At 47.3% G+C, this 58894-nt stretch overlaps 1 protein-coding gene and 2 non-coding genes across 3 annotated transcripts; all 3 read right to left on the reverse strand.

Moving 5' to 3' along the window:
• Positions 1 to 198: 198 nt before the first annotated feature.
• Positions 199 to 270, reverse strand: TRNAC-GCA (transfer RNA cysteine (anticodon GCA)). The gene has a single exon. It is a non-coding gene; the product is annotated as a tRNA-Cys (tRNA).
• Positions 271 to 10964: 10694 nt separating this feature from the next.
• TRNAC-GCA (transfer RNA cysteine (anticodon GCA)) lies at positions 10965 to 11036 on the reverse strand. Its single transcript has one exon. It is a non-coding gene; the product is annotated as a tRNA-Cys (tRNA).
• A 13752-nt stretch (positions 11037 to 24788) lies between these two features.
• On the reverse strand, positions 24789 to 51029 carry ZNF777 (zinc finger protein 777). Its single transcript, XM_061198875.1, has 6 exons — positions 50917 to 51029; positions 46092 to 46952; positions 44945 to 45071; positions 42699 to 42812; positions 29430 to 29681; positions 24789 to 26173 (listed from the first exon to the last, which is right to left on the reverse strand). The coding sequence occupies exons 2-6, from the start codon at positions 46935 to 46937 to the stop codon at positions 25017 to 25019; spliced, it is 2496 nt and encodes an 831-aa protein (XP_061054858.1). The 5' UTR covers positions 46938 to 46952; positions 50917 to 51029; the 3' UTR covers positions 24789 to 25016.
• Positions 51030 to 58894: the final 7865 nt, after the last annotated feature.

Below are 58894 nucleotides of genomic sequence, written 5' to 3' on the forward strand. Positions count from 1 at the left end.
GAGAAAGCTTAGGGCAGACTTCCTCTACCCCTCCAGGAAATGAGTATGGCTGAGGAGGTGAAAATGTAGCTCATGAGAAATGTCACAGGAGGAACACTGAAGTCTTTACCCCTTGTTGGAAATTTAGATTCCATGAGGCTGGGCCTCCACAGAAGAAGGAGTTATAACTTCCACTGGAGTGAAAAACAATCATGACAGAGGGGGCACCTGGATTTGAACCAGGGACCTCTTGATCTGCAGTCAAATGCTCTACCCCTGAGCTATACCCCAGCTGCCTATACCTTTTTCACAAGACACTTCCATAGTTGCAGTCTTTCCTAAGCTGTGCTCTCACCATCCTGTGTCTCCCTGGGGAGCTTCCTGAGCTGCTTCTCTGGGCACCCACCTGCACACCTGTCAGAACTGCTCCCCTTCCTCAGAGTCTGCGTACCTATGCCCACCCAAACATCCCTCTTCCCAGAGCACGTCTCACCCCCTTCCCACATTATTATTATTATTATTATTACTGAGTACAGGAGGAACTCTACCCAGCCCCTTAATATCTAAGATGCTTCATTTGTTTTTTCTTTTTCTCCATCTCGCACTCTCTGTTTTGGTTTCCTTTCCCGGGGACCAAGGCCTGGGACCTATGGGAGGCTGTCAGCGTCTTGGCTTACCCCAGGAGAGGCGCCTGGCCAAGAAAGCTGCAGCCCCAGCTTGCCAGGGGAAGAGTGGGCAGGGGTGAGCCCAGAAGTCGGCATAGCCACAGGGCCTGGCATGGGGCTTGGGCTTACTTCTTCTGGAACTCAAACAGCCCCTGCTGTACAGTCATACATTTTGTAGTATTGAGCCATCATTGCATTTCTGTCTGAGTCTTTCTTGGTTATGTTGTACCATACAATTGGGTACGATTTTCTACTATTTCATTCAGATTATTCTGAAGTGAGATTGCCCTTCCCCGATAGAGGAGGGTGGTTCTTTGGTCAAGGGTATGGGAGTAGCTGTGCCCCTGCTAGACCCTCCAAACAAGCTCTCCATTTGTAGGAGAACGTAGGCCCATCAAGCTTCCAAAACTCCATGCACATCCAGTGAGGCGCTGAATGTGACAGTCTGCCTTTCTTGGGAAAAAAAGAGTTAAGAGTGTTGGCAAGTGGATGATTTTTTCCAGGATTATAAAACAACACTGGATGAACACGAACATACATCTTGGCCCACGTCTCTGATGATTTCCCTAGGATTGATTCCCAAGAGTGACGATGTAAGGCTCCGAGGGGCTGGCTGGGTGCTGCGGCTCACAGCCGCCATCAGCAGTCACCGGTTCCCTGGGGTCCTGCACTCCGCCCTTCACTTCCCAACCCGCATGGTCCTGCCCTTCGCTGGAGTCCTAACCTGGCAGCACCTCAGTGAGGCCATCAGGTATGGAGCCTGGCTCCAGCCCTGCAGCACCAGACCCCTGACTTTGTGATGCAACCCAGTTGGACCCGGCTCTCAGGACCTCCCTAATCAGGCTCTGAGAGACGGATGCATAATAAGCCAGAATGCCCTCGAGGTTACCTGGGAAACCAAATTAGCTATCAGAAGGTTGCTTCCCGAGGCTGCAATCAGAGCAAAGGGGAACTGAATGCTCTCGAGGGTTTCTCAGGCCGCGGAAAATTATTATGCATTATTCCTGTTCCAAAGTCCCGTTCCTTCCTTAGAGGCCAGAATACTCACAGTCACCGAACTGGGAAGCGCAGTGTGTCCTCAGGCATCCTTCCTAGATCACTGCACCCTGTCATCCCGCCTCCTGAACATGCCCGAACCTCTCCTCCATCTAGCCTCTCAGCCCTGCGATCTGCTCAGTGTGGATAGATCTTAATCCACAGATTGAGGGATAGAAGATAACTCTACAAAACAACTGGATCTCTATTTTGTGTCCCATCCTACTGAGTGGCAGAAATTTAATGAGTCAACCTCAGGACTCCCCCAACGCCCCCGCACCCTGTGTCACACCTAAGTCCTGAAAGGGCTTTCCGAGTACCACAGTGCTAGGGGGTGGGGTGGGCACCTGGTCCTCCATGTCGTCTTGACCACACTGTGACCTTCTGATCCCACGCTGGTCCCCGCTGTGTCTCCTCCCGGGTTCCCTGGCTCTCCCGGCCACGCCCATGCCGCGCCCCCCTGCTGGCACAGAGTGGGTGCCGATCTTTACTCCCCGAATCCCCCAGCACCCACCCTGTTGGAATTGGAAAGCTGAGTACTGACAACATGCATTCCACAGGGTCATCCCTTCCCTGTGTTGTTAAAGGCACAAAACCTCCCCGGCTGGATGGGGGAGGGGGGAGAGCATCCTTCGAGGGCAGGAAACCTTGGTTACCAGCTGTGTTAAGACCCAGCTTCCTAACTGGTCTCTCGGTCTCCCCTCAATGACCCCATTACTCTCCATCCTTCCAAGACGGCTCTTGCAGGGGTCTTCCTAGGACAAGGTACTACACGCTTTCCGTGAATCATCGCGTTTCATCTTCACATCAACCCTATGAGATAGGTATAATTATTAACCCCGATTTACAAATAAAGAAACGAAAGCTTAGAGAAATTCAGTAACCCAGATAGTCTAACTCCAGAACTAAAACCGGTGACCATATTGCAAGAGTTCTTTCTAAAACACAGATTGAATTGGGTCTCTGCCTGGCAGTGCTAGATAAAACATCAGTCGTTCCTTACTGTTTGATTTCCTTGTAGACTATTTGGGAGGTAGGAGCTCATCACCTACTGCTTTGGGCTGTTAGGTTGTGATACCCACTGATTAGGTCAGAGCTCACTTTCAGTGACACTCCAGTCTGAAGAAGTCACTCTGGACCCCCTTCTCATAGACACGCCTCTCATGGGCAGTCCTGCTGACAGCCGGTCCCACGCACTGCCTGCTGACTCTAGTTTCCCCTTCCTGGGGTGATATTATCTTCAAGTTTCAGGGGTATCACCATCCTGAATATAAATAAAAGTAGGGCGTTCTAGAAGCTGGAGGTAAGCATTTCCCCCACTAATCTCTGGGCAAGATGAGCCATGAAGCCAACCCCTGAGGCAGGGGCCCACCTGGCCTAACAGCAGAAGAGCTGGATGCTCTCCCAGGTGTCATACATCTGTCACCTCATCTGTGCTGCTGGTAATGCCGTTGAGGCCGCTAAGGAGCCAGAAACCATAGTGACCGGTTCTGGGAGCGTGCTTCTTCATTTCACCTTGCTTTTTAGCAAAGTTCCTTTTAAAAGTGTCAGCCTATCTCCATGGTGCTAAGAGGAAAGAGGAAAGGAAGTTTTCCCCTGCACACACCAATACACCGTTTATTAATGTAAGATACACAACCGAATCAGAACCAGAAAATGAAAACAGTGCTTTTTATTTGGGGGGCATAGTTTCCTTCTGTTGTAGATTTTAAAATGTGCCTATGAAAAAGGAATTTTAAAAAACTTTTATTATGGTAAATCTTAAATATATACAATAGTAGTGGTATTTATCAATTTATCATCCAGTGTATTGGTCAGGGTTCTCCAGAGAAACAGAACCAAATATATATACATATATACACACATATATATATTATATATAATATACATAATTATATCTATAATATATCTATATCTATAGAAAGAGAGAAAGAGAGAGAGATTTATTTTAAGGCGTTGGTTCCCATAATTATGGAGGCTGAGAAGTCCCATGATCTGCCACCTGCAAGCTGCAGACCCAGGAAAGCTGGTGCTGTAGGTCCAGTCCTGAAAATGGAGAGCTAATGGTACAAGTTCTAGTCTGAGGCAGGAGAAGACCAATGTTCCAGCTCAGCGGTGGGGCAGAGCCAATCCTCCCTCCCTCTGCTTTTTGCTCTCTTCAGCCCTCAGTGGATTGTATGATGCCCACCTGCACTGGGGAGGAGGATCTGCTTTACTTAGATTTTTACTGATTCAAATGCTAATCTCATCTGGAAATACCCTCACAAACACACCCCAAAATCATGTTTAACCAAGTATCTGTATGTCCTATGACCCAGTCAAGTTGACATGTGAAGTTTACCATCACATTTAACACTTTTCAACATGCCCGATCTTGTTAGATCTAGAGGCTTGATCAGATTCACATTCTGTTTTTTTGGCAAGAAGACATCACCAGAAGTACTGTGTTCCTCCCTTGTATATAAGGATGCTTGCTCATCACGTCTGCTTGGCTCTCTTTTTGTGAAATTAAGGTTAACTGGTGTGTTGAGGTGTTATTAACCTCATTATAAATGCCCCTGTCAAACATTCATTCATCTCATCGTCTTGGCAGGCATTGGTGATACTTGCTTATGCCCATTTCCTCGTTAGGAGTTGCAAATGGTTTTATTCAAATTCTCCACCTTTATTAGCTTGAGCTTCTTTTATAAGGAAGACTTTTCTTTATCAACTATTTGGTTCTGTTTGGAATATAGTTCATACAGAAGACGTAGAACAAATGCTTGATTCTTTCCTTTTATTTACAAGTTTTCAGAATAATGAATTGATGCCTTAGCAACCTCTAAATTTGACAGTGAGGGCTCCAGTAGTCTTTGAGAACTTCCTCGTTTTCTTTATGGTGTGAGTGTGAACCTGTGTGTGTATGTGTGTGTGTGCGCACACAGGCAAAATGAAATTGCTAGGCTGAATGGGCTGCCCAGGAGATGCCTTTAAATAGACGTCAAGTCCAGTTGTGGAGAGTGACTTGTAATTGTGTGCAGGGTGGAAGGGGTCAAAGGCTTGATACATAGTGCAGGGAGGTGGGCCTTGCCGGAAGATGGTTGGTTGGAGCCTCCCAGGATGGGGAGGGACAGTCGGAGGAGGCTGACCCGCAACAGCACACAGAGTCTATGGGGAGGACTCCTGCAGAACCAGGAAGGGCCCTGGCGAAGGTTCTGGGCTCGGCCCTGAGGGAGTGGGGCCCTGGGGGAGCTGCTTGCTCAAAATGGCCTGAGCAGACCTGGGCTAGGAGTGGTCCTCCGTGCCCAGCAGCAGGCTACCGAGATGCTGGATGCTGGCAAAACACAGCAGAAGGGGGAGGACATTCAAACTACCCATGCTGGATTCCCCACCAGTCTTGGTGGCTGAGACCTCATTTAATCTGCTTATTTTTAAATTTTAAATTGCATTTTAAAAAGATAAATATGGAACCCACAGAAGTCAGATGATACAATGTTCAAAAGGTACAAAAAAGTATGCAGTTGGAAGCAACCAAGAAGTCCTTCAGAAGGTGAATGGATAAAGGAATCGTGGTACATCAGACAATGGAATATTATTCAACACTAAAAAGAAATGAACTATCAAGCCAAGAAAAGACATGGAGGAACCTTAAATGCATATGACTAAGTAAAAGATGCCAACGTGAAAGGCCACATACTGTATGACATTCTGGAAAAGGCAAAACTATGGAGAGAGTAAAAAGATCAGCGGTTGCCAGGGGTTTGGGGGACAGAGGGAGATATATAGGCAGAGCACAGAGGATTTTTTAGGGCAGTGAAAATACTCTGTATGATACTATAATGATGGATACATTTGTCCAAACCCATAGAATGTAGAACACCAAGAGTGAACCCTAATGTAAACAGCGGACTTTGGTGATTATGATGTGTCACTGTATGTTCATCCATTGTAGCCAGTGTACCACGCTGGTGGGGGAGGTTATGCATAGGTGGGGCAGGGGGTATATGGGAAATCTCTGTACCTTCCTCTCAATTTTGCTGAGAACCTGAAACTCTAAAAAAATAAAATCTTAAGAATAAATACATAAATTTACAGAATAAAATGAAGAAAAAAATATGCAGTGAAAATTCTCCCTCTCTCATCTAACAAGACTCTCTGTTAGCATCCCTGGGGAACCCGTGTTACCAGTTTCTCATGTTCTCTTCCGCAGATAGTTTGCACATGTCAGCAAGGAATGCACAATCTCTCCCTGACTTTATTTATAAACACAGATGGTAACATAACATACCTATGCTACTGCACGTTGCTTTTTTCATCTAATTTAATTTTGTATAAATAATGGCATTGCTTACCTGGAAGCATTTCTCTTTATAGGATTTAAACCAGCCCTCAGTCCTATGAGGAATGCAGCCCCAAAAGTAAGGCGGTTAGATAATTCCCTGGCAATAACGAGGGAAAGTTTCCACATCCTCATCCTTGCTGGTTACACAAAAGGGGCTGCAATACCAGGAGGCCCAGCAAAGGGAAATTTAGGACAATTCCCAGTAAAGGGAAGCTTGGGATAGTTACAGGGGGCACCCAGATTTGAACTGGCAACCTCTTGATCTGCAGTCAAATGCTCTAGCCCTGAGCTACACCCCCTGCTGGAATATCATGTCTCCTCAGAACTTCTCACTTTGGTAGTCACACCAAAGCCACCTGCGATAATTTTAAGACCTGATGTTTATTGAGCACTTTTAATGTGCTGGATAAACTGTTCTAAGACTTTCATATACTGTATATAATTTTAAAAATTATTGTGGTAGTGCTATGTCCACCACCACCCTCATCTCATCATGGGTGACAGTGACACAGGGGATTGAAGCAAATTGCCCTAAATCACAGAGCCGAAGTGACAGAATCAAGAGTTAAAGGACCACCACTTTATCTTGCCTCGACTCAGCTGCCCTTGAGGGTGGGTCTCAGGGCCTTGCTGCCTCAGGGCCAAGCCTTCACCCCACCCTGTGACCCCAGCAGTCCCTCTCCCCAACCTCCCTGCAAACTCTCCCCCTTTTCTAATGGGTTTGTTAGGGAGGGGACCTAACCCAGTGCCTTGAGAGGACCCACCAGAGGCTTCTGGGAATCAGATTGCTTGAACTGAAGTTTCCTAAATTTCTGAACGAATTAGGTTTTTTACGAGTAACGCTTTCATATGGCACAGAATTGAAAATGTACGAAACAGCAACTGGAGAAAAATCGACTCCATTCCATCTCTGTCTCTCAGCCACCACATAACGATTTTACTGGTTTCTTGTTGTGTGTACACCTTTGAAAGGGAACATTTTTTTCTTAGTGCCCCAGGGTTAACTTTATTTTAGTTTATTGTACTGCTTATATCTGTATACAAATGTGTACACAAAACTAGATGTAAATGCTTCATACTTACAGTTTTATACACTATTAAGACAAAGCAATTTTAGAAATCAATACAAACAAAATCACACACCCAATAACATTCAAGTTAATAGCAATTCAGATGAAATCATTTTGCTGGAAGAGGCTCTTTGCAATGTGCTTGTGAAGCTGCTCATGCCTGGAGACCCAGCTGTCCCCCAACTCCTCTGCTAACTGTCTCTGCTAACACACCCAGTGACGACCTCTCTCGGCCCAGATCCATCTCTCATAGGCTGAAGTTGTCACCAAACCCAGGGTTGGCTGCTCGCTGCTCAAAAGCCAGTAATCAAGAGGCAAGTGTCAGTAGAAAGGAAAAACGCTTTAATCAGAAAGGCCGGCAATCTGGAGAGAAGGTGGACACATGTCCCAAGACCAACTCCAAAGACTCTGCTCAGCCATGACAGTTTTTAAAGGGAAAAACGGGGAAGAATTTCAGTGAACCATCGAGGCAGGAGGTCGGGTTCTGCATCCTTCTCCATTGCTTGCAGGCTGGCTGCCTCTCTCTCCAGACGTTATCTTGCCCGTGTGATCTGCCTGCAGGATAGCTAAGGGGGCTGTTGCGGGTAGAGAGCTGGTCATTCTTTAACTACTTAATTCTTCCTTCTTACTTCTTTTAATCTAGAAAAAGACTCAACAGGTTACACAACGCATGGTGTGCACTCAGGAGAGCACAAGTCAGGAGTTAGGTTAAATTGCCTAGACATCTCGTTCCTATAATTAGGTTCTTTCAAGGTTGGAGGGGCACAGAAATGGACAAACAGGAAAGGGGCAAAAGAGCTGCTTTCAAAGTCTGCCTCTGTTCTTCTGTCATCACAGTGTTACAGCACGGTGTGGTGACAATGTGGTCATAAACCCGGGCACACGCCAGCACTGGGCTCTGGATTATAAGATGGCCCTGCAAACCAGCCACAGTGTGCCTATATCTAAACGGTTAAGATTGTTATTAAAGTATGAATAGATTCCTAGGCAAACTCAAGAACCACTGAGAAGCACTGATCTGCTGTCCCCTTCATGCCTAGGCACATTCGGGCTGCCCACAAGGGTCAGGACCAGGCCTCAAAGGTTTTGATTTCTGCTCCAGAATCTAAACCTCAGGCCTCCCCAGGAGCACAGCCGCCCTCCCTTATTTTCTCCTCCCCTCTGTCCAACCTCTCCACCAGCCAGCGAGAGGAGCCTTTCTGAGGAGCACCCCCATCCCGGGGAACACATGTTGTTGGTGAGCTGAGGAGCTACAAAGTCTTGTTAGGTAGGGTCACATAAGTCTGTCCCTGGGGATGGTCCTGCTTTCAGGTCTGTTGTCCCGGCATCCAGTTCATTGAATCAAAGTGACGCTTTGGAAGTTCATTTTGTCCAAGGTGAAACACCTGACTTATTGCGAAGGCTGTTATAAACTCCATTTAAGATTTCAATAGAAGATAGAACTCTTTGTTTTTGCAGTAATGATACAAGAATGCAATTTTTGGAGCACAGCATTGTAATATAAACAATGTTCTTAGCAAGGAAGCCATCAGTAAGTTCTAAGCAAATTAAGCAGAAATGTCACTGGCACTGTGGTGCACACATAATTCACAAGTGCATCCAAACAGGCTGTGCTATTCTACCAATTCATATAAAAGTTGAATTGGTTTTTTTTTTTAAGTTTTTAAAAAACTACTTTTGTGACACAGCTGATTTAATACAAGAAAATATTTCATGATGGCAGTATGTATAAGAAAGTACAAATAGCTACTGAATAGAATTATCTTGTAGGTCCACCAATATAATCAGTCTCTTAAACACATCTGTCCCCAATACCAGTAAGATTTTAGAAATGTTTGCACCTTTGAAGAACTACTTTGTGAATCAACCTAAGTGTCCTGCAATGGCATCGGTATTAAACTTTTTTTTTGTAAAAATGTGCACCAAAAATTGTTGTTGTGTTTTGCACAAACGTGTTGGAAATCTTCAATCAAAGTTTTCAACAAATGGCGTGCCCCAGAACTTCAGCTTTTGAAAACTTTAGAGAGTTGCAATAAATGAAAACAAAATTTGCAAACAGGAAGATATTGAAATGCATTCTTGCAAAAGCAAGAGAGAAACTGGACAAATTAAACAATGAAATTTCACGTGGTGTACAAGATTTAATTCTGAATTTCTAAAATTGCATTTGCGATATCTCTAAGGAGTCTTTGGCTGAAGCTCCTCATTTAAATTGGATAATTTACATTCTGTACCTGAAGGGAATGAAATTTTCAAAGCTTATGATTTTGCAGCATCTAAATTTGGTGAAATATTCAAAAGAATCATATTCATTTCAAGAGCTTTGTCTTATAAATATTTTTGTGGAAGAAACGTACTTTGAATGGAAGCAAAAAGAGAATGTGAAAATTTTGTGGCTAAAATGTTTACATATTGCAATACAAAAAAATTACAACTGAGAATACTTTTTTAAAATGCTTTTTGGTTGTTTAAAACCTTTTCTTTTGTTTCATGGCCACACCACACAACATGCAGGATCTTTGTCCCTTCATCAGGAATCGAACCCACACCCACTGCAGGGGAACTACAGTGTCCCAACCACTAGACCACCAGGTAAGTCTCACAGGATGCCTTTCAATTAGCATACTTTAAGCTTACCAGTTACTTTAGCACCTGGCTCAGAGGTATTTTCATTAAGCATATTTTGGTCTACAGAAAAAAGTCACTTGAAAGTGGTTGTCCAGGGACCTGGAAATCTGTGGGTCTCCTACGCCTCCCCAGAGCCATCCGCGGACCCCAGTCTTGCTTCTGTCCTATGCGGAGCAGCCCTCATTGCTCCTAGCTGACACCCCTTGTGCTGATGAGAAAGGTGGGGTGATGGCGGTGCTGGGACCAGAGCCCCGACTTCTTACTCCTCCCTGGGGCTCCTCGCATCTACCACACTCTGGGGAGCGGCAGGAACCTCCTGGGGCCCTGACAGCATCCCGCTCCCCCCATTGCCTTGAAAACTGCAAGAAGCCAGTGAGGCTTCCCACACTGCGGACCTCTCCACGATCCACAGGTGGCTGTTCCGGATGGGCAGGTGCCTTAAGAGGAAACTGCAACCAGATTGCAAAGGCTTAGCCCCCAAACCCCACAAAATGTAAATATCTCATTTATAAATTTTTATATTGATCACATGTTGAAATGAAAATGTTTTGGATACACTGGGTTTAAAAATATGGAAATTCGTTTCACTGATATGTTTTTACTTTATTTTTATTAAAACATTTTTCCAGTTTTAATGAGATATAATTGACATGTAATATTGTATTACAGGTGTACAACATAATGATTTGATACATGTACGTGTAGAGGAATGATCGCGACAGCAAGTCTAGTTAACATCCATTGCCTCACATAGTTACATTTCTCCCCTTTTAAGATCTACTCTCTCAGCAACTTTCAAATATACAATAAAATAATGTTAACTAGAGTCACCGTGCTGTATATCACATCTCAGGACTTATTTATCTTATAACTGGAAGTTTGTACCTTTTGACCCCCTTCACCCATCTCCCCCTTTTTACTTTAAATATTTAATGTGGCTACTAGCAAGTGTAAATTCAGACATGTAGCTTGCATTCTGTTTCTGGGGGGAGCGCTGGTGTAGGCCTTGACCTTAGCAAGGCCAGCCTGGCTGGTGGGGCAGAGGGTTTGCCTGTTTTCCCCGAGTGGGGACAATCAATGAAAATCCTGATCTTGCAGGCCTCCTATGAGGATGAAATAACAATGCCAAGACAGGAAGGAATCTCTCTCCAGATGGGAAAGAGTCAGCGGGTGTTGTTCTCAGTGTGGAGGGGTGCTGGAACTACAGGGACCCAAGGAAGGAAGACTATGGGCCTCAGGCTGGAAATGCCAAAACGTTACGTGGACAGGGGGCACCCGGATTCGAACCAGGGACCTCTTGATCTGCAGTCAAATGCTCTACCCCTGAGCCATACCCCCTGGCACATCTGACTCTTCTCAACTCACACCTTTATAGCCGTGCAGCCACACCCAGGCCCTGCCGGCCTCGTAGCCTCTGCCTTGGGTTTCGCTGCCTCTGGTTGCTCCAGACGGGCCTTCCTGCTCAGAACTCCAACCGGTTTTCCTCCCCAGGTTCAGTGGGACGATTGATTTGGTCACAGTCTTCTGCCCACAGCCGGAGGTGGCAGAGGTTCAGGGCCCCTCTTGTTGCCTGGAGAAAGCCCAGGCCGCCCGGACGGAGACCTCTCAGTGCGCCAAGCTCCGGTCTGAGCCCGGGCCGCCTCGTTGCGTCTGCTCTCTCTGCCCTTTTCCGGCCTTTGGTCTCGTCCTCCTTCTCCTCGTCTTCGCCGCCCCTCTCTCCTCTTCCCACCGCTCTGATGCCTCTCGGGGCTCTGCTCCCCTAACCGCCCAGGCCTCGGCTAGTCCGCCAGCTACATCAAGCAGTGTCCTTTTCAAACTCCTTCCTTGAGAGGTAAACGGAAGACCAGGCCTAGTAAATAAAAGGTGAACCATTTATTTCCAAAAATGAAATAGGTGACGGTAGCTAAGAAAACTGCGAAAGTAACAGAAGCGACACTGGAGGACTTTTCCATTGTAAATATTAGAACATCTACTAAAACAGCGCAAGGCAGCCAGACCCGGGAAAACACCATAGTAAATGTACCCACGTAATAAAAGATCATCACGAGTGCCTCCAGAGCAGTGAGGACGTGCACAGCCCTCTGAGAGCGGGCTGTGATTGCTACGCCAGGGGCACAGCGGAGGAACCCGAGGGGGCAGGATGCGAAATAAGCTGTCGGGGCTTACTTAACCACACACTTAACCAAGGTGTTTTACTGCCCCGAGGTAGAGCAGTCACGAATTCAGACGGGAAAGGAAAGGTTATTTACATAAATCAAGCTAGGAGAGTTTAATTGGCCATTTGGGAAAAATAATTAAAGTAGCAACTAAACTTCTTTTTGTATATCAAAATTCAGTCCAAGTGGATTAAAGCACTGTGTATAACAAAACCGAACATAAAGTATAAGAGAATATGAATGAATATCTAACTAATTTCTGAACAGCAGGGAAGGCATGGAAGAAATCCGAACAGAAAATATCAGTAGTTATTTAAACATTAAGAGTTTAGGAATATGAACAAAATTGAAAGGTTAATAGCAAGTTGGGATTATAGCAAATTTCCATCATTTACGACAGACAAAATGCTACAAATAAATATCCTTAATATGTAAAGGGTCCACTTAGGCCATCAAGGATGTGCTCAATCTCAGTAAATCAGGGTAAATTTTAGGAAGACCAAAGAAATGCAAATTAAAACATAACATTTTTCACCTATCAAACTAGGAAAAAAATTAAAACAGTAAGTATCATATTAGTACTGTAAATTGGGACTGTAAATTGGTACAATCTTTCTTGAGGGGAAGGGCAGTGTAAAACCAGAGATTATTTTAAATAATTAATTCCCTTTGACTTGGTAGTAATTCCATTTCTTGGAATCCATCCTTAGAAAATGTCTGAAATATGAACAAATGTTGGCTCAAAGATATGTAAGTCCTCTTACTTACTTACATGTAAGTCCTCTCAAGTGTTATTTAAAATATTTAAACATGCCTAATACTAGAGAGGTAGTTAAGGGAAGTATGCTAGATCTCCAGAGATCAAAAACTGCTGGGACCTCCCTGGCGGTCCAGTGATTAGGACTACTTGGCTTCCATTGCAGGGGGTGCGGGTTCGATCCCTGGTGGGGGAAATAAGATCCTGCAAGCTATTTAAATGTTTCGTATAATTCACAAGAAAATGTGAATTACATGGTAAGTCATGGTTCTCAAACCTGATCTTATTAGAACCTCCTAGGGAGGTTTAAAAAGGTTTAAAAAACCCTAATGCAGGGAGGAGGGGGGCAGCTCAGTTGAGTGACAAGGACACGTGTCTTTTAAAACCAGGTGAATCTGTGTTAAATGACAGAGAGCATTATTTCAAATGTAAAAATAAAAATTTCCAGTAATGTATTATTTTCATAAACTACTTAGAAATGTAAAAAAAAATTTTTTTTAAGAACCTGGAAAAAGCACCTCTGAATCCAAATCGGGACCTCTTAATTTATAGTCAAATGCCCTCCTCGGGCCACACCCTCAAAAAACCAGTCCCTTCTCGTGGGCCTCCTTCCCCTCCGAGCCACTCCCAAGACTCCATGGGAGTTTCCCTGGCCTTTCAGGAAGCAGACCTACCTGCTGGGATGCCCAAGTCGCTGGACCTGCTGACATCACTGTTCCTCTCGCCAATGCATTTAAATTTGTATTGTCTGCTCCATGGCATAAAGAGGAGGACTAAAAACGGGGGGATTAGGGGTGATTTTAAAACTTTCTTCTTCAAACTTTCTATATCCTCCAAATTTTCTGTAATATAATGTATTACTTTCAAAATCAGAAAAAACAATAAATATTACAAATTTAAGCATATTCCCTTCTAGTAATTGCAAGCAATACCATTTACTATGATATAATTAATAAATAATTGCTTTAAGACAAAAAGAACCAGTGGAATAGTCATTTGGGAAATATGCATTATAATTTACATATAACCCACTTAAGCTTTTATAAGGAATAATTATTTCCATTTTTCAGGTGAGGACGCAGCTTCAGAAAGTTTCTAAGACACTCAGTTTCAAGACCACTTGGTCCAAGTTCAGGGCTGTTACAATACCACACTTCTTCCATCCTTTTATGGTAAAGGTTGGGTAACTGAAAGAACGTGAGGGTTGAATCACCCTCTGTAATCCCCTCTGGGGATCTGTAAGAGTTACCACCACATCTGCCACATCCCCTCCATGTTAGGCTGGGTGTCAATCTAAGATACTGATAATGGCTCCAATATGTTGAGTGTTTACTACTTTGGAGGCATTTCATGTACCTCCTCTCATTTAATCTTCCCTTTGAGGTAGGTACAATTATTATCTCCTATGAAGTAGCTCAGATTATCCCCATTTTGTAGATGAAGAAACGGAGCTTGGAAGGGTTAACTTTCATTCAGTCATTCAACAAACACTTAGGAAGCACCCACTGTGTTCCAGGTTCTAGCCTGGCACTGAGGGCTCAGCAGTGAACAGGCAAACGAGGTCCTTGCCTTCACGGAGCTTATATTCTGAGAGGTTAGGGGGACAGACAGGAAAACAAACAAATGAACAAGATCATCACAGACACTGAAAATACTGTAGGAAAATAAAGCAGGTTGATGTGATGGAAGACGACGGGGGTGAGATGGGGTCGTCAGGGAAGTGACAATCGGAGCTGAAGTCTGAATGGTAAGAAGCCAGTGTGTAAAAATTTGGATGCAGAGCATTCCGGGCTGTGGGTAGAGACCGCCAAGGCCTTAAGGAGGGAGCTGGCTCGGCAGGATGGATGCAGGAGCATGAACAGTGCAAAGGGACAGCACAGGACAGAGTTGTGAGCAGAGGTCAGAGGTGGGGCAGGGGCGGCTTATAGAGGGCCATGAAAGTCATGGTCGGGGGAGGGGTGGAGCCTGCACCGACCGCAGGTCTGTCTCCCCCGTGTCCCGGGGCCACCGCCTCGGAGGCCTTCCTGGTGGGCCCTGCAGTGGGCTTGGTACAGGGCCTGTCCCCTCTGGCCTGTCCTACTGAGACAGGCTTCCGCAGTCAGTCTATAAGCCTCTGTGGCCACGCGTTCAGGTTTGTTATTGCTCACTCAGGCGGCCTGGTTCCTGCCCTCACGGGGGTGACCTTCCAGAGGAGGCACACATGAGACTGACACAGGGTGACTCAGGCACTTCCTCAGATACCATTGGGATGGGTGTCGTGAGCCTGTTAAACAAGGCAGGGTGACCCTCATCTGCGGGGTTCGGGAGAGCTTCTCGGAGGCAGTGACATTTCCACAACACCTTGCAGGAGGAGGGGACGTGAGGTGGAGATGGGTGGCCCAGGAGGACAGGGCGGGGGGTGGAGGCTGAGCCAGGAGAGTGGAGAGAAGGCCAGGGCCCCCGAGTCAGGGGAGACAGCCTCTTGTGGGTTGGACACCGTCCGCTCAAATACATGTCCTTTCAGGAATCTCAGATGTGGCATTATCTGGAAGTAGGGTCATTGCAGATAGTTAAATTAGGATGAGGTGATTCAGAATTAGGGTGCATCCTTCATCTAATATGACTATTGTCCTTAGAGGAAGAGAAGAGACATAGAGATAGAGACACAAGGAAAACACCACGTGAGGATGGAGGCAGACACTGGAGTGATGCGTCCACAAGCGAAGGGACACAGAGGATTGCCGGCAACAGAGCGAGGTGTGCAACAGGGTCTCCAGTAAGAGCCAACCCTAACGCCACCTTGATTGTGGACTTTTTTAGCCAATAAACTTCTGTTATGTGAAGCCACCCAGTTTGTGGAACTTCGTTACACAGCCCTAGGAAACTAATACACTGCCCAAGATAGGGCTGGAGAGGCAGGCAGGGCCCGGTGGGCCCTGATGGGATTTTGGATTTTACCCAAAGAGCAAAAGAGGACCCGCATTTTCAAAGGATCCCTCTGGCTGCCCAATGTTCCGGAAGCGTTGACATCCACTGAGAGTCAGTCCCACAGTATGACCCAGGGCACTGTCGCAAAGCCACTGCCTGCCTGGTCATCACTCACACAGAACCACATGTTGCCCCTTAAATGCCAGGTGATTCTCAACCCCTCCCCCTCCCCACAAGAGACCACCTTCCCAGTTGGCAGCTCTGCCTGCCGGTACCCTACCTACGTCCCACAGAGAACAAGGTAAGCCGGTGGCCCTTCTGGAAAATGATTTGGCAACAGGCATCAAAAAGCCTTAAAAAAAAAAAAAAAAAAGGCCCATACCCTTTGACAGGGCAATTCCAACTCTTGGAAATAACTAGACATATCTGAAAATGCATCAAGAAACAAACAACAGGTCGAGCCCATCGGCAGGGCTCTTCTCAAGGTCCGCCTCCGCGTGGTGTAAGTACATCTGCCACTAGCTTAACCGACTCGAGCAGGAGAAAAGTGGGTGAAATGAAGTGCCACGCGGGAAAGGGTTTGCACCCCTAAAGCTCGGGTCAATTCCAGGGGCCACCCCTTCCTTCTCGGTCCCCGCGGCTCGCTGGGATTTCCCTTTTACTCTTCTCCTCGGAGCGGCTTTGGGGCTTAGGGGTGGGGCCCGTCTCGGCGCTCCCGCTCTCCGCAGAGCCCCGAGGTCCCCTCTGCACCCATGGGTTCCCAGCGCCAGGATCTGCACAAAGAACGCGCCCGCGACGGGTCGGGGGACGGGGTGGGCCAGGCGTGCGAGAAAACAAGAAAACCAGAGGGGCTTCGGCCCCAGAGGGATGGTCTCGAGGCGTGCAAGGACGGCGCCGGGCGGCCCGCTCGGCAGAGAGGCCTGGCGCGCCTTGCAGAAGCGCCCGCGCCGCAGAACCCCGGCTTCGGGCACAGCCCCTTCCTAGGCGCGCGACGACAGGCCCCTGCCACCACCGAGAGGCCCCGCGTTCCTAGAGCGGCCGCGGGCGGCCAGGTGCGGCGCGGCGGCCTCCGGGCCTCCCGGCTCCGGCCGCCAGGGGGCAGCACGGCCCGGCCGCGGCCCCACGTGGCGCGGGCGCTCGAGCGAGGCCCAGGACCCGGCGTCCGGCCAGCGCGCGCTCAGCTGGTTCGGCCGGTTGGTCAGCGGAGACTCGGCTGAGGAATTTGAAAAAATTCAGCTCGCTATAAATTAAATTTACAAAATGACATACATTTATTTAAAACGTAAATATATAAATCTATAGAAATCCAATTTTTAATTAAAAAAAAGAGGTTTTTTATTAAGGCCTAGCTCCATCATCCTGCAGCACCGCTTACAGAGCGCCTGGGAGACAGACGCTGTCTGTCCCCATTTCACAGGTGCTGACCTGGGGCCCCGATCTTTGAGGGAGTCGATGAAGTCTCAAGAAGAGATGGAGCTGGGGTTCGGCGAGGGAGGCTGAGGACGGGCACGGCAGTTCCCTGGGAGCCGGGAAGGGCTCTGAGGATCCCCAAGGAAGTCTTCAAGGGTTTGGGGGCCTGGGGTTGGGAGAGGACACTACCCAGGGGGTCCACGTGCCGCCGCCGCTGTAGAGGGCAGGAGGGCACAGGGGAGCAAGGCCATCTAAAATGAGAGGAAGCCGAGAGTCGCTGCTGTCCTGTGCAAACAGAGGAGTGACAATCTGACAGCTCCGCCAGCCAGGGAAGGGTGGGAGGGCTCGCTGGATGCAGGGGAGATGCCAACTGCTCCATTCCCCTGCAGTCTAGCTCTGCTGCCTGCCTACCCTTGGACTCCATATCTGGGAGCTGAGTGACCGTCCTTCAAAGGGCAGGGCAGCCCAGAAGGATTTCTGTCATCACCCCAGCCACCCAGCAAATGTGGTTAAGAGGATCTGGCAGTGACCTGGGGACTCTACCTATTATTTGGGCTGAGATGTCGGAGGGAATGATAAAATACGTTTTCTATGCCATCTTTTAAAGGTTTGGATTAGCTTTAATGAGGAAAATCATCTGCAACCCAAATGGACAGAGATTTGGGGTTTTACTTGTTTCTCTTTCCTGCACATTTTCATCTGTGTCAGATTCCCCTGTTCATTTAAGGTGAGTGCCTCACCTGGGCCAGACCCGGGTACCAGATGCTGGAGCAAGCACAGAGATGACCTGAAGCCTGCCCTTGAGAATGTCAAGCACACATGCCCAGGCACGCACGGAGCCCAGGACAGCCTGGAGGAGGGAGACCCTCAAAGCATCTTGCAGCCACGTTGTGTGGCCAAGGGTCCTGGGGGCTGTAACTTGGCCTGATGATCCCTTGTCTCCACAGTGTAAGTGTTTGCTGTAAAAATAACTTCTGTAATCCTGGCAGCTTCTGACAGGGCCTTTCTGGACATCTGTGCTGCTATTTCCTTCTGCCTTCCAGGGATTCTTGGTGGGTGTCAGCTCTCTAGACTTCACTGGTGAAGTCACAGGGACTCGCCATATAACCTAATATGAACATCTGCCTGGTAATGTAGAGGTTATAGAGAATAGAGATGCATGTACACCCTAAAAGGAAGAAATAAACTTAAACCCTGTGCCCTATCAAAGGTGTAAGCATGGAATGTGTCACTGGATAAATTAAACCCCCAGAGTTTGGATTGAGACTGGGGAACACTGAAGCAAGGGAGAAGGGTGGGCAGGACTTGCCCGGGGCAGGGGGTGGGGTTTGAAGCAGCTTCCTCTTCAGAAACCCCTCAGGGCCGCCCCCAGGGCCCGGGAGTGGGTTTAGCAGCTACCCCTCCCACTCCAACCCCAGCCCCTCTGCCTCCGATTATTTTACATATTTAACTTCTGAAAATGGTTTTATTTAAACAAGGGATTCTGGGGCTAAAAACAAAACCTTGAAAACACTGACAAATGAAGTGCAGAAAATTTGGCTGATCATTATAAATTTGATGAAGATTTTGTGTCCTGACTCTGAAAGAGATTCTAAAATGTAATACTATAGATTCAGTTTCTACAGAGAGGTGATGAACTCTTCCAAACAACCCACTTAATTTCACAGGTATGGAGATGGTTAAAAGTCCTCATACTGAGTGGTAAATGAATTTCTTCTGGTACATTTACAGATGAGACTTAATACTTTCTCTTGGAGAAATAACGTACTCATTCAATTCTGAGGTAAGTTCTTATTCTTTGGAACTCAGAAGTTCCCTTTACAGTAAGAAAAAACAACAGTGCTATTTTCCTTTTGGGGAAAAGGGTTTTAAATTAAATTCTGAAATTCAGTTATATGACAATAACATACTAATGCGAGTTAATCCTTTTGGTAAAATGAACACCCAAGCATGTTTGTATGCAGTTTAGTTTATGCTTGTTCCAAGACTCTGAAGAGCTGGCACAGATTTGGGCAAGAAAAATGTGTCTATTTCTTCTCAGTATGTCTACCATTTGAATTAAATATACTAGGGGCTGGTGTTATTTGGATATTGACTTGGTTTTTTAGTAGTACTCTGAAACATTTGAGGGTTTTTTTTCCAAACTTATTTCAAGATGTATCACACACCTTTGGCTTGGTAAGGCATTGATTAATTCAGGATAAGCTTAAGTGGGAAATGAATAATAATTTTAGTTGGACATTTGTTATTATTAAATTGTTTAGGGGGTAGCTTTGCAAACCAACTTACTGCCTTTACTTTTGGACAAAATTAATGTGGCCATTTTCAGTGATGACGATCAACCCACATAAGATAATACACACCTAAAATTTTTATCTTAGATTTTAGAATTTGTATAATTGACCTGCAGAAAATGTGGTCATGGAACTTCATGGTTCTTGGATCATACCTTCAGTGGAAGAATGGCAAATGTCACGCTTCATAACCTGTTTAATTTTCTTAATTGAACTGAGCTTAAATCCAATCAATTTCAATCCTTTGAGGGCGTATCTTTAGTATTTGTGTATCTGTAAACAAAGAACTGATTGAATGTAGTTCTTCAAAAGCTTTTATGCTTATTAGACTATGCTGATTCTAAAAGGAAACCATTTGTGGTCCCGATATTCATTATTTAAATAAAATTGCTAGTGAGGATAGAAATGTTCATTGGTACATTTTGTCATTAAAATTCAACTTTTCATTACCCTAGTTAATGGTCAGTAGTGATGCCCCTATCTTAACATCCTCGAGTTATTCTGAGAACTTGTTCGTTATTTCATAAAGAGAAGCAGTGAGTTTCATTCATTGGTTGTGGTGGAAGGCATGGTGAGAACCCAAGGGATAGCACAAGCCTAAAAGATTTGAGTCAGGGTGTGAGCACTATTTTATTGGGGAGCAGGTGCTTCGTCCTTATGAAAATCTTCACCCAATTCCTTCTCTGACTGTTAAACAAATGGCTTCTTTGGTCCCAGCATAGAAACAAACACAGAAAGGGAGCCCCTCGCCTTAACACATAAGCCTCTTCCCAAAGTCCCCACGGAAGAGAGGGGCTCGGTCTAAAATGGGGGCTGGCTTGATGCCCAGCCACCAGGGGGCGCAGCATCTATTCTCCCCGGTTAGGAGAGCCGGATGCTGTCCCAGGGTTGCCGGGCTGGGCTGGTCTGTCTGCCAGGTCCAGAACTTACACGCAGTGTCCACGGGAGAGTCAGAGCTGCAATTCGAGAAAAAGTACTGTTTTGCCTTCTTTATTAAGGATCCACGTAGAAGAAATTGGGAGGCAGTCTCCAACAGCAGTTAACAGCACACACTTGACGTTTAAATTCTGGCCGTGTGACCTTGGGCTAATCCCTTAACCTCTCCAAACTTCATTGTAAAAGGGTATTTAATACCGATTTCACAGGTTGTCAAAAGAGAAAATGAAATGAAAGCATTTACTTAGCACAGTGCCTGGAACATGGTAAGACCCAATGAATCATAGCGGTAATTATTATCATCCCTAATAAACTCAGCGCTAGGTCTGATTTCTGACGGGAAGTTTTCACGTAAAGCCACTCACTATCAGTAGTACTCGGTTTAACTTGGTTTTTTTTTCTTTTTCCCTTCCCTCCTCCCTTCCTTCCTCCCTTCCTTCCTTCCTCCCTTCCTTCCTCCCTTCCTTCCTTCTTTCCTTCTTCCCTCCCTCTCTCCCTTCGTTTCTTTTCTTGCTTAGAAAAATTATTTTAGCCTGGAGTTACCTTTGGTAGAAAATAGAAATAGAAGGGTTAGATTCTATTATGCTTTAACTAAAAATACCCGTTTCAAAGAACCCAACTAGAAGTGGTCAGTGCAGAACTGATTTATCAAAAATTTAAATCTAGAAGTCCCCACTATGCCTGGGAAGCAGTAAGAGGCTTCAGCAGCCGCAATGCTTTCCAGAAAGCTGGAGGAGAGGCCTCGGCCTGACTCACTGTTGCCCTGGCAACAGTAGGGCCTGGAGGCCTCCGTCCCTGATCCCTTAATCTGAGGAGCTGCCACAACATGGCCTCAGGAAAGGTCCCCACAGACACCTGGCTAAAGCTACCCTGTCTGAAAGGAGGGTCAGAGAAGAGATGGCGGCGTGGCTCTTTCTGCCCAGACAGTGGCCTGAAGGTCTCCGTCAGCTTTCCAGACCCCAAAGGTTCAGTCTGGAGAATTAGGCCGCAGTCTCCACTGGATTTGAAGTGCTGTCAAGGCAGCGGAGGGTTTCCTAATCCTTTTGTGTTTCTCCATGGAGCCCAGTACAACGCTTTGCACCCGAGGGGTGCCTAATAAATACGGGCGTCTGTGTGGCAACGAGCATCCTCTAAGGTGCCAGCCCCACGGCTCGCTCCCTTCGCTGCCCCTGCCCGGGTGAGCGAGCCCGGCACCGACCACCCGCTCCTCCCCGTCTTCTTTTCTCCAGCTGCAAACACGGGCTCCACGACACTAAGGCCAAGGCCTCTAAAATTCTTTTTTACTCTTACTATGTTCATGATTTTGGCAAACGTGTGGCACAGAGCACGTTCTGCTCGGTATATTGGTTCCCCTAATTGTCTTAATTTTTAAAATCTGAGGGTAAAATGGAATAATTTGAAAGAGGCTCTGACTTCTCTTTTGTCAGTAACCATTTGGGTTATTTGGTTATGTGGCCAAACACATGGGCTTTGGAGTCAAGACGACTTCAGATCTTGGCTCTGCAGTGTGGTTGCTGTGTGACTCTGGGCCAACTTACCCTCTCTGGGCCTCAAGCTCTTCACCTATAAAATGAGCGTGCGGTGCACACATCCGAGCTATGAAGCCTGCGAAGGTACGTAAAGCCTTCAAAAGTAAGAAGCCTTCAATAAATGGCCATTATTCTCTTTGGCACACAACTCCATGGGGCCAATGGCAACTGACAGTTCAGGAGTTTGAAAGTCTGGCTTTCTAATTAAGTTAAGGGCCCCCGTGGAAAGCGTCGTGAGGGTACGGGATAACCAGGAAGGCGGGTACTACCCACTGCAGATGCTGGCATGTGGCTGAGACGTGAGTTTTAACCCCTGTCTGCTCTGACTTCAAGACCAAGGGGTAGTTGTCTGTGTGATTTGACTTGCACGTCCTCACACCAAAGTAATTTTCTGCTTCTGGCTGGTGGGGAAATTGCCTTCTCAGAGCTTCATTCTTTGGGGACACAACACTATCCCACTACCTGCCCGAACTTCTGCTTTTACCAAGTTAAGCTGTCATTAGCCGTAAGCTAATCTGAAACTAGCAAATTTTTATTCAGACCTTAGGATGTGCCCACGTCTTTGCTGCATATTTACTGCGTTGTTATTAAGCCTCAGAACAATGGCTCATTGTCCCCGGTTAACAGATGAGGACACGGTCTGTTAATTAGCTTGTTCAAGGCCACACGACCATCATGTTTAAATCCACATCTGTGCGACTCCAGGGTCCGTCTACACTGTAGTGAGCCCCCGTTTGATGTTGGTCCGTGACCCCTGTCAGAGATTACGGCAGATGGAGAGCGAGAATCACGATGGTGTTCGGGAGTCGGGACAAGGGAGAGATGACTTGGAGCCCAGGGAGCTGGGCCGCGAGGAGGAAAGGGCCTGAAGAGGGGGTTCAAGCCAAGGGAGGTCGGGGCACAAACCCCTGACAGCCCATAAGACGTACCAGTCTTTGACTATATTGAAGCCTTTATAAACCAGATTTCCTAGGAAAAGAAAGGCTCACGGGCACGGTTCCCACAGACCCCACAGTGCTCTGAGGATGCCCTGGTACCAAAGGAAGTTACTCTCTGAGTTTCCACCTTGTACTTCACCGGAAACTACCGCGGTCTCCCACTCAGGTCTGATCGCCCCCAGCACTCTCTGGTTCTCAAATTCCAGGACTAGTAAAGATTTTGAGCAGCAGTGGCCTTCCACCAAATATCTCCAAAATACCTCTGCTCACATCTCTTTGAGGCTTCACACATCCTGGTGTTCAAAACAGCCATTTCCTCTGTCACGCCTCCAACCTCCAGCACCAGACGCATCGTCCTCGGACCTGTCCACTGACCACGGCTAGTTCCCCCCATACGTCTGGCTACAGACTGTCCCCATCCCCATTGGCTGCAGCCTTCTGATACCCACTTGCACCCGTCTCTCTCCTGCTCAGCGATCGGCAATGGCATCTCCTACATGATCAAATTCAAACTCCACACTCTCCAGTCTCAGATCCGAGACTCCCCTGCACCCACGTCTACTCCCAGCCAGCTTGTCTGGCCCTGTTTTCTCTCCACAAGCCCTTTCTCCAGCTCAGTGGGTTTAATCAGTCACTGATCCCTGATTCAGTTGGGCCCACTTTCCACACTTCCGCCTTCGAGAATACCCACAGCTGGAAGGCCTTCCTCATTCCTCTCATCTGTGAAATTCTCCAGCTCGGATCCCACCTCTGCACAGAAGCTACGCTGTGTCTATGCCGCGTCCTCCCGCGGTCGGCAGTGCGTTTATCACGCGCTGGGCACTTGGGTGTTTCCCATACGCAAACCTACCGACTTGCTCCTAGATCTGAATCTACTCTCCAGCCGGTTCCGCAGGTCAGGACCCAGAATGGCCCCCTCTCCAGCCCTTCACGTCAGCCCGGCCCTCTAACCCTCCCTCTGGCTGCCGGCCCTGGTGTCCTACCATCCTTTTAGAAAATTTCAGTGCAAGCCAACAAATCATATCCTTTCCAACAGGAGATCTTGGGCCATCGCTTCCCCTCTCTGTGCCTGACTTTATGCATCTTTATAAAGGAGGGCGTTGATGACCTACCTCTACGGCCCCTTCAAAGTCAATAATGTAGCAACTCTGCCCTCTGAATTCCTAACCCCCTTTAAATATCTGTCCTCCCCTCTCCGCCCCCAGACTCACTACCTTCAGCAGCTCTTGGCTCTCAGGTGCTCTGCCTTCAGTTAGAAGTCTGGCGTCCCCAGTTCACATGGCTGAGCCGGGCACTCCGCTAGCCTCCATGAACCGTCCCTTCAAACTGCCTGAATCTCTCTGGGTCACTGTCAAGCCCAGAAGCAGAACAAGAGCAGATCGCTCTGTGGGCAACATAATTTGCCCCCAGTTTCTTTTTCGGTGCCCCACTGGAGGGTGATTGGAAATGAATACCTAGCAAAATGAGGGTGGCACTGATGCATTTAACAAGTCGAAGGAGAGTAATTTGGGTGCAACATGCAAATAAAAAGTGTTCTGACTGGTGCCTTTTGTGGCTTTCCCAAAGATTGGCACCAGGTGCCTCTGCACCCCTTCCCTACGCCTCCCTGCACCGCGGGCACGCCACCCCATCACCAGCTGCTTTTCAAGCCAGGCGGGAGGGCTTCCTGGGCCTGCGGGAGGCGCCCAGCTTCTGCTGCCGGTCTTTCCAGCGCCTTCCAAACCTGCCACTCTCCCTCCTCCCTCCTGAACCCCGCTGTCCTCCCGACACCAGGGCGCAGGGACGGTCTGCGCCGGGAGCTCCACCCTCCCGCAGGCTCATTCACATGTCAGGCTGCTCAGGCCTGCCTCTCCTTTCCGGCTCTATAACGGCGGGATCTGCGCCCCCTTCACCACCCAACCCGGGGGATGAGCACAGAAAAAGACTGAACAGAACCTGTCCACTGACACTAGGCACACGCCCCTCGGCCACCTTCTCAAACCCTCCCCTTCAAAACCAAACAAAAACGGCAAACAGGAAACGCTCGTCTTTTAAAAATTACTCTATTATTATCAAATAGAACCACAGTATCCAAAACGTAATTATAAAGTTCTATCCCCTACTAAGTGGCCCCCGCCCCGCCCCTCCGAGTGGCCGGCGGCCAAATCACGCCCCCCGTGCTGATTGGTTTCATCCATTTTATTGTCAAGGAAATTAACAGCCCGAAGGGGTTCCCCAGGTCCGCGCTCCCCCCCTGGGGCCCCGGGGAAACGCGGCAGCCAGCGACCTGGTCTCACTACCCCGCGTCCTTGGGAGGAGGGGCGAAGGGAGAGGGGGGCTCACAGCAAAGGGGCTCGGAGGCGCCCCGTCCCCGCCCGCCGGGCTCGGGCCGGGCGGCGGGGCGGCCCGCGCTCACTCGCCCGTGTGGGTCCGCAGGTGGTACTTGAGCGACTGCTTGTAGCGGAAGCACTTGGCGCAGTGCGTGCAGGGGTAGGGCCGCTCGCCGGTGTGCGCGCGCTGGTGCTCCAGCAGGTGGTGCTTCTGCGTGAAGCGCTTGCCGCACTCGGCGCAGTGGTAGGGCCGCTCGCCCGTGTGGATGCGCCGGTGCTCCAGCAGGTGGTGCTTGCGGATGAAGCTCTTGCCGCACTCGGGGCAGGCGTGCGGCCGCTCGCGCGAGTGCACGCGGCAGTGGTTGGTGAGCTTGGACTTCTCGCTGAAGCTCTTCTCGCACTCGGGGCACTTGAAGGGCCGCTCGCCCGTGTGAGTCCGCTGGTGGCGCAGCAGGTGCGACGGGCGGCTGAAGCTCTTGCCGCACAGGCTGCAGATGAAGGAGACCTCGTGCTTGCCCGCGTGCACGCGCTGGTGGATGACCAGGCTGATGTGCAGGCGGAAGCTCTTCTTGCACTCGGGGCACGTGTAGGGCCGCTCGCCCGTGTGCGTGATCTGGTGCTTGGTGAGGCTGGACTTGTGGCTGAAGCTGCTGTCGCACTCGGGACACTTGTAGGGCTTGGGGCCGCCGCCGCCGCTGCCCGAGCTGGGCGACTTGGGGCGAGGCTTGAGCGCGTGCTTGGGGGCGAAGCCGGGCCCGCGCTCGGGCGACGCGTAGCCGCCGCGGACGCGGTGGATGCGCTGGTGCAGCGTGAGCTGCTGCTTGTGCCGGAAGCTGACCTCGCACTCGCCGCACTCGTACGGCCCCTCCTTGATGTGGTTGCGCTGGTGGATGACGAGGTTGATCTTCAGCCGGAAGCTCTTGCCGCACTCCATGCACGTGAAGGGCCGCTCGCCGCGGCGGTTCCGCTGCTGCTGGCTGGCCGCGCCCCGGTTCTCGCCCGGGTGCCGCTCGCCGTGCGACGGGGGCGCCAGCCTCTTCACCGCCGGGTTCCCCAGCTGCAGCGGCGGGGGGCTGTCCTCGCCCTCGGGGGACAGCTCCCCGGGCAGGGGGGTCGGGTACATGGCGGCCTCGTACCTCCCGGACAGCTGCCCGAGGGACTGCAAGTGCTGCGGCAGCTCGTCCTCCTCCTCCTCCTCCTCCTCCTCCTCCTGCTCCTCCGTCTTGATCACGATCCCCTCTGCTCCGGGGACGCGGGACGGGGGGGGGGGGGGGGGGGGAGAGAGAGAGAGAGAGAGAGAGAGAGAGAGACAAGATGCCGTTAGGTGTTGCCTGACGCCCCTACCCCGGGGGAGGCAAGCCCCGCTTCGCCCTCGCCCACGGCACTGCGTGGGCATCGTCCGCCCCAAGGCCTTCCTTCGGGAAAATGCAGCTTCCCGCTCCCGCGGCCCAGGGAAGCCAGGCCGGCCGCGGAGCTTGGCTCAGGAAGGAGCCCAGGCCTAAAATGGGCCAGTCGGAGACCTGCCTTGGAATTTTATGTGGAGGAAGCAGGGACGATGGCATCCTCGTGGTGGGGCGCGGGCGCTGCGTGTGCCCATCGCCCGACGCCGCTGGCGGGCAGGGACCGGCAGGAAAGAAGGAACCTAGACGCAGAACCCTCCGGAGAGGCAGCGGGTCCAGGGCGCCTGAGGTTGGCATGCTCGAGCACCTGCCAACTCTCCAAGCCGATAAACACCCCTTTCTTACTTAAGCCACTTGAGGATTGGGTTTCTACCGCCAGAGTCTAAAGGGTCTTGACTCCTCAAGTTCCCAGCCTCGTCCCCCCTCTGCGGTCTCGTCTCCCTGAACTCTGCTCAGCCTCGCTGGTCTCCTTTCCTGGACTCACCTGGAGAGTTCTCCTCAGGTGCCTTTACTGACCCTCCTCCGTGTCTCCAAATCGTGCCCATTACTTAACACCCGGCTCCAATCCTGTCTCCTCCTGACAACCTTGCTTGACCATCCCAACCTGCATCCTTCAAGCCCCCCTGAGCCGCTAGCACGTGCGGGGGCGCCTCCCCGAGACTTAAGAACCCCGCTTCCTGACGGGGCACCTCACCTGCACAGGTGCATGACTCACCTGCACAGACTCTACCAGCCGTGACCCTGAAGCTGGGGTGGGGGGTTTCCTCTGCCTTTGCCACAAGCTTGGGTGTGCAATGCCCCACGAACACCCCAAATGGTGGATGTCCTCCTCCGCCGCCGGCCCTCCGCCCTCTAGCCTGGCCCTTTAGGACCTAAGATGTTGGCTGTTCTACAGGGTCCCTGGAGAATGTAGGTCCGAGAGAAAAGGAGAGGCCTCCAGCACCTATTTGAATCTTCTCAGGCGCCTTGAACTTACCTGGCCCTCCCTAAACACTTAATTGGGGAGCTCTATTTTTAGTCGCCGACTTTGTGTGACATGAGAAAGTCATTCACTTTTGAGTCCACCTGTGAGGTGGAAGACGCAATACTGTAATAGTCTGCATTTGCAGAATTCTCAAAAGCAAACAAATAAGAACTTTTCCAAAGCACCTCACACCTATGCTCTCTCATGTTCACAATATCTTATGGGAGACGTCAAGCAAGAATTATCCCCATTTCACAGACTTGGGGCATCCGAGCTTGGCACTATCAAGTAATGTCTTCAAATAAATAAAGTCAGACCTTTTCAGAGCTTGCAATTTAAGGACCAGCTAGTCTGTCCCCTCAACTGATAAGGAAACTGAAGCTGGCAGTGTCCGTGACCTGGCCAAGGTCTTCAAGTTTGTCAGTGACCACTAGGCCACGGCACTTCCAGCTACTCCTCTGCACCCAGTAAGTGGCAGTGTTAAAATTAGAACACAGGTGTGCCAAGTCCCAGCTCAGGCCTCCCGTCGTAAGACAATGCTGCCTCGGTCCTGTCAGGACTCTCAGCAGGAAGTGACCCAGAACATCCCTGGAACACGATGCTTAAAAGATCAGGAAGGAGGAAGCAGCTTCAGAGGTTGGTAACTCATTGCCCTGGTGTTTATCCTGAAAATAGGGTTGTTTATGAAAGGCAGAGGGGGAAATATGGGCCTTGGAAGATTTAAACTCTCCTTGAGTTTCCAAGTTGTTTTTTCTTAATGAAATAAGAATGAAACAGTTGGCCCTAAAATTCAGGCCTCGAAATCCCACAAAAAGCTTACAATATTACTAAATGGTACTAACAGAATTAATGGGAGTGTTCAAAGGGCAATCTGGAATTGCTCTTATGAAGCTCCCATTCAACGAATTCTCACAATTTGCCTTGTGTCTTTCACTATTCTCTAATGAAAGACAACATGGTATATTAAGATTTCTCGAGTATCATGCAATTATTTAAATATAAGGAGTTAGATACCCATCTTTTGACCAAGAAGAATGTCCATATTTTATGTGCAAAAAGGCAAACTGCAAGGGAATAAAATAAAATGAAAAAAAAATTTTTAAATCATCAAAATAATACTTAAAAAAACCGAAATAAAATGGATGTGGATACATTTCTAAGTATAAATAATGTATTAATTGATATGATTATTGATATAACTTTGATATCATATGATCATATGATATCAAAATATGATAATTGATATAACTTTCCTAAAGTTTTCATCTTGTCAATTGACTCTTTTGCACATAAACAAAACATACAGACAAAAACCAAAACCCAAGTGGGTTCTACCAAATTTTCAAGGAGCACACAGAATTCCTATCTTACACATTATTTTTAGGATACAGAAAAAAGAGCAAAAGCTCCCCAGTTCCTTTGATAAGTCTCGTATAATCTTAATGATTCCAGAAAAGTTCAGGTTCACTTCATTTATGAATATAGTTGTAAAATTCCTGAATAAAATAGCGGCTAAGTCTAGTAGTGTATTTAAAAAAATACACCACGATGATCAGACAGGGCTTTTCTCAGGCCTGCAAGGACAGTTTAGCATCAGAAAATTGACCACAAAAGAGGTCCTGGCCGTGCTGCTGCAAGCCCACTTCCTCACTGTTTCCTTGTCCTCACAGGGAGCAAGAATGTGCAGAATGGTGACCCTGAGGTTTTGTGATTAAACAAAAATGATGCCTAGATTCTACCAGAAAAAGCAGCCTCGGCCATTTACAAAGACGTGCTCTTCAAGGGTGGAAATCCTCAAGCCAGTTGAGGCTTCCAGTGTGACAAGGGAATGACCAAGGACGCGTCAGGAGATGGAAGTTCTAGCATTGCCACTAGTGTGGGACCTTCTCTGCCTGTAGAGGGAGGGGGCCGGAGAGATGATCTCCGCCAGCCCCTGATGTCCTCATCTGACCTGGCCTTTGGCTGTTAACGCCCTCTTTCCTTGCCGGGAGACGGATGCTTTTAAATCCCGAGGCAGGGAAGCTGTACCTAAGGCCATGCTTGGTTCCGTCACACCTGTTGAGCCCTCAGTGTCACAGTACCTCTCTAAAGGAGACCACAGCTTCCCCACAGGCCCCAGCCCCCCACTCACCCGAGCAGTTTCTCTGCTGTGCCAGCATCTGCTTGAGCTCACTGAACTCGCCTGAGCTCTCCGTGGACGCCTCCAGCGGGTTTTCCGGCTCCTGCATGTCCAGGTCTGGCTGCTCGCCGCACGGGTCCCCCAGCTCCGAGTCCTGGAAGCCATGCTCCTCCACCTGGCCCATCAGGGGCTCCGGCGTCTCCAGACTCTCGGAGCCCTCGTCGTTGGTCTGCACCTCGATCTTAATCACGATCCCGTCGTGAGCTGAGAGGGCGGCGGTGGGGGGGGGGGGGAGACAAAAGAATCCAGAACGTGTTCATTCCACCTGCCCAGGGTTTTGTGGCCCTAGAATTTATATTTCCAAAATTCTTACTTTAGAGACCCTGAAGAAATATCCTGAGTTGGCAGTGAGTAGGCATGGACACTGTGTAGCTTTGAATATGAACTGGAGTCAAGTTAAAATAGACGCAAGTTTGTCTCCGTGACCCCCTATAATTTTAAAATAAGGGTTTCTTTTAGAAAGAGATCCTAATTCCCTTTCCCAGGTTAGGTCAGCCAAAGGCAACAGTTTCTCTCTCTCCCCCTCAACCAAGCTGAATAAAGAAAAGGCTAATCGTCTGGTCTCCCCGCACACCTTTTCAACACTTCCCCACCAGGTGTCCTACAGACCAGAGGTCCCCAGCCCCTTCCTGGCCCCCGTTTACAGGCACAAGAGGGGCTGCGGGGTTAGTTTTTCGTTAAACAGCATCTGATTACACACATGGCCCTGACATTTTTTTTTTAATCTGCCTGTACATCTGTAAGTTAATTTCAAATGTCGTTACACACATAGGCATCACTTTCAATAAACAGGATTCTAGTGCACATTTTTGTTCTTTAGTGCAGTATTTTTTCCCCTTTTAATTTGCCTCCCCTTCTCCTCACTCCCCACTCGACAGGTATGACCTTCCCAGGTAATTCCCATAACTGCCCTCACACTTTTCTCTATGCTTATGTAGTGATTTATCACAGCACGTTTACATTTATGTTTTTCTTTTCTGGCCATTACTGGTTTAAAAAAAATAAAATTGCCTCATACATAATCCTCTATGTTCCTTTTCTCACCCAAATATCTTGTAGAAATCCCTTCACACCAATTTCTGTAGGCTAACGTGTTCCTTTTCAAAGCTGCGTATATTCCACGGTGAGGATAATACAGCAACGTGTTCCACCATCTCCTTATTGACAACATTCACTTTCTGCTGCCAGGCTTTTGCCATGGTGAACAACACTGCCATAAACACGTGTTTATATCTCTAACCATAAAATAGTGCTTTTATTTTTATGAGAGTCCCAGGAGTGGGACTGCAGGGTCAAAAATTAGAAATATTTTAGATTCTGATAGATGTCATCAGACTGCTTTTCCACAGGCTGTGACTATTCACATTTCTACCAGCCCTTTTCCCCACGTGCCTGCCAGCAACAGGCACCACTGCTCTTTTTAATCTTCCTCAGTCTGATGGGTATAAAGGGACAACTTACTGATACTTTAATTCTACTTCCCTGATGAGGGTAATCTGAATATCATTTCTTTTATTTATTGGCCTTTTAGAGTTGATTCTATGTGAACTGTGTTCTGTCAATTGGTCAGAGTCCTTTGATCCCCGTATTAAAGATAACCCATTTTCTCTTACTGGCATTTCAAATATTTCCCCTAAATCTATCATTTGTCTTTGACTTTTGTCATATAACTTTCCTAAAGTTTTCATCTTGTCAAATACGTCCCTCTTTCTTACGGCTCCTGGATTTTCTGTCTTAGTTAAGAGGGTCTCCTCTGGTCCTAGATGGTTCACCTGATCTCCTAGATTTTATTCCCAGGTTTTTACTGTTTTATTTTTTACATTTAGCTCTTTATTCCGCCTGAAATTTCTTTTTATCTTGTGTATAGTGTGAGGTAGGGGTTCAACTTTATTTTCTTGCATATGGGCAGAGCTGTGCTAGCATGAAGCCCCTTAAAGGTTGAAAATCACTTTGTTAATTAAGGAAATTATAAACATATAATGCATGAACATATTCATTCATCCTTTGAATGTTTATTCAATAGCTATTTATTGAGCACCACCTACGTGCCACGCATGTTCTAATGGTGGGACACATCAGTGACCAAAACATAGCTCCCCGCTCTCCTACATCTCACATAAGGCAATAAACATAATTAATAAATTATATGGTATGTTAGAAGGTGATTACGTGCTGTGGAAAAAAGAAAAGGCACCAGGAACCCAGTGAAAGAAGCTTCTCACTGTCCTTCGCCGTATCCACTTGTCCCGCCCATACTAAAGTGAACCACAGTGCCCAGAAAGCAGACCGCCCAGTCATGCTAGCAACTGATGCCACATGACCTAAAGCTGGGTTCTTTCGGATGCTTGGCAATCCTTTAATTCCTCTCTGATCAGCCAAGTAAACGATTCCCAACAGCTGGGGAGTGGACCGCATAGAAAGCAGCCCTAATGTCCCAGGTTGCACTCCCCACAGCCTTCCACGCAGACCGTGCCTACCTTCCCTCCAACTTGACTCTCCAAAGACGTCTTCATCCTATTCTCTGTCTTACAAAAAAGATAAAGTCATCCACACTCACATCCTGGGCTTCTTCCTGCTCCAGCTCGACGTCATCCCCCTGCATCCCCTTCCTCCCGTGCCCCTCCTCTGGCCTCCTCTCTTCTGGGCTCTGCACTACATCCGCAACTATGACTCCAGCATCGGAAAGATACCTTCCCTGACTTCAAAACTCCTGAAGATATTTTGCTTGCCTCCTCCCTAAGATAATTTTTTAAAACCATGTACCCGTTTGCACCTTTTTGAATAAATATACAAAATGCTTCAATCACTGCTAAAGATGTAATTTCTGGAGTATTGTAAATATTGATATTTTAAAATAAACTCTTCCATTGCCATTTAATGTTGCCAATGGCATCTAAGAACCCTAGCAATTTAAAACCCACCATTATTCACTTAAAAAATACACAAACAAGTTCTTCTTTGATACTTGAAATTTTAATATCATCTCTTTTCACCATGGACTTCTATTTCCATTCCCACTTTACCCACAGAATTTTAGCCTAATAGAACATATTTTTATGCTTAGGTGCCTTCCTGATCACCTCATTTACTGCACAGAAATGTGTTATGTAAATGGAAAGAGTAATTTTGCCTTCATTTCTAATAACCACAGGGTTCTAAGTGTTACTTGTCTGCCTGGCTTAAGTCATCCTTAGTTATTATTATTGTGGAATGAAAAATAATTATTCAAGATAGGAAACCTGTAGGAAATGTATCTCTTACAAGGATGGATGGGGACTTTTCCCCCAATTAGTTCATTTATCTGAGAATGAATATTCTTACTGCTTGAATGAGACAGCGTTCAGAATAAAATCTGGTCCTATTTTTCATTTTTATAAATATAACCATTGGGAGAGCTCATTTACATAGATCTGTAGCTGGGCTGGCGGGAGCTTTGTTATGGAATCATCACTCCATTCTTTGAACTTCTGAATTATAAATACTGCAAAAGCACATGGTTAACATATCATCAAAAATTGTTTTTAATGACCTATTTAGCTGACAACTTAATTAGGTTCTCTTTCAATTTTGTCAAAAGCTAAATATTCCAAATGATCTAACTTCCAAAAGAATTCGCCATCCAGGCCCCAGAGCCACCGATGTACTTCTGGTTCTGTCCCCCAACATTCTGGCTTGTCTCTTTGTTTCGTGAGCCAGAGGGCTTTTTATACATCAGAGAAACACTCCATAATAAGGCAGGATGGGCAGGAGGCGCCTCCTCTTTTTCTTTCACTGGTAGGAGACATGGGAGATGAGGACCAGCGCTACAGGGGCCGCAGGTGTCGAGTGCCCTCACTGATGCGTTTATGAAGGAGAACAGATGGACAAAGACTTGGAAGCTGAACCCGCAACGCCCTCCGTGTTGTGCCTTCTTGGAAAGACTCTTGTACCCCGGGGCATGGGTACTGCAGCCCGAAGACCACTGCCTTCCCATCCTTACCTCTCCTTCAAGACCCCCACTCCACCAGACGTCCCAGGCCGCTCTTAGCCCATCGTGAGTGTGCTCTCCTCTGACCCCCAAGCACTCGTCTGCCCCTCTCTATGGCATCTAATTCTTTTTCCCTTGAAATGTGCATCAGTTACACATTTTCGTGCCCCTCCCCCACTTGTCAGACAGCAGGGAAACCAGTGTTTCCCACCAAAAAGGTCTCTCTGCCCCAAACAACTTCTGAAAGAGTTCTGACAACCAGACTGCATTCATAAGCAGTAATCTGTTCTCCCATTAAAAAAATTAATCAGGGGGCTTCCCTGGTGGCGCAGTGGTTGAGAATCTGCCTGCCAGTGCAGGGGATGAGGGTTCGAGCCCTGGTCTGGGAAGATCCCAGATGCCGCGGAGCAACTAGGCCCGTGAGCCACAACTACTGAGCCTGCGCGTCTGGAGCCTGCGCTCCGCAATGAGAGGCCGCGATAGTGAGAGGCCCGCGCACCGCGATGAAGAGTGGCCCCCGCTTGCCGCAACTGGAGAAAGCCCTCGCACAGAAACAAAGACCCAACACAGCCAAAAATAAATAAATAAATAAATAAAAATAAATAAAAATAAAAGGAATTCCTTTAAGAAAAAAATTAATCAAAGACACATACATTGTGGGAATATAGTTTATGACCAAAGGTAGCATTTCAAACCAGTGGGAAAAGGTTTAGGTAAATGAAGTGGAGACAACTGGCTTCCTGACTACAAGGAAAAAAACAAAAAAACCATCTTCACATATCTCACCTCAAAATAAATTATGGATGAATCAAAACTTTAGACATAAATAATGAAATCATACTAGTATTAGAAAAAAGCACAGCTTTTTCCCCTCCCTCCTTCCTTCCTTCCTTTAGTTCTGGAAGCTGGTCAGTCACACCAAACATATTAAATGTGCACAACACAAACCAACTATAATCTTTTGGTGTAAATTTTTTGGAAAAAAATTTTTGTAGCTTTGCCTTGACACTGTTTGGTGATAAACATTTAATTTGTGATTGGTTGTTAGTCTCTGTAATCACATTTCTTCATAAGAACTCTTCTGAGATGGGAAAAATCTCTGCTACAAATTGTTTTCAAACGTATTAAATGTTTGTGGACACTAAATTTAATAATTAAGGAAGCTGGTATAATGTTATATTGGGAGACACAGTTAAACATTTAATTATCTATATTTTGTAATTTTCTTTTTGTTTTCTGGAGCAAAAAATATCTTATTTCAGCTTTCAAATATTTTTATAGATTTTTGGAAAGCTCATAGGTCCAAGGCCTGTGATCATAATGTTTACTGAATAAAACAGGCCGAGTAAGTATTTCTACACTTGGTATGAAGCCCACCCACCATAAAGAAAATTTCTGGTAAATCTGAATACATAGAAACTTAAACTTAATAAATTGGGACACAAGAATTTTAAACAGCTATATCACAGATACACACAAAGGTAAACCATAAATTTGGAAACATATTTGCATACGTAAGACAGACTACAGCTAATATCCTTAATATTTAAAAAGCTTTTATAAATCAATAATAAAAAGATGAATAATCCAAAAGAACAATGGGCAAAGGATAATTCATAAATAAGACGTACTGGAGACCAATACGTGAAAATATGCTCAACATCACTCTTACAGAGGTTGCATGAAAACATCAAAATATTGTCTTTTCTACCCATCACTCCGGCAAATAATAAAAAGATAATACCACCTATTGGCATGGGTGTGGGGAAACAGGTTTTCTCATGCATAGATGAGGGTGTGTAAAGTGGCACAATTGTTTTGAAGGGCATTTGCTAATATCTATTAAATTTTTAAATGTGTATATCCTTTGACCCAGAAAGTCTACTTCTAAATAAGTTTCAGACGAGTGCATGAAGATTTACTTATAAAGGATCTTTAATGAAGCACTGAAACTTGTAAAGACTCTAAATGTATATCAATGGGAGTTTATTTAAAGTATGAAATCAATATACAGAATACTACGTCTGCTATTTAAAAAACAGAAACTTACATGTTTTGACATGTAAAGATGTCAAAGATATATTTTTGGAAAAAGCAAGTTGCTAAACAATGTACTTCTATATTGTTTGAAGAAATTTTTTTAACAATGAGAAAGTATTATATAATTAAGGCCGTGTGTGTGTGTGTGTGTGTGTGTGTGTGTGTGTGTGTGTGTGTGTGTGTGTGACTATATGCACATAAATTGGAAGGAATAAGCTGTTGACTCTTCTCTCTCTCTCTTTTTTTTTTTGGCTGCACCGTGCAGCCTGTGGGATCTTAATTCCCCGACCAGGGATTGAACCGGGCCCTGGACAGTGAAAGCGTGGAGTCCTAACTACTGGACTGCCAGGGAAGCCCCGAGCTGTTGATTCTTGAGAGAGAATTATATGGGACTTTTCTTTCTCTGCATTTTTTCTTTTTGAATTACATTGATGCAACTTCAGAGTTTCATTGGAAAGTGAAAACCAGCATGGCCACATTAACTTTCTCCACCAGCTCAAAGCAAAGAAATGATGGCTGCCACGGGCTTTCCAACCTTTTCATGGCTACACTTTGTTAGATTTTTTAAACCTTGGTATATTAATTTTTAAAATCTTCTTTAGTGGTTGAGAATCTGCCTGCCAATGCAGGGTACACGGGTTCGAGCCCTGGTCTGGGAAGGTCCCACATGCCGCGCAGCAACTAGGCCCGTGACCCACAACTACTGAGCCTGCGCGTCTGGAGCCTGTGCTCTGCAACAAGAGAGGCCGCGATAGTGAGAGGCCCGCGCACCGCGATGAAGAGTGGCCCCTGCTTGCCGCAACTAGAGAAAGCCCTTGCACAGAAACGAAGACCCAACACAGCCAAAAATAAATTAATTAATTAATTTAAAAAATTTAAAAAAAGAAGTTATACGTACACATAGGCCAGAGGGATGAAGGGTTCTTCAAACCTCATTTTTAAGAAGCTCCCCTCCACCCCCAACCTGCTCCCCAGAGGCAATCACTTTCAATTCTTCTAGCTGATTCTTTTGTCACTTATATTCATAACTCTACGTAACATAATGGCATTGCTACTCCTTGAGTTTTCAATTTTAAGCATCGTCTACTGACTTCCAAGAGCTGGAGGTGAGGACCATCTCTTCCCCAACCATCCACATCTCTTCCAAATCCCCGATTTTTCCCAGCCTGTAATTCTGGTTGAATTAATGTTGGGTGTTTACATTACTGGATTATGTAAATGCTATTTAAAATTGAACCATGTAGCATACTATAAGTACTCTTCTATGCCTGTAAACCTTTTTGCTTCCCCTGGAGCTAGTTTTCTTTTCTTTTGCTTAGCTTACTATTAATTACCACTAAGTCAGCTCCAATGTCTCCCCCCATGCTGCTCTATAAGCCTCCTCTCAGAACATCCAAACATAATGGGGATTCCTCAGTTTTACCTTCTCGAAGAAAAACTTTCTGGAACCTCTGGTATGCTCCAGTGTGGACTGGTACCTCCAGATCCACAGCTGTCTTTTGGGGATCCCCTCTGGCAGCACCCCAGGGATTCCTTCCCCTGTGCTGGAGCTCCTTACACCTCTTTCTTGGTTTACTTCCTCATTTGGCAAAGTACCTGCCCCAGCTTGAGAAAGCGCGCATGGCAGACCTTGAACATCTCAGTGTCTCGATTTCACTCTCATATTTAATTAGATTAGTCTGGCTAGATATCAAATTCCAGAATGTTGGAAAATATTTTCCAGTTTTAAAATTTAAAGAATTTTAAAGGAATTGTTCTACTGTCTTGTAGCTTCCAATACTGTTGAAAAGTCCAATGCCATTCTAATTCTTGTTCCTTTGTATGAACCTGGTCTTTCTCCCAGAAGTCTGTCAGATCTCCTGGGTCCTCAGTTGCTCTGAAATTTCTTGCTGAAGTATTTAAGGCTGGGTCAGTTTTCATCCTCTGTTCTGGACAGTTGGCGGGCTCTTCAATCTGGAAAGCTGTCTTTAAGCGCTGGGAATTTTTCCTGAAGTCTTTCATCTCTAATTCCCTTCTCCCTGTTTTTGCTATTTTTTATCCTGATATTTCTATTATCTGGACATTAGACTTCCATCCTTTACTTTTCTTATTCTCTCCCTATTTTCTTTTTTGTCTTTTTGCTCTATTTTCTGGGCTGTGTATTCAACTTTATTTTCTAACACTGCTACTGAGTTTTTAATTTGCATTATTATATTTTTAATTTCTAAGAGTTCCTTTCTATTTTTTTTTTAGATAAGCATTATACTTTTGTCATGGATACATTCACTTCTTTTATCTAAGGAATATGAAAAAATGCATATTTTAAATGTATAACTATATATAAGTATTTAAACATACTTCCCCTCTCCCCCCCCCTGTATGGTCTCTGTTTCCTTGAAATTTATTTTTTCTTTTTTTCCCCTTTGTCTCTGTATATTAGAGGCTCTTCCCAAATGTCTTATGGTTCTTGGTTGTCCATTTATATTAAGAGTTGAATATTCAAAAGAGAATTGCAAGTTTGGTGCATTCAGGTAGGGCTTGGTTTCCCAGCAGGATTGTTTAGCTAGATCATTTCCCTGGGAAATCTCTTGGGCTGGCCCCAAGCATCTCCAGATAAGACTCTTCCAATATCCTGCCCTGAGGGTTTAATCTTGGATGTAAGCATCATTTTGGGATTCAGGTTAGGGAAGAAGGCTAGAGATCTCAACATCTCTGTCAAGCTTCACTCATTCCCTTGTTTTCAACATGGCACCCACCCCAATCGTGCCTGGTGTCCACATCCAGAAACCTTGTCGTTCACCATCTCCAGAGAATAAGCCTTGGTCACCTACCAGGGTCGGGTGAGGCAATGGAGGGAAATGACAGTGTTTAAAGGCCTCTTAAGATGTTTGACCAATGCTCTGTTTTTAGCCTCACCTTTACCCGCATTTCCAAAGACACCTGGTATCTCTGGTACTGCTAGTTCCCGAGTCCTGGGCAGGGCTGGGGGTGGAGTGCAAACTGGGTTTCTTCCCCAGCAACAATTTTGGATTCTGCTTTCTCAATCAGCGATCACCCAGACATCTGCTCTCAGCCTTCCAAAACTTAGCTGCCGTTATCTCCTTGTCCGTTCCTTTTAAAAAAAGTCCCTTCGCTCTCGTTTTAGAAGGTCTTGGGGAGGTGGGAGTAAACACATGGTCAATCTGCCACCTTTAACTTGGAGTCTTTCTTCATGCGTTGTTTTTTAAAAAACTTATTTTTACTGAATAAGAAGTAATATACACTCACTTCAGAAAATTCTAAAAAACATAGAGAAATATGACTTGGGTATGTTTCCATCCCATTTTTTCCCTAGTTTTGTTAACATCGTTGACTTCCTATTGCATTTACATTATCCACTTTTTTTTTTTTTTTTTTTGGCTATGTCGCGTGGCTTGAGGGATCTTAGTTCCCTGACCAGGGATCGAACCTGGGCCCTCGGCAGTGAGAGCGCGGAGTCCTAACTGCTGGACCACCAGGGAAGTCCCTACATTATCCACTTCTATACCATTAACCTCCCGTATCGACTGGCTCATTCCTGTCAACATGTCAAACAGGCTTTGGCAATCCCCATCTTAAGCAAACAAGAGTCCCCACGCTGCCCGGCCCGCCAGCATTTCTCTTCCCCACCCACAGCTACACTGGAACAATCTCCACTTCCTCACCTCCCATCCACTCCTCAACCCACTCACAGGCTTCCACCTCAACCATGCCACCAACGTTTCTCTTTCTTGCTACGGTCACTGATGCTGCCAATCTGCAAATCCAATGGACACTTTGCGCAGTCTTTGCCTAACTAAACCACACTGCAGAATTCAACACTGTTATCCACGCTCCCTCCTTCCGGAAACACTCTGCTCTTGAAATACCCAACAATGCGCTACTCTAATTTCTTGCTACCTTTCTGGCCACTCCTGTTCCCTTTGATTCTTCCGGTTTCTCCTCCTTTTTCCAAATCCTACAGCAGTGGTTTTCAACCCTGGCTGCACATGAGAATCATCTTGGAAGCTTAAAAACAAACAAACAAAACTAACATCTGGGCTCCACCCAGACCCAAATATTCCAACTCTCCAAATCTACTCTAACAGTCAGGGCCCCAAGCCAAGGGCACAGGCTGTGCTCTTTCTCTTCTCCCGTCCAGGCTGGGAAAGCTGATCCCGTCCACGCTACCGAGGCCCACACGTCTGTCTCTAGCCCAGGGCTCTTCTGTGAGCTGCAAGCTCCTTTACTCAGCTGCTGTCTCAACACCACCTCCTTGACGTGTCCTGGGACCTCACACCTAACGCATTCCTGTCGTTTCTCTGGGTTGGAACCTCTTGTTGTCCCCCACCTACCCTCTCACTCGCGTCACGACCTGGACTCATCCTCGGGACCCCCTCTCCTCATATTCGACATCCGCCAGCCACCAATGCCAAAATACACCTCGCAAATACCCACTGTGCTCCCTGGGCTATGCCAGGCCTCCTACCCGGGCTACAAAGAGAGCTTCTTCGCTTCCAGTCTTCCCTCCCTCCGAGGAGTTCTCCTCCGAGTAACGGGAATGCCCCCTTGTGCTTCCACTAAAAGTCCCACCTCCTCCGAGGCCTTTGCTGGGCACCTGGTCTCAGTAAGGCCTTTGCTGCTGTGTGTCCCAGAGCCCTGGAGGCCTGTCTCCACAGCACTGTCACAGGGGCTGGCTGTATTTTTACATATGTGGGGTGTTTAGTTTGTTAACATCAGTCTCTTGACATAGCACCTGGTACAAAAAATATTAGATGAACTTAATAATAAACATACAAGGGAAAATATGGTGTAAAAACTCTTCACGTGTGATTTTAGTGGCTGTATAACCGTCTATCATAATGTAATATAATATTTGTACATCTTAATCCATATTTTTGGATTCTTTTCTAGGCTATAGACTCTCAGAAAGGAAATTATTAGGTTAAGTAAATGAACATTTTAAATATTTAAAACATATTTGAAGACCAGAAAGTATCAAATTGCTTTTTAAAAAGCCTGAAACTATGTACAGTGTATGAGAACTTGGATTTCAGCCATGGCTTCTGGCTTGTTTGTTTTATTCTGCTAATTTGTTAGGTGACAATGGTCCCTGGCTTCCCCAGGCCTCCTATTCGCCCTTAAAGAGCCATGAATAGGAGCCCCGGCTTGGAGGATTTTGAGAGCAGGGTCGCTATCTGAGTCACCTTCAGGTCTCCTTGCCCTTAGGGATCCCAACCATAAATACTAGTTTATTGAATGCATTCACTCAGCCAGTTCACAAAATTGCCATGTTTGGTGTACTTGGAACCAGGAAAATTCTCAATTGGTATCACCCTTTGGGTCTGACCCAGGGCTGGCCTTGTGGCCACTCTTCTAGGGGGAAGGACACACGAATGACAGGTGACCACTGGCTCTGATAACTGCAGACTCACAGGACAAGCCTGCTACCCCGAGGCCAGGGCCTGGCACGCACACCGAAGTGCGAGTTTACAGCTGGCCCACGGGGCAGTGGTTCCCATTCCTCGCCTGTCCTCCCTCCGGTCAGGCTCCTAGTGGCTGAGACGGTTAGTGGAACAAACGGCACATTCCAGCCACACAAGGCAGCCTCTGTGAGGCCGCCGCTGCCCACAGAAGCTCCGGCCTTAGACACGCTTGTGCCAGAACCAACCCCGCCTGGGGCCGAGGGGGCTGGAGTTATTTGCTCTCAATTCTGGCCCCACTTTGTGGGAGGCCCACCTGTGATGAGGGTGTGAACAGCAGACAGAGGAAGGGGTCCATGTTCCCATCCCAGCCCTTCTAAGAAGATGCTGCAAAAGCAGTACCCGGACCACAAAACCCCACGGGGACATCGGATGGGTTCTAGGATTTTTACCACAAACCATCTCTCCCCTTTCTCGTTCTTTGCCTCCCAAGCCCTCTTTCTGATTTCTTCTCTTTTGAATCTCTCTGTTCCCACTGACACCTGTTTTTGGATGTGGCCACTCAAACCTTTCACATACAGACCTGTTGTCCTCCAAACAAAAGATCACTCTGCCCCGTGCCACACCCTGTCCCCGACACCCACTCTCACCTCATCTACTTTTAAATCCATCTATTTTGTCTGCCAGAATGAATTCAGGATCAGCCTCTTCCCTCCATTTAAATCTCCAGAAAGTAATGCTGGTTTAGGGTTTCTCTGAAACACGCCAGCACTTATGTTTCCTCAGGGTCCTGCCTCTTCTGGAAGTTACCTCTGCTCCTACTCCCTGGGGCCGACATGACTGCACGTGATTCTGGACCTCCTCCTGGTGCCAGAGTCGATGACAGTACTTCATACAAGACCTGGCTGTTGGCCCCAGTGAGTTCTCCTTCTAGATTATCCTCCTTTTTCAAAAGACAGGATCACCCATGACATCTGGCTACAAAGGACAAGGATCTGCTCCCACGGAAGACCTTCAAGGGAAGTGATGCAAGTCCAAGGGCAATTCCAAAGCAGGGGCTCCGGAACGAACCACACCCCGAAAGCACTGCCGTGCAAGTGTGAGGGCTGCTGAGCGGCTGCTGTGGAAGGGACGGCTCCCCACGCGGACGGACACAGCAGCTGGCGTGTCCTGGGCCACTGGAACCTGCCGGTCAGCACGCCAGGCCCTGGCTATCAGTACGAGTCCTGTTTCACGGATGAGAAAGCGGGCCTCCAAAAGGCCGAGTCACAAAAACCACAGGGCGAGGACGCAGAGAAGCCGGGGTGCAAGTGCAGGCAGCCCGACGCCGGCGTCTGCACCTGAGCCCACGGCCAGGCCGGCCTGCGCTTCTCTGCCGCCTCGCCTCGCCACCTCGTCTGGACCCTGCCCCACACACTGAGGATGCTTCAGATGAAGTCCGTATCTGTCCCTGTCCTTTTACTCACCGGCCACAGGACCAGGGACGTGGCCCTCCTCTGGGAGCTCGAGGCTCACCAGCACCAGCATCCTGACAAGGGAACACCTTTCTGTCAGTTTTGGTTCTGTTTCCCGCAAAGAGTGAGGTGACGCTCGGTCATGTCAAAAGCTCCCCGACACAATGAATGCAACGGCATTCCCAGCTCAGCCACCAGGGCCACTGGCGATCAAGGAGGCCCAGGCAGGTCCCAGCACCTGCAGGCTTCCCTGAGGCACGCAGCCTGCTAACACAGCCCGCCAGGGTCTAGTGTGGGTTGTAACACCCCACGCTGGGCCCCCTGAGCGCTGGAAGGCCTCGGTCACCCGGCAGCCACTCACCAGCACTGGGGTCTGCAGGCGCCTCGCCCTCCTCAGAGTCTTCCGGCTCCTGCATGACCGGCCTCTCCCCGCGTTCCATCTGTGACATGAGGTCTGGTTTGGAAATTGCATAGTCTGCGCAGGAGGAAGAAAAGAAGATATCCTATGGGGTGAGTTTGTACTGGATGCTACAAAGGTGTCACCTGTGTGAGTGTGACATCGGGAGCAGCTGCCCTACCCAAGGCTGGCAATGCTGCAAAAGGAAGGGCCAAGTTTCCAGCCCTTCCCCTCAGGGCACACAGAGTGTGTGTGCATGCACGCGTGTGTGTGTTAACTGCATGTGTGTGTGTTAACTGCGTGTGTGTGTGTGTGTGTTAACCGCATCCCGGGTCCTCCCAGCGGCACCAGCAGTGGGGCACCACTTGCCCACTGATGGAAACTGGTCATCTGTGGCTCACAGGTGGCCAATGCCAGCTCAGGTTTTCATGACAAAGGCAGAAGATATTTGAAATTTTATAAATTAAAAAACTCATCTTGATAAAATATAGAAGCCATGAAACAAAACACTGATAGGTTTTTTCTTACATTACAAAAAGTTTAAAGTTCTTTGGAAATGAATTTAAAAGATAAAGAAACTTGGAGGAAATAGTATCACACACACATGTGTAAAACATAATGCAAAGGATTAATGTCTGTAATTATATATAGAGCCTCTACAGTTAGTAAAATAAAAAACCAAAAATATGAATGGGTAATTCGTAGAAAATATGCAAATGGCCAATAAACATATTAAAAGATGCACAAGCTCCCTAATCATCAAAGAGATACATGTTACGATAATGCAGCGTCATTTTTCACCCATCAGAAAAGACAAATCTTTACAATAGGAGAACCCCAGTTCCGGCCAGGGTGTGGAGGTGGCGTTGTCACACTCTGTTACGTGAACATACACAGCCCTGGGTAGGGCCTGTGGAAGCGCCCGTGACATTGTAAACGAGCACCCTCTTTCCTCGGCAAACCCACCTCCTGGAATCCATCCCACTGAAATCCTCGCGTAAGAGTGCAAATGCAGAGATGCTGATTGCAACCCTCTGTGGCAGCGAGAAGAGGGGCTCAGGCTGCCGCTCAACAATAGTTTTATATCAACAGCCCGACGGTTCATCGGGAACACGGCACTGTCTTTCGAGCAGGCCTCTGCGCTGACACGGAAAGCTGTCTCTGACTACTGTTAGGTAAAATAAGTGAAGGATCCCATTTGTGCAAACCACAAAGCACATGTGCACGAGTGCAGCAAAATGATGAGAAACAATATCGGCCCAAGGGTTCGCGATGGTTACCTCCGGGGAGCGTTACCTCCGGGGAGCATTACCTCTGGGGAGCGGTGCTGGCTGGGGGGTGGGGACTGCTCTTTATTATACAAATCTAAATTGTCACATTTTCACAATTATGTATATACTTTAAAAAGAACAGAAAAAAAAAAGTTACCCCATGGAGAGGTATAGATGTATAAAATTAACAATTCCAGCAAGGATCGGATTTTCTATACAACAGCGTATATAATGTTTTTCTAATTTTTTGTGTGCCCAAGGAGTTCCCCATATCAGAGAAAAGGAAACATATACAACTAAAGCCTATTTTCCCAGGTCTTCATCCTTAAATACGCTCATTAACGAAAACAACAAGAATCCACCGACTGTGGGGTATGAGAGATCCCAGTCAAATCGCAACTTCCTGGTAGGGACCTAGGACAATCGTTTACTCCCCGGGTCATACCTCGTCTCTGCGCGAGCGGGACGAGAACCTGGGGGATGTAAGCTCTCAATCGACGACAGCGTTCAGCCACCTGGGCGGTCCATCAGGAGGGCTGACACCTGTCCTAGCTCCCACACGGGCAAGGTGTGAGGATTAAATGTCATTCTCATAAAGCACCTCACACTCTGCTTAATAATAGTTGGCTGGACAAACTAATTTCAAGAGATATATATATGTATGTATGTATATATACGTATAGAGGGGCCATGGGGAAAATAATACAAAGGTGAGAGACCGCTGACGTCTGAGTCTGTCCCCGGCCCCCGCGGGTAGAGCGGAGTCTCTGCTTACGAGCTGTGCTGATCTGTGCTGCGCTGAGGTATGTGGGTATATGGGTGCCTGCTCTCATTTGCTGTGCTCTTGAAAATTGTCTCTGGGAGTTCAGAGCTCCAGGGGCTCCTAACAACCCCCAGCTAGCAGGCGGGAAGCCACGGGCAGCGAAGCCGTCTCCTTACCCATGGAAACCAGAGACTCGTAGTTGCCCCGCATCACGTTCTTGTACAGCTCCTTCTGCCACTCGGACAGGTTCCCCCACTCCTGCTCCGAGAAATGGACGGCCACGTCGTCAAACGTCACAGGGACCTGAAACCACACAACAAGCTCAGCTCGGACCAACTAGAAGGCATCACGGGTGCTCAGCTGCCAGATCCCAAGGTTGCCAACGGCTCTGGCCCCCTGGGCCTGGCTCAAAACTCTCAGGACTGGAGTGGGAAAGGCCCAGAGGCCCAGCTGTGGGTTTTCACCAAGGACCTCTCTAGAAATCAGGAGGCTTCAGCCACTGTCCTGGCCCGAGAGAGTCAGGGCCCCGTGATGTCTGGTCCTTTTCCTCTCTAACAGGACAGTCCTTGCTGCTGTAAAGTGTGGTCTGCAGACCAGCAGCAATGGCACCACTGGGGAACTTGCTAGAAATGCAGACTCTCAGGCCCCACTCGAGACCCACTAGTTCAGATTCAGCATTTAGTAAGGTCCCCAGGTGATTCGTGTACACAATACAATCTGCAAAGTGTTGGCCTAGGCAACACGTTCCACGTATCTTCCCTCCATGAGGCTGTGAAAAGGGGCAGTAGCATAAAAGAACAGAAAGAAAACCAGTTCACGTTTAAGTGCTTTCCTCTGGGAAATAATATTAAAATCTAACCATCCTCTGGTTTTTTAGGATACCTCCGGAAATCATATTTTTACTGGCGCTAACGTGATTTATGAGTTTACTGATAAAAATGCTGAGCAGGACACCGCCCTGTAACATCTCACCAAGTCCTCCCTCCACCTCCACGGGGAAGCACACAGGTTCACACTTGTCCACAGCTCGACCACTTGGCCTTCACTTTGCCTTTTATCCTCAGACATCACAGACTGAACGCCTTCTACACTGACAGCCCCCATCACTAGGTCGTCTCTCTGATCTATAGCCTATGCTTTTATCAACAGGAGAAATCATTGGGTTTTGCTGTGTCCTGTTCTCAGTGATGCAAAGTTGGTGACTAGGTATCATCATACTGTTTTCCTTCTTAACCGTGGCTTTCCCTTTCTTTGATATTAAATTCCTAAAACACATTCCAGGCCTGGTCACTCCTTGGGAAGCCCCGGTTGGGATAAAGTTACCTTGGGAACTTCTCCATTGCTGCCCGGGGGCAGCCGCAGGATCCAGAAGTTTCTGTTCTTCAGCAGGTTCTCCATGTTCTCCAGCCGCCTCTGCAGCAGCCCGTACTCCTGCAGCAGGGTCCCCAGCACAACCCATTTGCTCTCCAGGTGGTTTGCAAACTCCACGGCCGTCTTCTCGCAGTCGGCTATCTTCTTCTCATTTGTCCCGGTCCTGCCCTCCAGGGTCAGGAGCCGCATGGCTTGGGCCTCCAGTTTCCTCTCCACCGCTTGGACGGCAGCCCACACGGCCAAGCGGGTGATCTCCGCCGTTGGGAGTGGTGTGTCCTTCTGGGCCGCAGAAGAGATCTGGAAGGGGGTGTCCTTTTGGGAAACCGGGCTCTGGAGCAGGGGGTCCATGTCAGTCTCGGGAACTGTGGGGGAAAGGGTCAAGGGGTCTCTCTCGGGAACTTCGGGGGAGTGGAGTGGGGCTTCTTGATGATGGGTGGAGTGGGAGAGAAGCGAGATCTCTGGTTCAGCAGCAGCTGGGGGTGGATACGGGGCCTCTTCTTGGGAAGTCAGGGGGCCCTGGATCTGAGTCTCTTGCTCGGAAGCGGCATGATACAGGAGTGAGGGTCCCTTCTGGAGCACATGCGGCATTCGGCCAGAAGTCTCGTGCTTGGGAGCGCTGGGAGTCTGGGGTAGGGAGCCTTGCCGGGGAATGGCGGGAGACAAAGAAGGAATTTCTTTGTGGGGAAGAACGTGGGATTGGAACAGAGTTTCTCGAGGGAGTCCGGCAGGGGTCTGACGCGGGGTTTCCTCTTGCACAACGTTGGGGAATGACAGAGGTGAGGAGCGTTGGGTCTCCATGTCCAGCTGCTGGACCTGTGTTCCAAAAAGAAAGGACAGGATTGAAGGCCAGAGTGTCCAGCTGGCAAATAAATCCCCAAAATAAGCACCTACATTAAAAGGGCTTCAGGCTTCGTAGCAATAAGATATGTTCCATGGACATGAATCTCTTCTTGAGACCCTAGCGTTGATCTACACATCAATGACAACTGCTATTAACAACAAATAAAAGATGGTTATGCCACCTTCTGCTTCTATAGAGCCATCTCCTTTTTCACAACATACACTGCACAGGTGTCATCTCGTGAGTAGTGGTGTGGGAGAGGAGAAAGGATACTGGCCTTGAATTAGAACACTTGGCTTTCAGTCCTGTCTACACCAATGCTGCCCGCGTTGCCCTGGCCCAGTTACTCTAATTCTCTGTTCTCAGGGTCCTCATCCATCAAATAAGGGTCATAATACCTGACACACCTGCTACCTCACTGAGTTCTTCGAGCATTGAGCGTTAAATAGAATAAAACTTTGAAAAACAATAGAGCAGAATTTTGTCAATGCCAGGCTAGCCTAAGACTGCCAGCAAGCTGGGGCCGGTTCTGTCAAGGCACTTACCCCGAAGGTGAACTTGACATCCAGCCCCACCGCTTCTACTTGTATTATCAGGCAGTCGTGGTACCCATGTTCTTTCCCTCACTTTGTCCAACAGCGATGACACACAAGTACCTTAAGCTTCCCAGACTCCTTGATAAAAGCTGCCTTGTTGACTTAATAACATTTCTCAAAGGGTTGATATGGTAGAGGTTTGCCTTTGAGGCACGTTCAATGGACCCAGCCCCTGCTGGAGAGGCTGAACGGGCTACCGTGCATTCAGGCTGGCTCCTGCTACACACAGAGAAGAAGACAGACACTGAGACAGGTGTGGGCGTGGCCATTCAGACTCTCCTGAGGGAGCCAAGGTTCCCGGGGCTGATGGTCCCCGGCGGGTAGGTGGACCCTGGCCATCCGGAGTCCTCCCCATGGTTCGTGAGGTGGGGAATGAGGAGGAAAGGAGGCCTGGAAGGACCAGAAGCAAAACTGAAGTCAACCAGTTCTGTGAGCTGTGTCAAGGTTGGTGGGGCTAGAACCAAGATAAAGACCGATTCCTTCAATTACTTGAAGGGGGTTTCCCCATTCCCCACCTCGCCATGTCCATGTTCAGGGAATTCCTGTGTCATCACAGAGGTGAAGCCAAGGTCTTCTGAGTGACCAGCTCTGTATCTACCTATCCAGAATGTCAATATGTTTACTGGAACTGAATAGAATTTCTTCTATATCAATGTTTGTCCATTCCCTCATACTCTTCCTTCAATGAATCTGCTGAATGGCCAATTACTGTGTGCCATATAGAAGTGAGATTTAAAGTAACTGCAATTTACCTTTTCTTCGTTTGAAAATTAGCATATTCCTGGTGTCCACTCTGAAATACAGTATGTGCCCAACAAATGTCTGCTGGATGAATAGTATAAATGACTGGGTTACAAAGAAATTATTAGACTTAATAATGAAGTTCCTTGAGTCATCTATCAAAGACTCATCGAAACCTATTTATACCTTCTGTTGCTTTCTTTCTTTCATTTGTTCATTCATTCACTTATGTGTAGCTTAACTGAGACAGCATCACGCTTTTAAGACAAGGACTGAAGATCTAAGACCTTGTTCAGGCAAAAGGTTTTTGAGGTAGTACGATCCAATAGCTTTGCAGGGAACCAGACGTGAGGGCTAATTAGTCAGCCCTGACAATTATCTGGCATTTGTTATGTGCCATGAACTGTGTTTTAAAGGGTTATCTAATTTACTCTTCACAAAACCCTATAAACAGGGACCACTAGAATTCTTATCCACACTTAGCACAGGAAGTTGTGGAGGCTTGGAGAGGCCAAGTAACTGGCCCAAGGTCACACAGCAGTCTGGCTCCAGAGCCTGGGCTTCCGCCTACACTGTAGGTCGCCTCTAGGCCTCATCTGTCAGATGAGACAGCTGGTCAGTATGTGTTCTGAATCCTCTTTACCTCTAAGATTCGGAGGCCTGGAGATTAAACAAAGACCTGTGGGAAGGCCCTGCCCGTAGACATTTCCATCTAATGCTGGGGTCAGGGACCCCTTTGAAAAGCTAATGAAAACGATGGATTCTCCCCCTCAAAAAACACACATGGGCACATACACAAAATCCCACGAGCACTCTCAAGGGAATCACAGAGCCCTGAAACTGAAGGCTCGTCAACAACTAAGCCACCTCTCAACTCTGCACAGGCGAGGGCAAGGCTGGACGACCCTCTGGGATAGGAGCCTCAGACACAGGGAAAGTGACGAACATAATGCAACACAACAGGCACATGTATGGCCCTGTCCTCACAGGGGGATTAGGGTATTTGCCTACAACTAGTAGGAGGAAGGGGAAATCCCCAGGGGCCACGTTAGTTCCCCTGAGTAATACAGGGGCTTAACTGAAACAATGTAGAGAAGCTTCACGACAGTAAATTAAGCCATTAGCGCAAGACATCTTTACTAACTAGTCTACTCAGAGCGCAAAGGAAAATACCAGTTCTTTGCTCTCTATTATTAGACTGTCTCTGTCCATTTCCGGATTTGGAGGACTGTAGAGCAATGAGGGGCCCACGGGAGCACATCCCCTCCACCACCCCCAAATAAAAGCCCCTTGCTGTAATTTCACCAGTCCCAGTAAACCTGTGGCTTGATACTACCCTAAGCAGAAAGAAATGGCCAAAGAGAGGAATGGAGCTGTAAATATAAAATGTGAGATTAATAAGCTTGCATTCGCAAACTCTTGGGGGCAGGGGAAGAATTCCATTTCACAGGATTTAACCCACCTTCCCTACCCCGTGTATCCTAAGAGGATGGGGTCTCCAGGATTCATTCATTCGCAGAAAAATACATAATTATACCTGACTTACAAAGAAAGCCGTGCCATTGTCTTGTATGACCCAGTGTGGTTCACCCAGAATTATATACCATTCAAGGGTCCTGGAAATCTAAGCATTTAAAAATCATTTAATTTTATTTTCCCAAGAGTTTTATTATTAATGTTATCATTATCATTCTTATTATTATGATCATTTTTTTGTAAGACCTGAGAGGCTCTTTAGAAAGCTCTATATCCCGACCCCTTCCTGCACACAACAGGAAACTGAGGCTCAGGGCACTGCCCCCCACGCAGCAATCCTCCTAACAACACGGCTACTGCATCTCAAAGAGCAGGTCTGCGGGGAGACTTTGAGACTGATTTTTAAAAATGGTCCACTGAAGAGGCAAACCAGCCCCCAAACCCTTAATAGCTTGCTCCCCAGACCCCATCCGTCCGGACACCCAGAATTCGACCGGGTCTCCCGGACGCAGAGACTGGAGGCCGAGGCGCCCGAGCCCGAGGGTCACCTGCTCCTCACGCCGGGGACGCTCGGCTGGGCGCTGCCCGGCCTCCCACACGGCCGTCACCTCCCCCCCGACGGGCCGCGTCGCCCGAGCGCCGGCCCCGGCCCCCACCCCAGGGAAGGCCGCCGCCGCCAGGGCCGCCCCCTCCCCGTCCAGGCCCGCGGCCCGGAGGCAGGCATTTTTGCGGACGCGGGCGCCGAGCCACGGATGACTCGCTACGTGACCTTGGGGCAGGCAGGGCCGGTCGCCGCCAGGTGTCCGTGCCTCAGTGTCTCCGCTCTGCGAAATGGGGAGAGCCGCGTCAGCGCCGCGCTCCGGCCGCGGGAGGCTCGGCGGGGCCGAGCTCTGCGGAAAACGTGCGGCGGCAACCCCGACGGACGCGGCGCCGTCTCCGCAGGGAACGAAGCGCGCCGCCCGGGCGCCCGCCTCCGGGCCCGCGTGCGTGCCAGGCCCCTGGCGTCCCCGCAGCCGCGCCCGGACGGCGGCCGGCTCTCCTCGCGCAGCGCCCCCCTCCCGAGCAGGGGCGCGCGAGCTCTCCGGGTCCCCCGCCCCCACGTCGTGGCGTTTCCGTCCCTTACCGAGACCCCAGGCCGGGCCGCCGAGCCCGGGACGCGCAGGCCGTCCCCAGGGCCCCGAGTCCGCGCGTCCGTGCGCGCGCGGGCCGCCCTCACCGGAGCCGGGGCCGCCTCGGCCATGGCCCTGTGCTGTCCGGCCCGGGCCGGAGTCGCCGCCGCCGCCGCCGCCGCCGCCGCCGCCGCCGCCGCGCGGCCCCACGCAGGCCGGCCCCTGGGCTCTCCGCAGGCGGCGCCGGCCCGGCCCGGCCTTCCCCGCCCGGGCTCTCGCGGCCGTCGGGCCCGGCCTGCTCGGGGCGCGCGGGGCGGGCGGGGACGGAGCGCCCGAGCCCGGCGGCGGCGTCGGAGCGGGTCGCGCGGCGGTGCGGGCGGCCCGGCGGGCTGCGCCCCGGCCGCGAGCTGGGCCCCGGCCCTCAGCACCGGCCCCCGGCCCGCGCGCGGCCCCTCTGCGGCCGCGGCTGCGACCCCGGCTCCGGCCCCGGCCCCGGCTGCGAGCTGCGCTGCCGTCCCGGCGCCTCTTCAGCAGGGGAGCTGCACAGCAGCTGCCATGTTGATACAAACTGCATCCTGGGAGGCATGTCCCTCTCAGGCCGTTTAAAGAGAAACACTCCGAGGCTCGTCGGAGGCTGCAGGAACCCAGACAGCTCCATCTACAGCCGGTAGGAGCGAACAGTGTCGAGCGAGCAGCCAGGCGGCGACGGACACGCCCTGAGCCCCGGGCCAGCCCGTCGTGCCGCCCGGGCCGAACCGCTCGGGCCTCCCACCCCCCCGGGGCCCCCGGCCTCTCACCTGGGGTCCTCGCCTCCCCGGGCACCCTAGGGCGAGACCCGGAGGCGGGAGAGCGGAGGAGAAATAACAGCGCGCGGCCGAGGCGACGTGCTGGGGTCTGGAGGCGGCTTGATTGGCTCCGACAGCCTTCCTACCGCCGGATCCCCCCGCTCCTCTCAAACCCAGAACCCGGGTCGTTCCCTTTCAAAACCTGCGCTCACAAAGGGATCTAAAAAACCCGTCACACTAAAGAAAGCCCGGAGTTCATGTGACCGGCTCCGTGCAGCCCGGGTTCCAGGGGAGCAAGGGGGTTGGGTGCTTTTGTGAAACGCCCGAGTGTTGTTTTCGACCTGAAAGGACAGAATGCCGAGAATCAGAGAGAGAGCTGGGGCTGGAGGGGGCAGACCCGGCGTCTGGGAGGAAACTGAGGCCGGGGGCGGCGTGGGGGGGGGGGGGCAAGTGACTTGTTTACCCCAAGTTGCTCTTTCGGTCCCTTGTAGGAATGCTCTTTCTAACCATCAGAGCGATCCCAAAAGGAATGGGAGAGCCTGGAGCTGGCGACTCCCTTTCCTGGACAGGTTCACTTATACACATTATTAGGGAGTACGTACAAGGTGGCATGAATGGGTAATGACCTGAAAAAGAAAGTATAAGCAGGCCTCCTGGTTACAAGTGATGAAAACCCAACTGGAACTAACTTAAGGAAAGACAAAAGTAGACTATATTTGTTCACCTAAAGGCACCCGGGGTGGGGGTGGGGGGTGGTCCCGGCCAGGGCACTTGCCCTGGGAGGCAACAGGAGCAAGAGTTAGTCTGCTGTCGGCTCAGATCTCTCTTTAAAAATGGAAAGTAACGGGTAGAGAGAAGGCCAGGGCCACCCAATCCTTTCCCTTCCCTTCCCGGTGCTTCTCCTACCACGTGTCAGTAAACAGTGCATACCACTGGTTTTGGTATTTTAAATTTTTATGTGAATGATGTACTTCAGTCCGTATCCTGTTGGAACTTGCTTTTTTTCGTACATCATTATGTTTTTGAGATGGAGTCATGTTTAAACAAGCATATCTGGCTCATTCGTTTTAACCACTGTATAGTATTTCATTGAATAAATAAAGTCCAGTTTCCTTTCCATTCCCCAGAGGGGAATCTGCATAAATGTCTCTTTGCCCACCGTGCAGAGCTGCTCTCAGAGGGACACCGAGACACAGAGACACTCAGTACTGGGGACAGGAGTGCTTTCATCTTCCCTGGGCTCGCCAAAGTGCTCACCAAAGAGAGGGGGCCCAGTGGCACTCCCACCAGCAGTGCCTAGGTCCTGTTTTCACATCCTTGCCAACACTTACTGATAATGGACTTAAAACCTTTGCCAGCAGGATGAGTGTGAAATGGCAGTTCATTATTTTACTTTTTATTTATATTTGTATTTCCCTGATTATTAAGGAAGTTGAACATCTTTTCATATTTACGAGAGATTTGGTTTCTTCCTCTGTGAATTTTCTCTTCATATCCGTTGCCAGTATTTCTGCTGTGAAGCCTTTTTCTTATTGGTTTATAGGTGTTTAAAATCATATTCCGGACATTAATTCTATCACCAGACACTTAAGGTGATTGCTGATAGGATTGAATTTAAGTCTCCCATCTTACTTACCGTAGTTGTTTTCTGTGTTCCAGGCATTCGATGATACTTCTTTCTTTTCTTTTCTTTTGCCTGCTTTTGGATTGAGTATTTATTTATTATTTTTTTTAAGTAATTCTATTTTCATCACTCACTTATTAGTTATACATCATTTTTAATGGTTGCTCTACATTTTACAATATACATCTTTAATTTTCAACAGCCTGCTTCACATAAATTATACTACTCCACCTGTGGCGCTTTAACCTCACAGGAATTTATCCACCATCCTTTGTGCTGTTGTAAGCATACATTTTATGTTTCTTGAGTTACCATCCGCAGAATACATTGTTGGTTGTGCACATGGCAAATATCTTCTCCCAGTCTGTCTCTTGTCTTAACATTTTTCATGGTAATATATGTTGCACAAACGTTTATTTTTAAATATAATCAAATTTAATACTTTTATTTTTAGGGTTTGCACTTTTATTTTTTGTTTGTTTTCTTCCCTACCCAATGCCTTAAGGATATGCCTCAATTTTTTATTCTAAGATGTTTACAGTTTAGCTTTTACACAGTTAGATCTTTAATCTAGAATTGATTCTTTTAGCTTTTAATACAAGTTGCATCTTTACTGAGATATAATTCACATAGCATTAAATCCATCCATTTAAAGTGTACAATTCAGTGGTTTATTATGTTCACAGAGTTATGCAACCATCACTATGACCTAAGTTTAGGATATTTTCATCACTCAAAAAGAAACCCTGTACCTAATAGCAGGCATTCCCCATTTGCCCCTAGCCACTCCCACTCAGCCCTAGGTAACCACTAATCCACTTTCCGCCTCTACAGATTTGCCTATGTTGGACATTTCAAATAAACAGAATCATATAATATGTGGTCAGTTGTTACTGGCTTCTTTTACTCACATAATGTTTTTTAAGGTTCATCCATGTTGTAGCATGAATAGCATATCATTCCGTGTTACTGCATTGTATGGATAGACCCAATTTTATTTATCAGTTCATCACTTGATAGACATTTAGATTTTTCCACTCTTTGACGATTATCAAAAATGCTGCTGTGAACATTTGTGTACAGATTTTTGTGTGGATGGATATTTTCATTTCTCTTGAGTGGAATTCTAAGAGTAGAATTGCTGGGCCAACTATTTAATATATATTTTTATTGGAGGATAATTGCTTTACAAGGTTGTGTTAGTTTCTGCTGTACAATGAAGTCAATCAGCTATCTGTATATCTAAGGAACTGCTAAATTGTTTTTCCAAAGAAGCTGCACCACTTTTCATTCCCACCCGCAGTGTAAGAGGGTTCTGATTTCTCCACATCCTCACCAACACTGATTCTCTTTCTTATTATAGCTATCTATGGGTGTGGAGTGGTGTCTCACCGTGGTTTTGATTTACATTTCCTTAATGGCTAATGATGTTGAGCATCTTTTTATGTGCATAGTGGTCATTTGTATGTCTTCTTTGGAGCCATGTCTATTCAGAACTTTGCCCATTACAATTTTTTAAAATTGTGGTAAAATACACATAACATAAAATTTACCATTTTAACCATTTTTAAGTGTACATTTCAGAGTCAGTATGTACATTCACATTGTTGTATAGCCAATCTCCAGAACTCTTTTGATCTTGCAGAACTAAAACTCCATACCCATCAAACAAGTACTCCCCATTTCCCCCAGCTCCAGCTCTGGGAAACTACCATTCTTCTTTCTGTCTCTATGAATCTGACTATTCTAGGTACCTTATATAAGTAGAATCATACACTATTTGTCTTTTTGTGACTGGCTTATTTTACTTAGCATAATGTCAGTCATCAAGAATCATCCGTGTTGTAGCATGTGTCACAATTTTCTTCCATTTTAGAGGTGAGTAATATTCCATTGTATGTATAGATCATATTTTGCTGATCCATTCCTCCATGGAGGGACACTTGGGTTGCTGCCACCTTATGGCTATTGTGAGTCATGCTGCTATGACCATGGCTGCACAAATATCTCTTTGAGACCCTGCTTTCAATTCTTTAGGGGTATATACTCAGAAGCTGAATTGCTGGATCGTATGGGTTCTATTTTTAATGTTTTGAGGAACCATCATAATGTTTTCCACAGCAGCTGCACCATTATACTTTCCTACCAACAGTGCACAACGGGTGCAATTTCTCCACAATTTCACCAACACTTATCATTTTCTGTTTGTTTTGTTTTGTTTCGATAGTAGCCATTCTAACAGGTGTGAGGTGGTATCTGATGGTGCTTTTGATTTGCATTTCCCTAATGATCAGTGATGCTGAGCATTTCTTCTTGTGCTATTGGCCATTTGTATATCTGCTTTGGAGAAATGTGTATTCAAATCCTTTGCTCATTTTTTTTTTTTTAAATCTCCTGTTTACGTTTTATATATATTTATTTATTTATTTATTTATTTTATTTTTGGCTGTGTTGGGTCTTTGTTTCTGTGCGAGGGCTTTCTCCAGTTGCGGCGAGCGGGGGCCACTCTTCATCGCGGTGCGCGGACCTCTCACTATCGCGGCCTCTCTTGTTGCGGAGCACAGGCTCCAGACGTGCAGGCTCAGTAGTTGTGGCTCACGGGCCCAGTTGCTCCGCGGCATGTGGGATCTTCCCAGACCAGGGCTCGAACCTGTGTCTCCTGCATTGGCAGGCAGATTCTCAACCACTGCACCACCAGGGAAGCCCTAATCCTTTGCTCATTTTAAAATCAGTTTTAAAAAATTGCCCATTTAAAAGTTGGGTTGTAAAAGTACTATATATATTCTAGATACAGGTCCCTCATCAAATATTATATTCACAAATATTTTCTTCCATTCTGTAGGTTGTATGTTCACTTTATTGAAAGGGTCTTTTGAAACTCAAAATATTTTAATTTTGAGGAAATTCAATTTACCTATTTTTCTTTTGTTGTTTGTTATTCTGGTGTCATATCTAAACAACCACTGCCTAATCCAAGGACATGGAGGCTTATGCCCATTTTTCTTCTAAGAGTTTTATAGTTTTGACTCTTACATTCAGGTCTGTGACTCATTTTCAGTTAATTTTTGTATAAATTGTGAGGCAGGGGTCCAACATCATACCTTTGCATGTGGAAGTCCAGTTGTCCCAGCACCATTTGTTAAAAAGACCATTTTTTTACCCCCATTGAATTGTATTGGTACTTTTGTCAAAAAAAATCAATCGACCATAAATGTGAGAATTTATTTTAATTCTATTCCATTGATCTATATCTTATCTTTATACCAGTACACACTGTTTTGATTACTGTCATTTTGTAGTAAGTTTCAAAATCAGGAAGTGTGAGTCCTTCAGCTTTGTTCTTTTTTTTCAAGATTGTTTTGGGCTACTCAGGATCCCTTGAACTTCTATGCGAATTTTAGAATGAGCTTATCAATTTCCGCAAATAAGCCATCTGGAATTTTGATGGGACCCAGAAGTCAACTCATCAGCTAATATCCCAGTAAGAGGCTCCTAGGTTAACTAATCTATGATGATTCTTTTCAGATGAATGTAAGATGAGAAATCCAGTATTAATAATTTTGGGTTTTCTTTTTCTTTTAATTTAATTTAATTTATTTTTTTATACAGCAGGTTCCTATTAGTCATCCACTTCATACACATCAGTGTATACATGTCAATCCCAATTGCCCAATTCATCACACCACCCCCCCCACCGCGGTTTTCCCCCCTTGGTGTCCATACGTTTGTTCTCTACATCTGTGTCTCAATTTCTGCCCTGCAAACCGGTTCATCTGTACCAGTTTTCTAGGTTCCACATAGATGCGTTGATATACAATATTTGTTTTTCTCTTTCTGACTTACTTCACTCTGTATGACAGTCTCTAGATCCACCCACGTCTCTACAAATGACCCAATTTCGTTCCTTTTTATGACTGAGTAATATTCCATTTTATATATGTACCACATTTTCTTTATCCATTCGTCTGTCAATGGGCATTTAGGTTGCTTCCATGACCTGGCTCTTGTAAATAGTGCTGCAATGAACATTGGGGTGCATGTGTCTTTTTGAATTATGGTTTTCTCTGGGTATATGCCCAGGAGTGGGACTGCTGGATCATATGGTAATTCTATTTTTAGTTTTTTAAGGAACCTCCATACTGTTCTCCATAGTGGCTGTATCAATTTACATTCCCACCAACAGTGCAAGAGGGTTCCCTTTTCTCCACACCCTCTCCAACATTTGTTGTTTGTAGATTTTCTGATGATGCCCGTTCTAACTGGTGTGAGGTGATACCTCATTGTAGTTTTGATTTGCATTTCTCTAATAATTAGTGATGCTGAGCAGCTTTTCATGTGCCTCTTGGCCATCTGTATGTCTTCTTTGGAGAAATGTCTGTTTAGGTCTTCTGCCCATTTTTGGATTGGATTGTTTGTTTTTTTAATATTGAGCTGCATGAGCTGTTTATATATTTTGGAGATTAATCCTTTGTCCGTTGATTCATTTGCAAATATTTTCTCCCATTTTGAGGGTTGTCTTTTCGTTTGTTTATGGTTTCCTTTGCTGTGCAAAAACTTTTAAGTTTCATTAGGTCCCATTTATTTATTTTTGTTTTTATTTCCATTACTCTAGGAGGTGGATCAAAAAAGATCTTGCTGTGATTTATGTCAAAGAGTGTTCTTCCTATGATTTCCTCTAAGAGTTTTATACTGTTCGGTCTTACATTTAGGTCTCTAATCCATTTTGAGTTTATTTTTGTGTATGGTGTTAGGGAGTGTTCTAATTTCATTCTTTTACATGTAGCTGTCCAGTTTTCCCAGCACCACTTATTGAAAAGAGTGTCTCTTCTCCATTGTATATCCTTGCCTCCTTTGTCATAGATTAGTTGACCATAGGTGCGTGGGTTTATCTCTGGGCTTTCTATCTTGTTCCATTGATCTATATTTCTGTTTTTGTGCCAGTACCATATTGTCTTGATTAGTGTAGCTTTGTAGTATAGTCTAAAGTCAGGGAGTCTGATTCCTCCAGCTCTGTTTTTTTCCCTCAAGACTGCTTTGTCTATTCGGGGTCTTTTGTGTCTCCATACAAATTTTAAGATTTTTTGTTCTAGTTCCGTAAAAAATGCCATTAGTAATTTGATAGGGATTGCATTGAATCTGTAGATTGCTTTTGGTAGTATAGTCATTTTCACAGTATTGATTCTTCCAATCCAAGAACATGGTATATCTCTCCATCTGTTGGTATCATCTTTAATTTCTTTCATCAGTGTCTTATAGTTTTCTGCATACAGGTCTTTTGTCTCCCTAGGTAGGTTTATTCCTAGGTATTTTATTCTTTTTGTTGCAGTGGTAAATGGGAGTGTTTCCTTAATTTCTCTTTCAGATTTTTCATCATTAGTGTATAGGAATGCAAGAGATTTCTGTGCATTAATTTCGTATCCTGCAACTTTACCAAATTCATTGATTAGCTCTAGTAGTTTTCTGGTGGCACCATTAGGATCCTCTATGTATAGTATCATGTCATCTGCAAACAGTGACAGTTTTACTTCTTCTTTTCCAATTTGTATTCCTTTTATTTCTTTTTCTTCTCTGATTGCCGTGGCT

The sequence above is a fragment of the Eubalaena glacialis genome, chromosome 8 (genome assembly GCF_028564815.1).
Source record: "Eubalaena glacialis isolate mEubGla1 chromosome 8, mEubGla1.1.hap2.+ XY, whole genome shotgun sequence".
Taxonomy (NCBI): Eukaryota; Metazoa; Chordata; class Mammalia; order Artiodactyla; family Balaenidae; genus Eubalaena; species Eubalaena glacialis.

Excerpts from the sequence above, each read along its gene's own strand:
- ZNF777 (XM_061198875.1), bottom strand. The coding sequence starts at position 46,937 with ATGGAGACCCAACGCTCCTCACCTCTGTCATTCCCCAACGTTGTGCAA. Across the intron at positions 45,072-46,091 it reads GCAATGGAGAAGTTCCCAAG|GTCCCTGTGACGTTTGACGA; the intron begins GTAACTTTATCC and ends GTGTGGTTTCAG. Across the intron at positions 42,813-44,944 it reads CGAGTCTCTGGTTTCCATGG|ACTATGCAATTTCCAAACCA; the intron begins GTAAGGAGACGG and ends CCTCCTGCGCAG.